Consider the following 72,089-nt stretch of genomic DNA (forward strand, 5'->3'; position numbering starts at 1 on the left):
AAATATAAACGTTGAAAATAATATATTGGTTCATATCATACGTACCAGCTTTTATGTAATTCTTTGCATTGTCAGTGATAACTTGAAGTACATAAGCTTCTCCAATCTCCTCGACCATATCATCCAGCAACTTAAACAATAACGTCGCATCTTTCACCACTTCAAAAACATCTTTCGACTTCATGAAAACAAAACCTTTAGGGGAGTTAACAAGTAAGTTGACTATGTCTTTCTTAGCCATTGAATCACGCCAACCATCGGACATAAGCGAACATCTCTTACTAGCACACTCCTTGTTCTCCTCAATTTGGACAAGAGTGTTCTCCACTTTTTTAGTAAGCAGTGGAATTCTTAATTCATACATGCTTGGTGGTTTTCATCCTAATCCATATTTCCCAATCAAGTGAATCATATCATCAAAACTAGGATAGTTGACAGCATTGAACGCAAGACCAGCAATCCAAAAACCACTTAGTTATAGCTCCAGATACATTTTCCCTTAAATCTTTATCACAAGCTCCAAGAACACTCTTTCTATCTTCCCTTCCTTGCAAAATATCAGCAGGAGGAGTAGTCATAAACATGTCCAATGGACCTCTAACTCTCCTCTTCTTAGCAGGGACATACCATCGCGGGCCTCGTGGCTGACTTTTCTTCTCACACCCTTCATCATACTCGTCAAGACCTTCTTCTACTAGGAGAACCATGTTACGAGTCGTTATCTCGTCATCCTTCATCCTCTTGTGTTTGATTAACTCCTCTATCACGTGGGATGGACATACTTTACAAGCTCTGGCATTCCTATGATCCCCTCTCAACTAATGCTTGAGACGTGAAACTACACCATGAAAGTCGTTCAGACTGAAGATACGCTTCCAAGAGTTGGAACTATTATTCAACATGTTTCCATATTTTCTTCCTGGATCACTTCCAGGACGTGTAGCCTCAGACATTAAACTGTGATCAAAGGAAAAAAATAACAAAGTAAATAACTATTTGAGTATTGACAATAGTATTGACCTTTGGTTATAATATACACGTAAAGAGCATGAGAAAAAAACCAGACTGATCATACATGAGCACACTCAATTAAAAAGCTGGTAAAGAGAAGAAGCACATACGAGATTAGAAAGAGTAAAGAGTACTAACCTTAAGCAAAAAAAAAAACTTGAGATCTATGTTTTTGTTAAGTTATGTAACTTGTCTTTCTATAAAGAAGAAGCTAGGATTTTCGTAGTTATTTAAACGTTTAAGATTCCGACTCTTCGATATTTTAGACGTCTAAGGTTTGGTTATTAATTAAGGTTTGGTTTCATACCTGTTTCACTCCGGTTTACGTATAGTCTCCATGGTGCGCCTTTGCATCGCCTTTCATACCCTCTCTTTCTGCCTAAGGCGCTCCATGGCGCACACCTTACGGAACCTACCCATGCCTTGGAGGTGCATGATGATGGGACTGTCGCCTGAGTGTGATTTGCGCCATGGCGCAAAAGGTGCTCGCCTTTTTAAACACAGCTCTTCTGTCGCACCAATACTTCCGAAAATTTTAGAATTCACCTTGATGACCACCATGAAAGAGTGGATAGTAGTACAGCCTGAGCACAGATGCTTCCAAATATTTGTGGCTGCGCCGTCCCACAAAGACAAATACACCGGGACAACCAAACTGTAATTGGAGAAAATATAAGTTAAAGGCAAAGAAATAATAAATGGTGATAAGCATGGAAACTTTGAAATGTTGAGTATGAACTTACAGCTCAGTGAGAAAACGGATGACAAGACAATTCGTTGCTGCCACGTGTTTGAGGTCAAAGCCTTACATGAAACATATTTGGTCAACAGTATTTGAGAGTGTGAAAAGTATTTTACGATTCAATTGGATTGGTGAATTTAGAAATTCAAAGAGAAATAAGAACTCTACCAGGGAGTTATAATTTTGTATTTGCAAGAGCGTGGAGACGTCAAAGGTGGTGAATCTAATCGTCAAAGCTTGAGATATCAATGAAATGAGTAGAGATGGGGAGCTGAAGATTTCCATGGATATTTGTCGGAGAAGTTTAGAGAGAAACGGGGGAGGGAATGTGGAGGTGAACCTAATCACAGCCAAAAAAATAGCGTTGTCTGGTGAAGGTGATACGACAAAGTGGAGAGAGGTTATGTTTCAAACGAAGACGAAGCATAAACGTTTTACCAGGCCTATTTATGTTTTTATGTGGGAAGCTATAAATGGGCTCATGATTAAAATGAGATGATTAAATGGGCTGACGATTTCATGTATGAGCAACGAAGCACTTAAAACACTGTGGAAAACCGATTTGTTTTAATATGCAGGCCCCACATAATTAAAGCACAGATTGATGATGTGGACATGCTTAGGAGAGAACAAAAACTCTCTCATTATATTATACTAGGTATGTGTCCGCGCTACGCGCGGATTATGTGGTTATATAATTTCTATCAAAATTTAGTATAAGTATACGATATCGTTTGATAATTTAGTTCTAGAAACCTACAAAGTTTGAGTTTGGAAAGTAGCTACAGATTTTTTTAGACCTCTTTATTAATGTTTTGTTGATAATATATATTCTTTTAAAGCTGCGAACATAAGATCGTGTAACTGGGTTATTCTTTGTTGTTATACTCCCTCTTTTAGGAAAACCGAAAGTAAAATCATCTCTTTTCCGAAAGAACATTAAATTGAAAACATTTTTATTCATCAAGTTTTTTTTTTACTTCCTTTCTATCACTTTAAGTGGTTTTTAATGTTTTTGCACTTGGATTAAGGAAATACAAACTTTTATACAATTTATCTTGGTTGTATAGAAACTTATTAAATGAAACTACTTCGACCAGTAAGAAAAAAACTCAGTATTTTTTAATTGGTCAAAAAATTTAAAAGTTATTCATATCTACCTAGAATAGTGAGAACATCAACTATTTTGAAACAAAAAATTTGCCTCTAAACACCTCTTAAAGTGATACGGAGGGAGTATTATTTTCTTTATCTCGATCGGGTGTTTTTTTTTTTGCTAAAATATTTGATGCTATATTAACTTTTTTGCTAAAATATTCGATCGGGTGTTGAAGATTAATTTTCTTACTATTGTGATATGATTTCATAAAAATGTTTAGAATTTTAGTGTTCCAAAACACTTATATATTCATCATATTTAAAAATAAATGAAAAATTGTTATTTTATATTTTTATTTTCTTTATCTTTGTTAGGTGTTAATTATTAATACTTTTACCATTATGATATGAAATTTTAGTGATCCAAAAACACTTTGATATTCATCCTCTAAGTTTTTGATTTGTTTTTCAAAAATGTTCAATGGCTATATTTTTTAACTGTTGTGTTAATTGACTCCAAAATACTATATTTTCCACATAAAAAGTGAAGTGATTGTTTTTTTCTAATAATTATACACAATACGTCATCTTAGATTTTTATGTTTGTAGAACTATCAAAGATACATGAGGCAGATTTTGCGTTAGCATGAATACATTAGCTAAAAACTTTAAAACATTTATAAGAAATTCTGAAACAGAAAAATAGTCAACTAAGAAGGAACATAGTTTACATATGGATAGAACTCTGAAATTATTGGTTTTACTTCAGAAACAAAAACTCCGGAAAAAATAAGAATTACAAATACAGAACAAAATGCAGCACAAATGTTGGCCCATGTTCATAGAACAACCTTCCTATTTCTTGGAAAACTGCATTTGGACTTTGTTCACCAGCTTAAGCTTTCTGCGGCAGAAGGTGTTCAGAAGTGGAGGCCATGTTTTCACCTAGTTGAATATCAAGAAATAAATAACGTGATGACATTATCACAAATCACAGAATATGGATAACTATGGTAATTTACTTTCATTAAATAACACAAATCTTCTCATTTATATTGTGCCTTCAACAGTTTTACTATGTTATTAGCAAAGTTATTTTATGTATTTGAAATAACACAGAGTAAATGGAGTTTAGTCGGAACTGTTTTTTACCAGATCAATGAAGCCCCGTCAAACCATCACAAAGGACACTAAGAACCTTAATCTCTGGGAGATTAGCATCTTTGACCACACATTTCACCGTTTTAGTGAATTCCCTAAATGATTTTGCTTGTGAGAACAGTTTTGAATTCTAGAGCACCACCTCAAACATTTTCTTTGAAAGGCTAAAATACGTTAAAACCAATTTCAGTTCTCAAAGTATTAAGAAAATGCATTCATATAGAAAATCATCATAAACCCTATTGTTTTGGTATCAATGTGCATTATAATCTTAAGAACCTATAAGGCTACAACCATCAAAGAAACTAACAATAATCAAAGTGTATTAACACTCAACCACTCGAATAAACCATATACACAACTCATCATCGTTATCATCATTTCCAAGTAAACAATACCACAGAGACATTAGAGGGTTGCTCTTACCGCATAGGTTTGGTCTAACGATGGTGAACAAGTGCGGGAGGAGGCTCGACGTCTTCCATTTGATGGCTCGATTCCTTGAGATCTTTTTTGTTTGGAAAAGCTTGAGTCTTTTTCGGTGAGATGTATGCAAACCAAGAGCCAATGCTCCACTGAAACATAAGAGTACCCTAAGTATTTCTTATATTGTCTTGCTCTTCGTAACGGTCTGAAACAGAACTTCTAAATGACATCCCATCATCGAACCAACAGCTTCTCCATGCACCTGAAGTCACTAACTACACAACTCATTACCTTTGATAAAAACAACAAATTTCGAACCCCGATAATAGACATTCATAACTACTGGTTGGTGTCAAATGAACTCATCTGTTGCTTTTAGAACCTTAGCATTATCCACAAAAATCTTAGAGAGGATCATGCACGGTCTAAACCATTCTTATGCTTCAAAAGAGATTTCATTAGATGCTCTGCTCTACAACCACAATCTGTTGTGTATTTTCTTTAGCCACATCTCCTGATGAAACTATCTACTGCCACACCAATTGTGTGAATTCTTTCTGTGTAAGAATATACGAACAAAAAAAAAAATTGGTATAATTTTCAGATTGGTAAATCCAATAAATATTAGTGTTTTAAACATTACCCATCCATTAAAGTAAGCTTCACATCAGACAACGAATGGCCGATGTTCAACCCTCCACGTGAACTTCTCGGTCGACTTTTTAATCAGGGATTTGAAGGATCCAATGATGGCTATTGTTTATAAATCACAGAAGATATAATGGTGGAAAATTCAACTGGTAGAGAAACCAAAGAAGTTGAAAACATCTGTTATTAATGGGGAAAAGCCAACCGATAAGGAAATCGAAGAGATGCATCGATTTGTTGGCTTGACACAACCATCATCATATCTTCTTGGAGCTCTTTTCCTGGTACGTACTTTTGACACAAAGTAGTACGATGTGAAGTGAGAAGTTTCTTCCGTCAAACTTCCAGCAATTATAAAACCTTAAACTTTTGCGAATTTTTTTACTTTTCCCTTCAAATATTTCATGGCTCGCTCATACTGATACATCCATCCGTAATGTACATGTCCACGAAGCAATGACTCATATGGGAGGTGGACAGCTAGATGCTCCATGACGTCAAAAAAGATGGGAATGTTCTCGTGAAGTTGTTCCACGACTTCTTCTTTAAGAATGTGTGTGCTTAGATCCCTGAAAAATGATCTAATGCCTTGTATATTCCAAAAACAATTGAACACATTATTAGTCATATATTATAAAATTAATGTGTTATAATATACTACCTGCAAATGATTCATGTACGTTTGTTGGAAGTAGCTCCACAAATGCAAAGGGAAGTAGTCGTTGCATAAAGACATAAAAATCATGACTCTTCATCCCGGAGAACTTTTGACCATTTTCAACACATCTAGAGAGATTTGAAACATACCCATCAGGGAACTTCACTTCTGATGCCACCAAGTTGAACAACACCGACTTTTTTTCTGAAGACAATCTGAATATCGGAACAGGAACTTGTCCATTGCTTTTTATATGTAACTCACTTATTGAGCAAATATTCGGCAAGTCCAACCTCGATTTTATGTTGTCTTTTGTCTTCCTTGGGACATTCAATATTGTATTCATGATGTTATCAACGAAATTCTTCTCTATATGCATCACATCGAGGTTGTGGTGTAGAAGAAGATCCTTCCAATATGGAAACTCCCAAAATATAATCTTCTTGTGCCAGTTGTGCCGAACACCGTAATAATCAGGTATATTACTGGGAAATGCCAATTACCACCACGAGGAACTGTTTCCAAAGCTTCATAGTAATCGATTTGCGATTCAATTTGTTCTCCAGTTATATATGGAGGAGGAATGTCTCTCACAACCGTTTTGTGCCTAATTAATTTCTTGTTTCTTCGGTACGGATGACCAATGGGAAGAAATCGACGTTGACAATCGAACCAACTTGTCTTCCTACCATTCTTCAGTTGAAACGCATATGTCGTTCCATTACAATATGGACAAGCTAATCTCCCATGTGTAGTCCATCCAGTCAACATCCCATAGGCAGGAAAGTCACTTATGGTCCACAAAAGCATCGCTCGCATCGTAAAATTTTTCTTTGTTGAGCAGTCATACGTCCTCTCCCATGTTGATCACAAATCCTTCAACTCTTTTATCAGTGGTTGTAGGAAAACATCCATAGACCTTTTTGGATGGTTCGGACCAGGTATTAATATGGTCAAGAATAGCAACTCCCATTGCATGCACATCTCCGGTGGCAGGTTGTATGGCGTAAGAAATACTGGTCACAATGAATATTGTCTCCCTGGCATTCAGAATGGACTAAATTCATCTGTGCATAATATGAGATACACATTTCGGGTATTGCTAGCGAATTCTGGATGTACTTTTAAAAAATGTTTCAAGGCTCTTGTCATCTCACCATCCGTCTGAGTATGCTTGGCATATCATCTCATCTTTCCAGCAGTCTGCTTAAATTGGTACAATCTTTTCAATATGTCTGTAATTGGTAGGTACCACATCCTTTGGTACGGTACCCTATTATGTCCTTGTCCTTACGGCTTGAATCGTGGCTTCTTGCAGAATCGACATTCTTCTAACTTCTCATCATCTTCCTAGTAGATCATGCAATTGTCGATGCAAACATATATCATCTCCGAAGGCAACCCAAGACTAAAAATCAGTTTCTGAATCTCATAATAAGAATCAGCAGACACATTGTCTTCCGGCAAATTCTCTTTAAACAAGCCTGTCCATTCATTCATGCAACTTTCAAGTAGATTGTGATCAGTTTTAATATTCATCATTCTAGCAGCCAACGACAATTTAGAGAGACCTTCTCTACAACCACTGTAAAGTGGCTGATTTGCAGCATCTAACATTTCATAAAACTTTATTGCATCTATGTTAGGTTCTTCATCTTCATCATGAACTACTAATGCATCAGCTACCATATCATGAAACCTATCATAATCTACCATCTTGATGAAGACATCAAATTAGTAGCTGATCCAGAAGTTCAGGAAGCCCTTCCCGATGAAGAAGAAGTCCTTCCTAAACAGGAAGCCTTTCCAAAAGAAGCAGAAATCCTTCCTAAACAGGAAACCTTTCCAGAAGAAGACGAAGTCCTTCCTAAACATGAAGCCTTTCCAAAAGAAGAAGAAGTATTTCCAAACCTGACCAACCAGGATATGTGTTCAGTCAAGACGATGTATCTCACTAACCCGGAGGAATTTAGACATGAAACCAATTTTCATGCGTTCTACACTCAACAAGGAGACACGCCCAATTGAAATCATCCCAAAAGCTACTCAGACCAAGAAGATATGAGTTTTACAAACCGGAGGTTCCCCAGCCCATCCATCTGCGAGTGTCCGAGTTTAGAAGATGTTTGAAGCCTAATGACGAAGCGTTCTGACCCAAACCAAATCATGAACTTCAAGAAGAATCTCTTAGCTTTCCATCAAGCCAAGAATGAAGAGAAAAGTCCACGGAAATCTGAAGTTATAGTCCAATCTCCAAAACCGGTCAAACCAGTTCTGCACCTGCCTTATTTGGAGTCTCACCGGTTCAATCTTTGTCAAACCAAGACTTGGCGACCAGGAGAATTTCTACATGATCAACGACATCCAGAGTACACATCCAACCGTCCAGAAGAGCATTCCACCCTTACACCATACACCAGCCAGCATGTGATCAAGAGGATCTTCAATTACTCCAAGTTTCCTTGTTCTGTACTACTCCCAGCTTGGAGAATAAATCACCAACGGCTATATTCCGACGACCAGAGCCTTTTGAAGATAATTCCAATGAATCCAGACGTTCCAAGGCATCAGAGTTTTCCCACAAAACTCTCAAGACTCAAGAAGATTTTCACCTTCTTATTTTTGGCCAAGAAAGCCATTTATGGCCTAACGGCTATTTCCTTTTGTTATTTGATTCTCTTTCTGATTTTCTAGCTTAGTTTTATTGTTTCTGAGCAGTATATAAGCTCTTGGTCGTGCATTGTAAAAATCACCTTTCAATCTATAAGTTTATTCAATAAGAAATTCAGTTTCTTCTTCAAAGTGTGTCTTTGAGTTTGTTCTTGTCATTAGTTTCATTTGAGAGAGTCATCTGTTGCTATTGATTCGTAGTTCTTAGGCTGTTGAGAGATTCAGCATCCCCTGGACTTCACTGATTGAGAGAGTCGATCAAATCCAAGGATTGAGAGAGTCAATCAAAACTTCACCACCATCTCTACCAACATCCCACCTTCCGCAAGCTAAGCTTGGAATCTGCTGATCATCAAGTGATCTAAAGTTGGATTGATTCCAGTCTTACATCATCTGGTATCAGAGCTTCAAAAGCTCCTATCTATCAGGTTGCATCTATCATATCTCTTTTATTTGCAATCATTTTAGTTTCATTTGTTTTTGCAATCATAAATCAAAAAAAAAACATAAAAATTGTTTTGCTTTGTTTCTGTTATTGTTATTTTATTTCCAGGAAAAACTAAAACCATAAAAATTGTGTCTCTATTCTTGCTTGTTTATTTGAATTCCATTAAAAGAAAACCCATAAAAAAAAAATTAGTTGTTTGATTTTTGATTTCTGCCATTGTTGCTGATTTGTGTTCTTGCTGTTCTTAGAAATTAAAAAGAAAGAGAAGGAGTTAAGTGGTTTTGATCCACGAAATTCTTTTGAAATCTCATTCTAGTTGTTTGCATTCATTCCCCCAGCTCCCATTGCCATATTTGAATTTTCTTGCATCTAGTTCATTTCCTAGTTTCCTTTTCGGTTTATTTTCTTTAAAAAAAAAGTTTCTTTGTTTCTATTAATCTGAAAACCAAAATAAAGATTTATTTCTTTTGTTTTATGTTATATATTTAGTGCTGCCTTTGATATATTAAAAAAAAAGATTTTTCCATTTTGTTTTCAAACTTTTCAAAAAAAAAAAAATTTAATAAGTTTCCATTTTGCTGCTGATTCTTCTTTCCTTCCTTTGTCTAGCCACGAATTGATTCTTTATTTTCTCTGTTTGTGCAAGGTAAAAATTAAGAAAAGACATAGGAGACGCCATGGAAGATCATTCAGAAGAAGAGAATTCTTATGATTCAAGCCAAGGCTCCTACATGAGTGAAAGTGACCAAGCATGGTCCAGTTAGGAAGATGGCTGTCATGGGTTATGTTCTGATGATGATTACTCTAGTTCAGAGTATGGGGACGACCCTGGTGAAGCCTGTCCTGAACCTAAACCACCAGATCACTCTCAAAACAACACAAGATTGTACAAGGAAGAAGTTGGCCGAGAAAACAAATTATGGAGCAATGATACTGATTCTGAAATCAATATGGGAGAAGAAGGTGAACGTTATACATATCCTAACCAAGATTGCAACCCTCTCAAGAATCCACTAATTCCAGTCAGCTATGGAGTTACTCCATACCGAGTGCTAGTCCACCCTAAACCAACCAGCACTAAGAAAGCTCAAGCAACATCAGCTGCCGCAAAGAAGAAAGGTGGAACAGGAAGTGGAAATACACCTGATTATCTAGTCTTTTCTGGCTCTAGCAAGGATCCTGAGGTGTATTTAAAATGGGAGGCGGACATGAAGCAGTGGCTGCGAGCAAGGGGCATCCCTAAGGAAGATAAGCTATCATATGCTCTTGGTATGCTTATTGGAAAAGCTCACACTTGGCGGATACATGAAGATGCCAAGACCTTCTTCTCTAATCCAGTACTTAATTGGGGAGATCTTTAGGCAAGGATGTATAAGGAGTTTGTAAGGAAGCTCCGGACAACCAACAAAATTTCCACAAGGCCTATGTACCAAGAAAATCGGTGGAGTGTTATATCAACAACAAAACCGAAACCAACTGCTGAACAAAGGCACGCCTACTGTCCTAATCCAAGGAAGTCATTGTCCACTACAAAGAATCCAGAGGAGGTTGAGAAAACTTCTCAAGCAAAGAAGTATCCAGGCTGGACAAGCACCACATCAAAGCGCCATTACCAAGCAACTTCAAAGAAAGAGATGTCTACCTCAAAATCAGTGCTAGATACTATGCAAGTAAAGGCTAAGGTAAGTCCTATACTTGATAAATTTGTTTATAAATCATCTTCCACTGGTATGAGTCACTTGTCTTTGTCCAAGAATGTTAAGACAGGTACTGAGGTCCAGAAAGACACGATCTCAACATCCTTGTTAGACTCAAGAATTTTCCAAAATTTATGTCTAAGGATTAAAGAGATTTCAAACCCAAAGAAAGAAGAGGCACCAGGCCAAGGTAAGTCTTCTAACTCTAAGGATTTAAAAGAGCAGATATGTTATAAATGTCATCAAAGAGGACACTTTGCTGTAGTTTGTCCAAATAAGAAAGCATTGAAAGAAATATCACTAGAAGAGAAAACAGATTTATCTACAAAAAGTGATAGTTTTATTCAATCTGATTTATTGGTTCAAGATTCTTGTTTGATGCACTTGTCTTTGTCAAAAGGTGTTATAACAGGACTTAAGGAGCAAGAATTCAAAGAAGATGAACCACCAGACGTCACTCTTTTGATGGACCAGAAGATAGTTCAAGATACCATACAGTCCATGATGCTTAATGAAGCAAAAACAGTATTAGAAGTATCACACCAAGATAAGTGTCTAACACCACCTTTAGATACTAATACTGACGTGTGTGTTCTTGATATAGGGAGAACAGATGAAAGCTATATGCTTACTGAAGTTCCAAGGCTGGAACCAGACCATGAGTTCAGTCATGAACCAACTCCCAAGTTGAAACCGACAATTGAACAATATGTTGTTCAAATTCCAAGTCTTAAGGTTTGTTTCACATTAAACCATAATTTTCTTATTAATTCCATGACAAGATTAATGCACTTGTCTTGTCCAAGAGAATGTGAAATATTTTTAGGAACCAAGGAGGAGTACACTGCCCAAAAGAAAAAGGCACAATCCATGATGTTACAAGATGCTGAATCCATGCCATTAAAAGTCTGCCAAAGAAAGGGAAGTGTTTCTAATTTTAAATTGCCCTTATTACTTGATAAAGAAGACATCATGCACTTGTCTTTGCCAACATCTTTTGATCCAGGAATAATAAAAATAGATGAGCATCAGAACCGAGATCAAAAGTTGCAAGAAAGGCAGCTAAGCAACACAAGTTGTCCAAAGAAGAAATTCATTCTTCAACTTGTGGAAGCTATCAAAGTAAGTCTGGAACTCTCACATTTTGTTTATAATTTTTCAACCACAGATATAATGCACTTGCTTTTTGTCCAAAATGTTGAGATTATTTCAGGTTGCAAAGAAGAAAGCTACAAAGAAATCCCACCGGATACTCTTTTGTTGCTAGGAGGATCAACTCCAAGAGAGACCAGAAACGTGGCCAAAGAAACCTTGAAGATCCATCCACCTCAGAAGAGATTCAATGGCCATAAACCTAGCAGAGGCGTGATCCTTTCACACTTTTTCAAAGAAGAGCCACCAAATGCACCATGCATCACCAAACAAAAATTGTATCAAGGTAAGGTTCTAAACTACCAAAAGAGAATGAAACCTGACTTGCTCTATTGTGGTGTATCAGGTTATTCAGTTTTGAGGTCAAAACCTTTACAAGGGGGAGGGAATGATGAAGACATCAAATCAGTAGCTGATCCAGAAGTTCAGGAAGCCCTTCCCGATGAAGAAGAAGTCCTTCCTAAACAGGAAGCCTTTCCACAGAAGCAGAAATCCTTCCTAAACAGGAAACCTTTCCAGAAGAAGACGAAGTCCTTCTTAAACAGGAAGCCTTTCCAAAAGAAGAAGAAGAAGTCTTTTCAAACCGGACCAACCAGGATATGTGTTCAGTCAAAACAATGTATCTCACTAACCCGGAGGAATTTAGACATGAAAACAATTTTCATGCGTTCTAAACTAAACAAGGAGACAAGCCCAATTGAAAGCATCCCCAAAGATACTCAGACCAAGAAGATATGAATTTTACAAACCGGAGGTTCCCCAGCCCATCCATCTGCGAGTGTCCGAGTTTAGAAGATGTTTCAAGCCCAACGACGAAGCATTCTGACCCAAACCAAATCATGAACTTCAAGAAGAATCTCTTAGCTTTCCATCAAGCCAAGAATGAAGAGAAAAGTCCACGGAAATCTGAAGTTATAGTCCAATCTCCAAAACCGGTCAAACCAGTTCTGCACCTGCCTTATTTGGAGTCTCACCGGTTCAATCTTTGTCAAACGAAGACTTGGCGACCAGGAGAGTTTCTACATGATCAAAGACATCCAGAGTACACATCCAACCGTCCAGAAGAGCATTCCACCCATACACCATACACCAGCCAGCATGTGATCAAGAGGATCTTCAATTACTCCAAGTTTCCTTGTTCTGTACTACTCCCAGCTTGGAGAATAAATCACCAACGGCTATATTCCGACGACCAGAGCCTTCTGAAGATAATTCCAATGAATCCAGACGTTCCAAGGCATCAGAGTTTTCCCACAAAACTCTCAAGACTCAAGAAGATTTTCACCTTCCTTATTTTTGGCCAAGAAAGCCATTTATGGCCTAACGGCTACTTCCTTTTGTTATTTGATTCTCTTTCTGATTTTCTAGCTTAGTTTTATTGTTTCTGAGCAGTATATAAGCTCTTGGTCGTGCATTGTAAAAATCACCTTTCAATCTATAAGTTTATTCAATAAGAAATTCAGTTTCTTCTTCAAAGTGTGTCTTTGAGTTTGTTCTTGTCATTAGTTTCATTTGAGAGAGTCATCTGTTGCTATTGATTCGTAGTTCTTAGGCTGTTGAGAGATTCAGCATCCCCTGGACTTCACTGATTGAGAGAGTCGATCAAACCCAAGGATTGAGAGAGTCAATCAAAACTTCACCACCATCTCTACCAACATCCCACCTTCCGCAAGCTAAGCTTGGAATCTGCTGATCATCAAGTGATCTAAAGTTGGATTGATTCCAGTCTTACATCATCTGGTATCAGAGCTTCAAAAGCTCCTATCTATCAGGTTGCATCTATCCTATCTCTTTTATTTGCAATCATTTTAGTTTCATTTGTTTTTGCAATCATAAATCAAAAAAAAAACATAAAAATTGTTTTGCTTTGTTTCTGTTATTGTTGTTTTATTTCCAGGAAAAACTAAAACCATAAAAATTGTGTCTCTATTCTTGCTTGTTTATTTGAATTCCATTAAAAGAAAACCCATAAAAAAAATTAGTTGTTTGATTTTTGATTTCTGCCATTGTTGATGATTTGTGTTCTTGCTGTTCTTAGAAATTAAAAAGAAAGAGAAGGAGTTAAGTGGTTTTGATCCACGAAATTCTTTTGAAATCTCATTCTAGTTGTTTGCATTCATTCCCCCATCTCCCATTGCCATATTTGAATTTTCTTGCATCTAGTTCATTTCCTAGTTTCCTTTTCGGTTTATTTTCTTTAAAAAAAGTTTCTTTGTTTCTATTAATCTGAAAACCAAAATAAAGATTTATTTCTTTTGTTTTATGTTATATATTTCGTGCTGCCTTTGATATATTAAAAAAAAAAGATTTTTCCATTTTGTTTTCAAACTTTTCAAAAAAAAAAAAAGAATTAATAAGTTTCCATTTTGCTGCTGATTCTTCTTTCCTTCCTTTGTCTAGCCACGAATTGATTCTTTATTTTCTCTGTTTGTGCAAGGTAAAAATTAAGAAAAGACATAGGAGACGCCATGGAAGATCATTCAGAAGAAGAGAATTCTTATGATTCAAGCCAAGGCTCCTACATGAGTGAAAGTGACCAAGCATGGTCCAGTTTGGAAGATGGCTGTCATGGGTTATGTTCTGATGATGATTACTCTAGTTCAGAGTATGGGGACGACCCTGGTGAAGCCTGTCCTGAACCTAAACCACCAGATCACTCTTAAAACAACACAAGATTGTACAAGGAAGAAGTTGGCCGAGAAAACAAATTATGGAGCAATGATACTGATCCTGAAATCAATATGGGAGAAGAAGGTGAACGTTATACATATCCTAACCAAGATTGAAACCCTCTCAAGAAGCCACTAATTCCAGTCAGCTATGGAGTTACTCCATACCGAGTGCTAGTCCACCCTAAACCAACCAGCACTAAGAAAGCTCAAGCAACATTAGCTGCCGCAAAGAAGAAAGGTGGAACAGGAAGTGGAAATACACCTGATTATCTAGTCTTTTCTGGCTCTAGAAAGGATCCTGAGGGGTATTTAAAATGGGAGGCGGACATGAAGCAGTGGCTGCGAGCAAGGGGCATCCCTAAGGAAGATAAGCTATCATATGCTCTTGGTATGCTTATTGGAAAAGCTCACACTTGGCGGATACATGAAGATGCCAAGACCTTCTTCTCTAATCCAGTACTTAATTGGGGAGATCTTAAGGCAAGGATGTATAAGGAGTTTGTAAGGAAGCTCCGGACCAACAACAAAATTCCCACAAGGCCTATGTACCAAGAAAATCGGTGGAGTGTTATATCAACAACAAAACCGAAACCAACTGCTGAACAAAGGCACGCCTACTGTCCTAATCCAAGGAAGTCATTGTCCACTACAAAGAATCCAGAGGAGGTTGAGAAAACTTCTCAAGCAAAGAAGTATCCAGGCTGGACAAGCACCACATCAAAGCGCCATTACCAGGCAACTTCAAAGAAAGAGATGTCTACCTCAAAATCAGTGCTAGATACTATGCAAGTAAAGGCTAAGGTAAGTCCTATACTTGATAAATTTGTTTATAAATCATCTTCCACTGGTATGAGTCACTTGTCTTTGTCCAAGAATGTTAAGACAGGTACTGAGGTCCAGAAAGACACGATCTCAACATCCTTGTTAGACTCAAGAATTTTCCAAAATTTATGTCTAATGATTAAAGAGATTTCAAACCCAAAGAAAGAAGAGGCACCAGGCCAAGGTAAGTCTTCTAACTCTAAGGATTTAAAAGAGCAGATATGTTATAAATGTCATCAAAGAGGACACTTTGCTGTAGTTTGTCCAAATAAGAAAGCATTGAAAGAAATATCACTAGAAGAGAAAACAGATTTATCTACAAAAAGTGATAGTTTTATTCAATCTGATTTATTGGTTCAAGATTCTTGTTTGATGCACTTGTCTTTGTCAAAAGGTGTTATAACAGGACTTAAGGAGCAAGAATTCAAAGAAGATGAACCACCAGACGTCACTCTTTTGATGGACCAGAAGATAGTTCAAGATACCATACAGTCCATGATGCTTAATGAAGCAAAAACAGTATTAGAAGTATCACACCAAGGTAAGTGTCTAACACCACCTTTAGATACTAATACTGACGTGTGTGTTCTTGATATAGGGAGAACAGATGAAAGCTATATGCTTACTGAAGTTCCAAGGCTGGAACCAGACCATGAGTTCAGTCATGAACCAACTCCCAAGTTGAAACCGACAATTGAACAATATGTTGTTCAAATTCCAAGTCTTAAGGTTTGTTTCACATTAAACCATAATTTTCTTATTAATTCCATGACAAGATTAATGCACTTGTCTTGTCCAAGAGAATATGAAATATTTTTAGGAACCAAGGAGGAGTACACTGCCCAAAAGGAAAAGGCACAATCCATGATGTTACAAGATGCTGAATCCATGCCATTAAAAGTCAGCCAAAGAAAGGGAAGTGTTTCTAATTTTACATTGCCCTTATTACTTGATAAAGAAGACATCATGCACTTGTCTTTGCCAAAATCTTTTGATCCAGGAATAATAAAAATAGATGAGCATCAGAACCGAGATCAAAAGTTGCAAGAAAGGCAGCTAAGCAACACAAGTTGTCCAAAGAAGAAATTCATTCTTCAACTTGTGGAAGCTATCAAAGTAAGTCTGGAACTCTCACATTTTGTTTATAATTTTTCAACCACAGATATAATGCACTTGCTTTTTGTCCAAAATGTTGAGATTATTTCAGGTTGCAAAGAAGAAAGCTACAAAGAAATCCCACCGGATACTCTTTTGTTGCTAGGAGGATCAACTCCAAGAGAGACCAGAAACGTGGCCAAAGAAACCTTGAAGATCCATCCACCTCAGAAGAGATTCAATGGCCATAAACCTAGCAGAGGCGTGATCCTTTCACACTTTTTCAAAGAAGAGCCACCAAATGCACCATGCATCACCAAACAAAAATTGTATCAAGGTAAGGTTCTAAACTCCCAAAAGAGAATGAAACCTGACTTGCTCTATTGTGGTGTATCAGGTTATTCAGTTTTGAGGTCAAAACCTTTACAAGGGGGAGGGAATGATGAAGACATCAAATCAGTAGCTGATCCAGAAGTTCAGGAAGCCCTTCCCGATGAAGAAGAAGTCCTTCCTAAACAGGAAGCCTTTCCACAGAAGCAGAAATCCTTCCTAAATAGGAAACCTTTCCAGAAGAAGACGAAGTCCTTCTTAAACAGGAAGCCTTTCCAAAAGAAGAAGAAGTCTTTTCAAACCGGACCAACCAGGATATGTGTTCAGTCAAAACAATGTATCTCACTAACCCGGAGGAATTTAGACATGAAACCAATTTTCATGCGTTCTAAACTCAACAAGGAGACAAGCCCAATTGAAAGCATCCCCAAAGATACTCAGACCAAGAAGATATGAATTTTACAAACCGGAGGTTCCCCAGCCCATCCATCTGCGAGTGTCCGAGTTTAGAAGATGTTTCAAGCCCAACGACGAAGCGTTCTGACCCAAACCAAATCATGAAATTCAAGAAGAATCTCTTAGCTTTCCATCAAGACAAGAATGAAGAGAAAAGTCCACGGAAATCTGAAGTTATAGTCCAATCTCCAAAACCGGTCAAACCAGTTCTGCACCTGCCTTATTTGGAGTCTCACCGGTTCAATCTTTGTCAAACCAAGACTTGGCGACCAGGAGAGTTTCTACATGATCAAAGACATCCAGAGTACACATCCAACCGTCCAGAAGAGCATTCCACCCTTACACCATACACCAGCCAGCATGTGATCAAGAGGATCTTCAATTACTCCAAGTTTCCTTGTTCTGTACTACTCCCAGCTTGGAGAATAAATCACCAACGGCTATATTCCGACGACCAGAGCCTTCTGAAGATAATTCCAATGAATCCAGACGTTCCAAGGCATCAGAGTTTTCCCACAACTCTCAAGACTCAAGAAGATTTTCACCTTCCTTATTTTTGGCCAAGAAAGCCATTTATGGCCTAACGGCTACTTCCTTTTGTTATTTGATTCTCTTTCTGATTTTCTAGCTTAGTTTTATTGTTTCTGAGCAGTATATAAGCTCTTGGTCGTGCATTGTAAAAATCACCTTTCAATCTATAAGTTTATTCAATAAGAAATTCAGTTTCTTCTTCAAAGTGTGTCTTTGAGTTTGTTCTTGTCATTAGTTTCATTTGAGAGAGTCATCTGTTGCTATTGATTCGTAGTTCTTAGGCTGTTGAGAGATTCAGCATCCCCTGGACTTCACTGATTGAGAGAGTCGATCAAACCCAAGGATTGAGAGAGTCAATCAAAACTTGACCACCATCTCTACCAACATCCCACCTTCCGCAAGCTAAGCTTGGAATCTGCTGATCATCAACTGATCTAAAGTTGGAGTGATTCTAGTCTTACATCACATCTGCTCCTCCTGATGGTAACTATGTTCATTATGCAAATGATGATCAACCGGTTCTTCCTGAAAATTGCTATTACTACTACTAGCTTCATTTTCATAATTATAACCTTCTCCGTGTTGAAACTAGATATAGTAATTTGGGGTGAAACCTCTATTTATTAAATGCTTCCAAACATTTTCACGATTTGCCAATTTCAAATTGTTGCATTTCCGACAAGGACAGAACATCTTACCGCTTTCTTGGGCGAGCGGCGTTGAATCTGCTTGATGCATAAATGTCTCCAGCCCTTCAAGGTATTCTTTTGTCACTCTCCCGTTAGCATCTCTGTTCATATACATCCAACTCCGCAACTCGAAAATATTCCCGGAGCCCGACATTCTTTTTTCTTTCACGTTTTTATTTTTTTCTTGTTGGTGTGTTTAAAATGATTTTCAAACGTCCATATTTATAGGAAATTTTCAAATGTGGTAGTTTAAATTTTACTACGAATTTCGACATAAAATATTTCCTCGTAAAGTAGACGCTAAGGTTACGTCGAGTTTACGAGGAAACAAATTTTTTCTCATAAAAGCCACGTTACGTTACGTCTTTTTACGACGAAATTCCTTTGTCTTTATTTTACGACGAACTAACATTGATTTTAAATTTCCTCGTAAGTTACTCGTAAAGTCGACGTAAATTTACAAGGATTAGTTTTCCTCGTTAATTTTCGTTGCTATAGTTGTGTTTTCTTGTAGTGTATGTTAGGACCGGTTCATCTGACCCAAAAGATATTTGAGCAATAAAAAAACTAGAATTTCATCTAAATTACTACACTATATTGATTTTTTAACACATTAATATGTAAAATTGTGTAAAACACCAAAGCTAATAAATTAAAGAGATGCCTATACGATAGAAAAATATCATAACTTGATTATTTGAATCAAACAAGTATTAAAAGGAGAATATAAACCTCAGATAGACTGACCACGTCGGCATAAAAAATTATCCAATCAGGTTTTAACATTTTTCCACGTAATCAAATGATTGCGGATGGTGGGCTTCAATTCGTTTACGGGCCGAGGTTAATCTGAATGGCCCAGGAAGCCCATTTCATTGAAAGCATCGTGACCTTTTTCACCAACGCGAGATCCTTTTCTTCATTTTGTCCAATGCCTAATTTTGCACTCTATGCTGAACCCTTTGATCTTCTTCTTCTTCGTTTCTGTTTCACGAATCTGAACTACTATCAATCACTTCTTTCTCAAGCAATAAATTCCAACAGAAAATCTCCTATTTTCGATGATCTTACCGCGAAGAAACCAAACGGAAAGTACAGAGCCTCGCCGTCGCTTGCCTTCAGATGACTCCGCCTCCGAAAAAATCTGTGTAACGTCTTTGGTTTTCACTGACATGCTTCTTTACTCCAAGCATTTACGTGATTTACCCCACTTCTAACATTCTCTCGTATTTAATCAATCTCATCATCTTCCAAGGAAACTGACAAAAGCTCTCCTATTAATGTGCATGCTCTCAATGATGAACAACACTACCACTACAGAATTTGAAAGAACAAACTCTTTTAATTACCAGCTCCAACCATGGCTTCATCATCTCGATTCTTTCCGCCATGTCAGGAGTGCTACTGTGCTAGGCTATCTCTCTTTGAAAACCCCTTGCAGCAACGTCTCATCCATAAGGTAAGGTATATGGAAACCCGTTTTCCCTTTTGTTTAAAGCATCGAAATTGAAGCTTAGATTTTGTGGTTATCCTTCTTAACTTTCTTAAGGTTCACACAGCCAATGTAGAGGAGAGCCGGTGCCGCAAGAACTGCAAGACAGACTGTGGGAGAGCTCGAAGAGATGTTTTTGCTGGTGGCGCAGCTTCAGAATCCGAAGCACCGAAGGTATAACCTCTTATATACGAACCATATTTTTAAGTCTTCTTTATGTCATTTTGTATCAAGGCTTTAGTTAGACTTGCTACGTTTGCTTTATTCAGGAATAACTCTCAGCAACGGGTCTTCTCGAAGACAATACCTTGACGGAGCTAATATTATACCCAAATTGAATTGTTCTTCACCACTTACTTTCCTTCGGAGGCCACTAAAGCTATTGTAAGTTAAATTTGTCATTTTTTATTTTCTGTGGCTGAAACATGCCGAGATTGATCTCTCTCTTTATCTCTCTTGCGAAATTGTTGATTTAGTTATTTTGTGGTATTTTACGATTCCGTTGCATTTTATTTTACAATTTATGTGGTTGTTTATAAAAAAAATTGTTACATTTTACGATTCTGTTTTGTACCTTGATTTTTTTTTTCTGTATATATTCTCAGTATGATTTCTTTATTGTTTGATATGCTGATTTGTGTTGTGTTCTTTGTGTTGCAGTTTTAGCAGATTTCTCTGCGTCTCTTCCTATTTGATTTTTAAGTTTCCATTTTAGATGTCTGAATCTCTGTTGATATTTGGTTATATGAAACTGGATTTGAAATACGTTATGTTACCAGATGAAGTGAGAAACTGAGCTGTGTTTCTAAGTTCTGATTCAATCGAGTTTGTTTTTTCTGCAGGAGAAAAAAGTGGAATCTTTGGATGATTGGGGCGAGACCAGTAGCTGATGGTCGTGGAATAGTGAATCGTGTCGAGCCAGTGATCTTGGAAGAACTTGGCCGCAGAGGATTGATGTTGTAATGGCTTTATGTGTTTAATCTTCAGGACATCTTGAGCCATAAATCGTCTGCGTTAGATTGTGATGCTCCTGAAGCAAAAATGAATGAGAAAAAGAGCAAGTCTTTGAGATTGCTCTTAGCACTACAGCAGTCATGTTCCAGAACCAAGCTACTGAATCCAAAGTTGTACGAAGGGCTAATTTCAAGTGGATACGAAAGAGGAGGTCGTGAGATATAGAAGAGGCTCACAAACATTGTTTCAAAGAAACATTGTAGCCAAGAGATGTACACAAAAGTTCTACTCACAAACATTGTAGAAAAGAAACATGGTAGCCAAGAGATGTACACAAAAAGTTCTACTGAGACTAGCCAATCAACTACTTCAGACTTCTTCCCTAACGCGAGATAATTTGAAAGTGTTTGATATGTTGTGATTGTGTAATGATCTACCTTTAATAATAAAAAGTGCTCATTGACTTTGGCTTTACAATAAATAAAAAACGTCTATGCTCATTGCTTTTGGCTTTAAACTATAATATATACCCCGAAATAATATACAACATCTAATATCAAACTTCAAAGCCTAAATCTTAAATACTCCTACTAAAATTTTGAAAGTAATTATTAAAATAATATATATGATATTTTAAATCCTTTTTTTTTGACAAATTAAAAGTAAATTGTCTTAATTCATAGTTTTTTTTACAAAATCGAGACAATCAATTATCTAAATTTACAAAATTGTTAAGCCATGTCGATTTTAAATTTTAATTATGTTGAAGATAAATTTACAGTTTTATATAAATAGATATTCAATTTTTTTTAATTGAATATCAAATTTATTGATCAATATAAGAAATTTACAAGAGGGGATACCATATTATTCGGCCTATAAAGTAACAAAAAATAAAAGAATATTTTGTGGCTTCTATAGTGGTGAGCTGACTTCGAACCAACGCATGAGTAGTCCTTTCAAAGGGTGACTCATGGCGTTCGAAGGGATGAAATACGGTTCCAAATCTGTTTGTCAATAGCTCGTGTGAGCATCTCCACGGTGACCCAAGCACCTCCATGACGACGCGAGTTCCTCTCTCTCCATATAGCATACACAACCATTTGGAACACCATTTTCATGAGGACTGAATCTAAACAATTACGGCCAGGCTGCATCAGAGACGTGATCGTTGTGAGGGATTAAACTCACCACCTAAATTTTAGATCAGGTTTAAGGTTTAGGAAAGGTTAGGGAAAGATAACGCGGGCTGAATCCCGTAATAACTTGTTGAATGAACTTCGATTTTGTATTGATATTGTGGTAAAAGAATGGTTACAAAAGATATTTCTCTTGATGATTACAAAGATAACAAAATGCTTAAAAGATGAAGTGATTAATCGTCAAAATGAATATTAATCTTTTTCTCTTGATTTTCTCTATCTTTAAATAGCCTCAGGTCCCGCTTGATCGTCGCCAACTGGTTCCCGAGATCTTCTCCGTTTATTGAGGGATCCGCAACAGCTTCCCTTTGACCGGGTCCTGCGCTTCTTTTATTACGACGTGAGCTTCCTCTTCGTCGTGATCTCTTTGGTGAAAGTCCTTAGCTTCCAGCCTCTGGCTCCGCATTAGACCTTAGTTTAGGTCTCCGTTACGTGTTGGGCTTTGACTGGGCCGAATACTTGTTTCGGTTTTATTATCAGCTAGCGGGCCATATTCGGGCCCAACAGTTGCCCCCAGCTTTCGAGATTAGACTTCGTTATTCTCGGGAGCTAGACCTAGCCGCCCAACCTAGATCTTATGGTTGAGATAATGATTACTGGCTATCTCAACCATATATATTCTCGCTTGATCGGACGGTTGTAATCTCTCTCTAATTAGATCGACGACTTAAATTAAAGCGAGTTTGAAATTTGATTTCCGATTTTCGAGACGTGATGGGATATAAAGCTGAGAGAATTAACTGCTTGTCTCTCCACTTCCTCCACGCCTCTCGACGGTTTCCAAGGTAATTCACCTCTTTTCCTTTATTTTACTGCGTTTTCTTATTTTTTTTTTTAATCCGCTTCTTGATCGAACTAGTTCTCCATCTTTAACCTCTCTCTGAGATTTCGCCTTAGTCCAATTTCTCTCTTTTGCTTCCTATTTCCCTTTCCTTTTACTACCATGAGTCAAAAAGAAGGTTCCGGCGAGGTTCAAATCTCAGCCTCCGGTGCCCGCATTATGAAGGTCAAGCGGGAAGCCGGTGAAAAGATGACAGAAGCCAAGAAGAAGAAGGTTAAAGACTCGATCGGAGCAAGAGTCAAGAGGATGAAGAAGAAAGGGGGCAAGAGCGCCTCCTCCGGACCTCACTTCCCTTCGCTCTTGAAGAGTCAAGACGTCGTCAATCTTGCTGTTCAAGCTCACGGCCAGAGTGACCTAGCTAGAGCTTGTACCGAAGATGAAACCCCCGAAACCGTTCCGGAGGGTTGGTTTTGTCTTCATGAGAAATATATTTCTAAGTGTCATCTTAGATTCCCTCTTCCCACCCTCTTGCTAGATCTCCTAGATCATTACCAGCTGGCCCTTTCTCAACTCTGCCCATCGGTAATCCGAGTGATAAATGGGTTCATCACTAGGGCCAAGGAGGAAGGAGTTATCGTGGGGTTGACTGAGCTAATGAGTCTCTTTTCTATAAAGGAGAGTACTTCCAAGGATGGCGGAAGCGGTACCTACTACCTCCCCTGTCGTCCAGGGCTAGGCATCTTTAAGTTCACGGCCAGTGATGATGACTGGCGGAAGAAGTACTTCTATGTCAAGATTGACCCCTCGACAGTTCATGTAGGCCGTGACCTCAGGACCTCTTGGTCTGACATTTCTGGTTAGGATTTTAGGGATATGTTTGCATGTTTATTTTTGCTTATCGTGATGTGCTAATTGTCTTTTGACTCTTTTTGGTAGAAGTTAAGGACCATGTCAAGTTGTCTAGTAAACTTACTAGAGCTCTTTACAGGAAGCTGCAGCACAGCCCTAACACTTGGGGAGCTTACACCACTTCGAGAGTTGGGTCAGCTAGGTTTCCTGAACGATACCAGGCGTCCTTCCCTGATTCAATGACGGTTGCCGGTTTAGAAGGTAACCTTCCCTTAATAATTTCTAACTCTCATTATTCGAATATGTTTTGCGAGATTAATGAATCTTTTTTACGATTCAGTCTCTGAAGGTGATTCAGTATTCGAAGTTTCGTCTGGAGCAAGCACTTCCGAGAAGACTCAATCACAGAAGATGCCTATTCAGCCTTCCTTCCATTCCAGGGGTAGATCGACCAAGGCTGCCAGCTCCTCTAGAGGAAGCGACAAGAACCAAGGAGGATCCTTCCTTGACTCTGTGAAGGAAGCTCTTGACGAGGGAGGCTCTGCTCCTGCTAAAGGTGTTGGTTCTTCGGAGCCTAAAGTTCAGGGAGTTGGCCTTCCCTCCGAGGTTCCGATGACTGAAGCTAATCCTCAAATGGCGAGGGATCCTCCAGAATTTGAGCCCCCGAGGAGCAAGAGGTCCCGAACTGACCAGGTTGACAGACCTTCGAGGTCTTCCTCCTCCCCTTCTAGAGGGGGAACCGTTGGCTGGAACTTTGCTCATTCGAAGCCTGGATCGGTTTTGGATGATTCGTGGGGTTTGGCTACTCTGATGAGGCATATGAAGAGTACCGGGTGTTCCCTCCCCTCGATCTCCAATCTCACGAACAAGGACGAGTACGTTGATATTGCCCATCACATGGGTCAGGTATGAAGTCTATCTCAACTTTTTAGCTTTACTTTTGGAAGATTTTCACTAAATCGTTTGTTTTTTGTAGCTGGCTGGCGCTATTAATAGGGCTCAGTTCAAGTTTGAGGACGCCGTACACAATGCCCCCAGTGCTGAGGAATTAGCTCAGGTCACTGATCTGGTCAAGGCCACCAAGACTGAGCTCAATCAGACTCGGGCTCTGATCTCGGATCTCCAAGCCGAGGTAAAGAGACTTGGCTCCAAATGTGATGCTCAGCAAGGGACGATCGAGAGCCAGTTGATTGACCTCCAGGAGAAGAATAGGAAGATTGGGGATTTGGATGCTGCTCGGAAGATAGCCGAGTATCAAGTCAAGGAGCTGATTGCTTCGTCCCAGAGCAGCCAGAAGAACAAGGAAGTTGAGGTCAGGCTAGCCGTCCGGAGAGGAAAGAAGGAGGTAGCTGATGCTTATAACAAAGTTCTGGTTGTTGTCAAGGAGAAGTTCTCCAAGAAGAAGGACGAAGTCGATCTCCTGGTTCATGCTCAAGAGATTCAAGCCAACACCGAGCTCCTGAAAGACATGCTGGATGGCGAGATTAAGAGTACTCAAGACGAGTATGATCGCTCGGTGGCAATGATGCCAGAGGCTGTTGCGGCGTACAAGAAGGCTCAGGTCTCGGATTTCTCGATCGGCAAGCTCCCTCTTCCCCAACTCTCTGAGAGCTCAGGTACTTTTGAGGTTAATATGTTTAATCTCTCCTTTTCTGGAGAGTTCGGTTCTAATGTGGGTTCTTACTCAGCCCCAGTCGAAGCCGCCCCTGGAGGTGGCGACAAGGAGATGGAGGAAGAGGTTCCTGAGGAGGAAGATCCGGTTGGCAAGGAAGCTGAGAAGAGCTCGGATGACAAGGAAGTTTAAGAGCTGAGGCTCTTTCATGTGTTTCTAGGATTTCCGCCCAATGGGCTTTGGTTTCTTTTATTTCTAAGACTTATAGCCTGAGGAGGCTTTTAAACCTTTGTTTCTGTTAAGATCTTTTGAACCTTCGTCGGCCTGAGGAGGCCTTTAAACCTTTTATCTATCAAGACTTGGTTTTCAGTTTTATTTTAAGTTTTTCGATTTGACTTAATCACTTTCTTGGATGAACTCGAACTTGGTTAAGAGTTTCGATAGAAAATGTGCTTTGGTTACTAATTAAGAGGTTTAGTGGATCCTCCGAATTAGATCCCTGATTTTTCGTGATAAGTCTTGGAGACTTGGATCGTTTTTAGCCCCTTAAGAGGGGTTCCTGAGGTATTGAGATCAGCTTCGGGTTTTTAGGAGCCTGAGCTTAACTCGGGTACTTTAGGTAAGGGTTCTTGGGAACCTGAATCCTTTTGTGGGATTTTAAGACCCATTGAGACTTGCTTAGGATTTTAAGACCTTTCGAGGTTTGATAAGGATTTAAAGACCTTTGAGACTTGATAAGGATTTTAAGACTTTTGAGATTTGATAAGGATTTCGAGACCTTTAAGATTTGACAAGGATTTTAAGACCTTTAGTGGTTTCTAAGGATTTTTAAGACCTTAGGTTAGTTTATCAAATTTTGACTTTGTTTGAAGGATTTCAAGACCTTCGAGATTATTAAGGGTTTTAAGACCTTAGGTTCAGGTTCATGGAGACCTGAGCTGATCCGGAGGGTTTTAGGACCCTAGGTCCGTGTTTGTAGGGACCTATGTTGTTAAAGAATTGAGACATCGAGAATAATTGCTTTATTGATAATTGGATACATGGTATCATAGTAATCATACAATTGCTGCTTGGGCTATGTGATTTTAGTCAGACATATGCCCCCTTTGGTTGTGGTGAACGAGGTGTTGAAATGAGGTTGGGGCTGACTCATGACGGAGTTGCCTACATACCTAGTCAAGGGATCAAGCCTAACGTAGTTCGGGAATTTTAGGTACCTAATGATAGTATCTCTTAAGATTCGTGGCGTTCCACGATCTGATTTCAGGTACCCCGGTTCGCACCTTTCGGAGCTTGTAAACGCCAGGTCGTACCACATGGATGATCTGATAGGGACCTTCCCAGTTGGTTCCTAACTTTCCAGCATCTGGTTCTTTGGTTCCTTCGAAAACTTTCCTAAGTACTAGGTCACCTACAGCGAACTGTCGGAGCCTGACTTTGGAGTTGTACTGTCGTGCCATTGCTTGCTGATAGTTTTGAATGCGAATCAGGGCTCGGTCCCGTCTTTCCTCGATTAGGTCGAGGCTGTCCGTTAGGAGCTGATCGTTAGCTGCGGGGTCGGATGTACAGAGCTCCCGGCGAAGGCTACCAGCAATGGTTTCGGCTGGGACGACAACTTCCATCCCGTAGGCTAAGGAGAAAGGGGTTTCTTCTGTAGCCTTTCGTGGGGTGGTTCGACATGCCCAAAGTACTTCAGGTAACTTTTCTGACCAGAGTTCTTTCTGGGTTCCGAGGCGTTTCTTGAGGTTTGCTAATACTAATTTATTAGCAGCCTCCTCCTGGCCGTTTCCTTGAGGTCGTCGAGGTGTTGAGAAGGTCAGGCGAATATTCCATTTGTCACAAAATATTTTGAAGTCGTGGGATATGAACTGTCCTCCATTGTCATGTACGATTTCATATGGGACGCCGTGTCTACACACGATTTCTTTCCACACGAATCGTTCGACCTCGACTTTGGTTACCTGTTGGAAAGCTTCAGCCTCAATCCATTTCGTGAAGTAGTCTGTTAGGACTAAGAGGAAGCGTAGCTTCTTCTTTCCACTTCCTGACGCTACTAGTGGTCCTACGATGTCCATGGACCACCTCATAAATGGGTAAGGGGCGGATATGTTGGACAGATTTTCCGCAGGTTGGTGTATAATCGGTGCATGCCTCTGGCATTTGTCGCATGAAGAGGAGTAGACCTCACAGTCTGCAATAATGGTAGGCCAGAAATAACCCTGTCTTTTGATTCTGATGGCTAGAGCTATTCCTCCAGAATGGTTCCCGCAGGAGCCGTCGTGCATTTCCTTCATGAGTCTCATAGCAACGAGGCCATGGACGCATTTTAGGTAAGGTCCGGAAACGCTTCGTTTGTGGAGGACAGACTCGATTATGCAGTATCTCGCGCTTAATGCTTTGAGCTTCCGAGCCTCCCATTTATTGGGTGGAGTCTTTCCTTCCAGGATGTATTGCGTGATTGGAATTCTCCAATCCTCTCTTCCTACAACTTTGTTATGAAGAGACGAGGGAGGTTCCTGTTCGGGACCTGGTGTCGTGGTGCCCCCGGAGGTATTCGTAGGATTAGGCTCCAGGGAGTCTAAATTCCGAGGAATACCTCCAATTTCTTCATTATTTTCTGGGGTCTGGATGGTGCCCCCAGATGAATTTTTGAGAGCTGAACGGCTTCTGGTTTTAACTCTGCAGACGAGTGGGTCTGAGTTGGTGCCCCCGGGGGTATTCGTGAGATCAGGCTCCAAGGAGTCTGAATTTCGAGGAATACCTTCCGTGTTTTGGATTGTGTTCCCGGAGGTATGCTTTTTAGAGCTACGTATTCTGGTTTTTGGGAACCAAAATGTTGTGAGAATTTGGGTAGCTACCGTTTCAGGGCAGGTTCCTTCGGGTTGCTCTGTTAGCTTGCTGTTTATCTCAGCTTTAGTAGCTATGTCGATGCTTGGTTTTTCGATTCCTTCTACGGGTATGATCCGTTTTACGAGGGGGTCTGGCGTGGAGGCTAAAGCAGCCAACGCATCTGCTGAGGAGTTCTCTCCTCGTGGGATCCTTGTTAGCTCGAATTTGTCGAACTACCTAGTGAGGTTCTGGACGACTTCGAGATATGCCCCCATTCTTTCGTCCCTCGTTTCATATTCTCCGTGAAACTGGCTAGCTACTAGCTGTGAATCACTATAAGCGTTTAGCTCTCGAATTCCGAGACTTAGGGCGAGTTTCAACCCTGCGATTAGTGCTTCATATTCAGCTTCGTTGTTTGAGACGCTGAATCCGAGCCTATATGACTGCTCAATGGTTTCTCCCGCTGAAGAAGTTAGCCTTAGACCGACACCGGAGCCCTGTTTTGATGAGGCTCCGTCGACATACAGGCTCCACTTCGGAGATTCCATTTCGGAGTCTAATTGCTCGAATGCTAGTTCAATGATAAAGTCGGCAAAGACCTGAGCATTCGCTGCTGCTCGAGGTCTATACTCAATATCATATTCACTGAGCTCTATGGCCCATTTAGCCAATCGCCCTAACTGGCTAGGGCTGTGCAATATCATTCGTAATGGTTGTGAGGTCATTACGACGATCGAGTGAGATTGGAAGTAAGGTCGCAATTTTCTGGCAGCTGTTACGACTGCTAGAGCTAATTTTTCCATTGCAGGGTACCTTGTTTCGGCGTCTATCAAACTCTTACTGGTGTAATAGACAGGTCTTTGTTCGTTTTGTTCCTCTCGTACCAGCACGCCGCTAACTGCAGCAGTCGATACAACGAGGTACAGGTACAATGGCTCTCCTACTACAGGTTTAGATAGGATCGGAGGTTCAGAGAGGTAAGCTTTCAATTGCTTGAAGGCTTCCTCGCATTTCTCGTCCCATAAGAACTTCTTATTATTTCTTAGAAGCTTGTAGAATGGGAGGCACTTATCGGTGGACTTGGATATGAATCGATTTAATGCCGCGATTCGTCCAGTCAATCTCTGTACCTCTCTGGTTGTCTTAGGTGACGGCATTTCTAGGAAGGTTGCTATCTGATGCGGGTTGGCTTCAATGCCTCTTTCGGTTACGAGATAGCCTAGGAACTCGCCTGAGGGTACCCCGAAAGTACATTTAGTGGGATTGAGCTTCATATCGTACTTGTTAAGGATATCGAAGCATTCCCTTAAGTGGGAGATATGGTCTTCTCCAGCTGAGGATTTGACTAGCATATCGTCAATATAGACCTCCATGGTTTTTCCAAGTTGCCCAGCAAACATCTTATTTACTAGCCTCTAATAGGTAGCTCATGCGTTCTTTAATCCGAATGGCATAACCTTGTAACAATAGGTTCCTCGTTCAGTTATGAATGCAGTTTTCTCCTGGTCGTCAGGATCAATCATGATTTGGTTGTACCCTGAGAAGGCATCCATAAAGGATAGGAGTCGATGGCCAGCTGTTGCTTCAACCAGGCGGTCGATGTGAGCTAACGGGAAGCTGTCTTTAGGACAAGCTTTGTTCAGGTCTGTGAAGTCTACACAGATTCTCCATTTCCCGTTTTTCTTCTTTACCACTACTGGGTTAGCTAACCAGTCGGGGTAGTGTACCTCTCGAATGGACCCAGCTTTCGTAAGTCGGTCAACTTCGTCGTTAACAGCTTGAGCCTTTTCGAGGCCTAGCTTGCGACGCTTTTGTTTGATCGGTTTGAAAGTAGGGTCTACTTTTAGCTTATGGGTGGTGACGTTCGGATCTATGCCTTTCATGTTGCTGGTGGACCATGCAAAGGTTTTGACATTGCTTTTCAGGAAATCAATGAGCTCCTTTTTTGTCTCAGGAGGTAGCTCGGATCCGATGCTCACCAGTCTTTCAGAATCTGAGTCGTCGATGCAAACTTTTTCGGTGAGGTTCTTGGGGGGACCTCGAATATTTTGTTGCATTTCGCGACCCTCCTGGATCTGTAATTGCTATTGGGGGGATTTTTTGAGGATTTCGAATCCTCCCAAATAGCAGATCCTGGATATCTTATGGCTACCGTGTACGGTAGCTATCCCTTCGGGTGTTGGGAATTTTACACATTGATGATACGTCGAGGCTACTGCCTTCATTTTGTGAATCCAGGGTCTTCCCAGGATCGCATGGAACGGGGAAGGTCTGTCGATGACTACTAAGTTGGTCATTTTCATTATTCCGCCAGCTATGACTGGGAGCTTATAGTGCCCAATGAGGTAGCTGTTTCTCCGGAGAAGCCTACGAGATTAGCTTTCTGGCCAATAATTTCGTAGTCGTCTATTTCCATCCCTTTTAGGGTGTTGTAGAAAATAAGGTCGACAGAGCTTCCTGTGTCTATCATGAGTTTAGGGACCTCGTATCCTGCGATGTTCAGGGTGACAATCAACGCATCATCGTGAGGTCTGTCAAGGTTTGAGGTCTCGCTTTCCCAGAAAGAGATCTTAGTATTGGACTCGGGGTTGGGAGGCTTAGGTCCAGTGTTAGACACAGCCTTCCGTACGTGATCCTTAATGGAGTTGACGGAGTCTTGACATATGTCTGATCCTCCAAGGATACAGTCCACCCTCGAGTCGGGGCTCGATTGAGGGGACGGTTTGCTCAAGAGAGCTTCGACTTGTAAACTTTTTCCTTGGGGGAATTTTCCAAGAATCAACTCGACTCTTTTCTTGGGAGCTGGAGGTGGCGAATCGGTCTCCTTCTCAGGTGGTGGCTTTTTAAGGTCCACTCCCTTTATTTCTCCGGCTGCGAATTTAGCTGCCAGTTGTCGTTTGAGGTCCCAACATTCCTCAGTTGAGTGCCCTTCTCGATCATGATAAGAGCAATGTTTGTTTTTATCAAAGCCTTTTGACCAGGGAGTTTTGTTTGCTGCGGCGACAGGTTTCTCTTCCTTGTCTTCCTCGATTGCGTAGGAATGTTCTCCCTGAGTTTGGTTGTTTCGGGGGTTCCCCCTTTTATGAGGTCCCTTTGCCTTAGAGGATTCACCCTTTGAGTGATTCTGAGGCTTCTTGTGGAGTTTATCCAATGCGGCTGTCTCCTCCTCCAAAGTAATGTATCTGGTGGCTTTATGAAGAGCATCATCGATAGTTGGAGGAGTATTGAGTGTTAGCTCTGACCAAAATTTCAATTTATAGAGCAGACCTCTCCTAAGAGCCTCGATGGCGACTAGGTCGTTAGGATTCGAGAGCTTAGTTCTTATTGCCCTGAATTTCTCGATGTAGACTCGTAGTGAGTCCCCCATTCCTTGTCTGACCTTCCAAAGGTCGGCCTCAGAGGCTTGCTTCAGGATATGGGTCGAGTACTGCTTCATGAAGGCGTTAGTTAACTGATCGAAACTATCTATCGAGGCTGGTTCGAGACCAGAGAACCACTCAAGGGCTGTTCCGACCAAGTTTTCGGCGAATGTCCTGCAGTAACCTGCTTCACATTCTTCCTGTGTTAACGATTGCCAATCGGAAAGCTCTCAAATAGGCCTTTGGGTCGGAGGTCCCATCATACTCAGGAATTCTGATTTTTCGGGTATCTCTTATGTAGGAGCTGGCAATTCTGTCAGTGAATGGAGTTCCACGGGTTTCTTCGATCAAGCTATCGATTTCGGGAGCTGAGCTCGTAGCTTTATGGACTTGATCTCCCAATTTTTGGAGAGCTGCATGAGTTCGTTCCATATATCTACGGATAGCTTCAGGTCCTTCCATGGGAAGGACATTTGGGTCGTTATTAGGTACCCGACGGGCAGGTTCCTGACGGAATCGTGTGGGCTCATCCTCCCATGCAGCTGGTGGGCTAAATCGCTCACCAGCTCTTGGGTTATCGGAATCTATCCGTTGATACCCGTCCCCATTCGGGGGTTGAGCCTCTGGTTTGATAAACCGGAGCTGCTGTTCTGCTTCCAGATGGGAAGGATACTCCTGCCCCGGACCTAAAATCAGGTGGCGGAGGAGGTAGGCGAGAGCTCCGATCAGCGACCTGACTAGGTGTTGAACTGGTTGTTGCCACGTTGCTTCCCATAACACTGGTGATAGGCGGATTGAACACGGGAGCTGTCCTAGTATGAGGTGTCTGGAAAGCAGATCCGCGTCCTTCCGGAACAGTGCTATCAGGGGAAAAGTCTAAACGTCCTCGGGGGAACGAGGGATCGGTCAATCGATCTCGGAAAGTGACCCCCAGAGCTTGACGTTGCGGTGGTTGGGTTGTTGCGTTTAGAGATCTAGTTATCTCTTCGAATCGTTGCTGACGAGCAGCTAGCTGATGCATTGTACGCTCACTTTCCTGAGCTTTGTCTACTAATTGCATCATCATCTGGCGAATCTCAGAGAGCTGAGCCTCCGTTTGATTTGGGGTGGCTTGCTGCTGAGGATTCTCGGTGGTCGGGAGCCCGGAGGCGGTTCCACTTGATGATCTCGGGTTAGTAGCCCCGGTTGTAATCTGGCTCGTTCGAGTGCCAGCCGGAAGCTGTTGCCCAGATCGGTGGTCGCCACGTCGAGGCTCCGTGGTTACGAGACTAGAGCCTCCGTCGTTCGGTGAGCCATCGCTCTGAATCGGGAGGTTAAGGTCAGACGGATTTGTGGTCTGATCGGTAGGATTCATCCTCAAGTTAGAGTAAGGGATTCGATTGTTTCTTCCCCACAGACGGCGCCAATTGTGAGGGATTAAACTCACCACCTAGATTTTAGATCAGGTTTAAGGTTTAGGAAAGGTTAGGGAAAGATAACGCGGGCTGAATCCCGTAATAACTTGTTGAATGAACTTCGATTTTGTATTGATATTGTGGTAAAAGAATGGTTACAAAAAATGTTTCTCTTGATGATTACAAAGATAACAAAATGCTTAAAAGATGAAGTGATTAATCGTCAAAATGAATAATAATCTTTTTCTCTTGATTTGCTCTATCTTTAAATAGCCTCAGGTCCCGCTTGATCGTCGCCAACTGGTTCCCGAGATCTTCTCCGTTTATTGAGGGATCCGCAACAGCTTCCCTTTGACCGGGTCCTGCGCTTCTTTTGTTACGACGTGAGCTTCCTCTTCGTTGTGATCTCTTTGGTGAAAGTCCTTAGCTTCCAGCCTCTGGCTCCGCATTAGACCTTAGTTTAGGTCTCCGTTACGTGTTGGGTTTTGACTGGGCCCAATATTTGTTTCGGTTTTATTATCAGCTAGCGGGCCATATTCGGGCCCAACAATCGTGTCGTCCCAGTCAGGCATAATAACATGGCGTTCCAGAATAGATATTCGAAATTAAAAATGAATACTTTTAAAATCTGTTTGTTTTGATATATAAATATTATTATCTTATTTGAATTGAGAAAATCTAGGATAATGAATAGCAACCTAAACAGTTAAATATATTAGTATAAACTTAATCCTTTTTATAGGCTATTATTCACATATTTATTTGAACTTATATTATTAGTGTTATTAATTTTTATGGAGTATCATAACTTTAAATAATTTTAAAGTAATATTGATGATACATGCCTTCTGTGCAACATGATTCGCTCACAATTACACTTCTACATAATGGCTTTTTTTAACTTACACCCAAAGCAAGAAGATATCATAAAAATCCCGTCTTCCCACAGTGTCATGCAAAGGCCCAAACAATAATTCATGCCAATAAAAAAGAACTCTCACTTAATTCTATAATGGTACAACAAATCACAACTCGACACTCAAAATTCAAAGGCGAAAGAAATTCTGTAACATAGGTTATAGGAAAAAAAGGTTTGTAACTCAGTCAAATTATTAACTTCGTTTCAAAAATATAAGGCCGTAAAGCACAATCACAAAATAAACTCCCACCATAACATAAATATAAAAAAATATTCGATATACATCTCAGTAACTCCGGCATGATTCGCTCTCACATAATATAACATGCCACCTATAAATTGACCAATAAATCCGACCTTAATAACAAATGCAGAAAAAAAAACACAATGTCCCATCTTCTCTGGCTCTTTCTATACTTGAAATATTGGATATACTTGAATGGAAATCAGATAAAACTCGCATCGACAAATGCTGGAAACGAACCAAAATGTCTATTCACGGAGTGCGAGTCACCTGACTAGAATGTTATCTGGCCAATTATAGATGCACATGAGCAACAATAATATGTCACCAATCTAACATAGTTAAATTACCCCTGTGACACATGCTATTATTATAAGTAAATGGCAATTTTTCATTTATTTAGGTGAAATATAATAAATTATGTTCTAAAATACATTTTCCCTTCTGCTGACAGAAAAATCGACTTAACACTAAAAAAAACTATGCGAAGATAAAACATGCTAGATTATGCAAAGACAATACGATTTTAGTATTTGGTTACAAAACTTTTTGAATTAAAACATTGTTAGAGACACACTCATAATCACAGATAGAATACATTTAGATTTATCAAAATCAAACATAAAACATAAAACCTTTACACATAATTAAAAATAAACTGAAAAACTACACATATAATCTCATGCACACATATAATCTCATGCAAGTGCAAAAAGATATTGTATTTCCATTATAAAAATATATAACTGAAATGAATACTGAAAATGAAATAGTACAATATCATAAAATATAGTTGATAACAAGTAAAAATCCAAACACGTAAGAATTATAAACAAATATCAAATGTTAACAAAATAAATATATATGATCTAATTAGAGAATAAATTATATTTATTATATCCAATTTAAAATAAAATTTAAAATATTTTATAAAATTAAAATATATTTTGATATAAAATTTTAGAAAACAACCCGCCCCGTAGGGCGGACTAATCTCTAGTGTTCATAAAAAGGAAATGGCCGAATAACCACATATCTTGTAATATTTAAAGGAAAAAGTAATTATATTGAAAAAGTGTCATCTAATCTCATAATCAACGTGGAAGTCCCATTGGTCTAGTGGTTTGACCAAAAGTTCATTAATGCTTTATATTAGAAGGTCTAAGTTTTGATTCCCAGAAAAGGCGGAATTATGCAAACTAATGGGGAAAATGTTTACAAGAGATCTGCAGCATGGCGCAAGGAGTAACGTCAAACGTGGATCTCATAGGGTGGCTCATGTGATGCAGTCAGGCGTGAATCTTCATACGGCAGGTAGAATTGTCGACTGTAGAATCGTCTGTAATATTTCTCATAGTTGTAATAGCATAGTTGTAATAGCATAATTATCCAGCGTTAAATAAACAAAATTTTCATAATCAATTTTGATTATCTTTTCTCGATTTTCGTCTCTATTTTGAATCAAATATTAGAAAGAACATGTAAAATTATAAAATGAGGAAACTGGGATTATAAAAAAATATTAGAAAACAATGAACAATCTATACTATTAAAAGGGAAGTATTCTTGAAAAATCTAATTAAAAAGTTGTTTGGACTATCTATTACTGTTTATTAATTAACTGTTTGGCCATATAATAATTAACTAACTATAACTATGCAATATCAATCAATGCTTCGTGTCCTATATTTTCTCCTACAATTAATGGGAAGATTTGTTTTTTCATCAATTAAAGGAAGTTATAACTAAACAAAATTGCCATTTAATATGCTTACTTTCTTCCATATTAATATACTTCCCATTTACAAATTTGTTCTACGATATGTTATATCAATACTATTAAAGCAGATGAATGCTTATGAATTTGCCCCTGAATTTTTAAGTTAATTACAAAAAAATTCTGTATTTTTTTGTCAGCATTATTTGCAACCAATCAAAAGCCGTTATTTTGCAGTTACATTAAATAATATTTAATATAATTCAATTCTTAGCCTTTTTGAAAATTTTGTTTCCTAAATGTTTGCATCATATCTTTCCAAAAAATCTTTCACATTATTGATTATTTGAAAGCATTTATTAAATGAAACTTCAAAACAAAATCAAGTTAAAATAACAAATGATTAAATCAACAAAATCATAATACGGGTTTGGATTATCTCAACTCCTTAGAAAATAGTTTCATTTAAAATATAAACTAAATCACATAAACTAAATTTAATAAAATTATAGATTTTTTTTTAAAATGCACAGACGAATTTTTCAATACAGAGAGTGTTGAATATATAAAATATGAGTTCAGTTAAAATAAATAAAATCATATTTACGGGTTAGAATTATGTAGAGTCTTAATAACCACATTATGAAAAAATAACCACATTATGAAAATAACCTAGAAAATATAATTTTTATTTAAATTTTATAGATCAAAGATAAAAGAAACTCATAATTTATACATCAAAAGTATATTATACATAAACAATCCGTAAGCATCCAAACAGATATCATATATCCTATAAAATCCCCTATATATTAATAGAGATACATTTAAAGTTGTAACATTAAGTTGATATTAATTAAAAAAGAATTTTTCTTAGATTTCACTTAATTAGGATGTCAATTTTGCTTATGTGGCACCATAAGAAACAATTGAAAAATTAGTAAGTCGAAAACCCAATTTCTAGGAAAAATTATATTAATCCAAACATAAATGTATATGATATGATAAACTTAATACTCGACGATTTCATTAAATTAATAAACTAATTTTAACTACATTAATCATTTTTGATGTATTTATCTATAAATTAAAACACCAACTAGTATGTTTCTGTATATTAATAAATTTATCTTTCCAAATTAAAATATTTTATGTCAAATAAATTCCTTATGTTTTAATAAAATAGATAGATATGTCGCTAGGTTTTTAATAAGCCAAATAAATTTTATTCTATGTTTATTTTGAGGAAATTACTAAACCAAAATTTAATTATTGTATTCTTATAATTCAAATATATACGTGTGAATAATGTTAATCATAAAATTATTAACATATATTTGAAAAATAAATTTATATGTTTTAATCAAATTTATAGTTTATATTTTATATTTTATGTGAAATGAAATAATAATACACATGATTGTATAATACTTAAAGTTTGAATGTCACATTTAAATAAATCTGTTTAATTTTATCATAAAATTGATTAGAGAATATTTTTTTTTTTTGTCAATTGATTAGAGAATATTTATGTTAGAAAATAATGTTAAGTTTGGTTTGAAAATAATGGTAAGTTTGATTAGAGATTAATATAACAAAATAAATGATTTATAGTTAATTTTTTTTTTGTCATCAACGAAAACAAAGAGACTCATGTTGATTCTGTGAACCATGGTGGGAGATCTACATCTATGTGAACGACGAAAGACGGTTTTTTCCTGACATTTCGTGCTAGGCTGTCCGCCTTCTGATTCTGCGTTCGAGGTACATGAATAATCTGAGATGAGAAAATTTTCCTGAAGGATCTTGATATCTTCCAATAACTTGCAAAATAGGCTATATTTTTCGGTTCTGAAATCATCTTCACCACTTAAGAAGAATCTGTTGCAAATGTGACCTGAAACTAACGTAAATTCTTCATATATTCTATTACCCAAAATAAAGCTTCCATCTCCCAGTGGAAAAGAGAAAGACTAACTCTTACGTTCCTTGCTCCCATTAAATCGATGAAGCCTTGCAGAATACTATACCAACTTTATCTGAAAAGATCTTGTTCTTTTTCTAAGAAGTATCTGAAAAGCACCAGCGCCCTAGAATTGATTGTATATTCAAGGTCTCAAATTTATAGTTAATTAGTTAATAATTTTTATTATAGTTAATATAACAAAAAAAAAAGATTTTTCGTTTCTCTATTTTGATTCAAATATTAGAAAGAACATATAAAATTATAAAATGAGGAAAAGTGGGAGTATAAAAAATATAGTTAGAAAACAATGAACAAGGTATATTAAAGGAAAACCTTCGAGAAAAACTTAGGTTATGGTTTGCTATTTAGATTGCTTCTTTTCACCTTTTTCAAAAAGAAAAAAAAACTTAGGCTTTGGTTTTATTGATTTAGATGACTGGTAACTGAAAATAACAATAAATCGTATGTTTATATCATACAGAAAAAAAACATGTACATATATCAGTTATTCAAGGAAGGAAATCTTTTTAATATATTCAAGGTCCATGTAAAAAATGTTAAACAGAAAAAAAGAATGTGTTATAATTTAAAAAGATTAAAATATTGAGCCCTATTTTCCTGACAAGTAAATAATCCAGAGTTACCAAAATTTCAGAATTACCATTTCGGTAACTTTGAACAGCAAATTTCATATCGATTAATCAGGGTTAAAAAGTAAACATAATTAATTCCAGTAAATAAAAAAATAAAGTAATTAACACGACGGGCGCCTTCTTCTTTCGGGAAAATAAAACACGACGGAGAGATAGAGAGAGAGATACAGAAGAGAAGCGAAGGTCGCAGAGAGAGAGAGAGAGAACAAACACACGCGGCGGCGTAGATTTCACGGCGAAAACGGGAACAAACAGATTGAGATTGAGCAAGAGCGTTGTAGGGTTACATTATCGATTCGCCTTCTTTGACCTCTCGATCTATTCTCTTAATCTTCATTCATCTTCATTCATCATCTCTCCCACCTCCATTCTAGGGTTTCTTGATCCGTCTCGCGACGTTTCCTTACCCTCCCGGTAAGCTTCAAATTGGTTGTCTCGTCTCCTCTAATTTCATCAATCGGCCCTGTAGGGTTTTGAGATTCTCGCTCTCCTCTTCCCCCTTTGCAGGTTGTTGAGTGGGCGGTGGATTCTGAAGCATGAGTGTTAAAGAAGGGGAGGAGGCTTAAGGAAGGTTTGGGTAGAGGAAGAATTTGTGGAGTTTTCCATGAGCGATGGGGGTGTAGCATGCATGCCTCTACTCAATATCATGGAGACGACGCTTTGTGGAGGCAACAGTGATACCAAGATTGCTGAGAATGGTCACACATCAATCTCAGCTAATAATGATAAGCTTCCGCCAGCTAAAAAGAAGAAGAAAATTGTTAAGAAAGTAATTCGTAAAGTTATCAAGAGAAAGCCTAAGCAGCCTCAGAAACAAACAGAGGAGCAGCCGAAACTCCCACAGGAGAAGAATAGTGAACCACCTCTGCATAATGGTCAACTCCAAAACGGTGGAGATTCTGGGTTTAAAGATGAAGTCGAAGAAGGTGAGTTAGGTACAATGACTTCTCATGGGGTTTTGGAGAATGGTGAAATTTCGCCCGTCAAGTCATTGCAGAGGAGTGAGTTTGTAAAGGGCGAGATTTCTGGGGAGAGTTGGAAGAAAGAGGCTGAGTTGCATTATGATAAAGGGTACGCAGAGACAAGGGATTTATCCTCAGATAAGTACAGCAAAGAAGAAGAGAGAGACTTCAGGTCATGGAGAGATCCCAGTGATGAAATTGAGAAAGGGGAGTTCATCCCAGACAGATGGCATAAGATGGATGCAGTAAAGGATGATCATTGTTACAACCGGTCGTCTCGTAGGAATGAATCAGACAGAGAGAAAACGTGGAGATACGAGTATGATTATGAACATGAACGTACCCCGTCTGGTGGAAGGTTTTTGAATGAGGATTTCTATCGCCGGAGAGAATTCAGAAACGGGAATGACAGGGCTACGAGGATCAGTTCCAAAATTGTAATAGAGGATAATTTACATAAGAACGAATACAACGATCCCAGTAGTCTTGGGAAAGAGTATTCTTCTACTGTGAACAAGTTGAAGCGACATGGAGCTGAACCGGATAGCTTTGAGCGCAAACACTCTTATGATGATTTTGGGGATTATGGGAGCTCCAAATATAGAAAAATTTCTGATGACTATTCCCGATCTCTTCACTCAGACCACTATTCACGTCACTCTGTTGAGAGACTCTACAAAGATTCATATTCATCAAAAACTTCATCTCTGGAAAAGTATTCTAGAAAGCACCAAGACTCATCTTTCCCTGCAAGGGCTTTTTCAGACAGACATGGGCACAGTCCTGCACGATCTGAACTTTTTCCACATGACCGGTCTAGGTACCATGAACACAGGGATAGAAGTCCACTCCATCGGGAGAGGTCGCCATATACCCGGGAGAGGTCGCCATACATCTTTGAGAAGTCTTCACATGCTGGTAAAAGGTCTCCCCATGATCGCAGCCAGCACCATGATTATAGAAGAAGTCCAAGTTACTCTGAGTGGTCCAGTGATCGTAGGGATGGTACTTCTAACTATAGGGAAGATCCCCAGAGCGATCGTAACAGACGTAATGGCCATAGGGAAATAAGCAGGAAAAGTGGAGTTAGGGAGAGGAGGGATTCTCAGGCTGCCACGGAGCTTGAGCATAAGTACAGACACAGGGATTCTAATGGGAAAGAGTCGGCTTCATCAAGCAAAGAATTGCAAGGTCAAAACATTTTATACAACAATGATTCGGTGGTTGAAAAAAGTTCTATTTGTGATTCATCCAAGATTCCAAGTCCGTGTGCAAAGGGAAACGAGCCTGTACAAGTTTCTGAAGCTCCTACTGAAGAGTTGCCATCAATGGAGGTAGATATGGACATTTGTGATACACCACCTCACGAGCCTGCAAAGGGAAAAGAGTCTGTGGCGGCTGATTCTTCTATGGGGAAGTGGTTTTATCTTGATTACTATGGCATGGAAAATGGGCCTTCAAAGCTGTCCGAGCTTAAAGATCTTGTGGAGCAAGGCATTCTTTTCTCTGACCATATGATTAAACATGCAGACAACAACAGGTGGGTCACTATTGAAAATGCAACATCTCCTATGGTCAACATAAATTTTCCATCGGTCGTGTCAGATGCAGTGACAAGGTTCGTCAATCCTCCTGAAGCGCCTGGTAATTTATTAGAAGACATTGTAGATTCTGCCGAAGCAGTTCCTATGGACCAAGAAGCTGGATATTCATTGCCTGAATCAGTGTCTATACCAGATACTAAGGAACTTTTAGTAGAACATCATGAAGATTTTCAGTTTGATAAAAGGATCGCTAGTCTCATGGAGGGTTGTACTATCACCCCCGGAAGGGAACTTGAAACACTTGGAGGTACTGTAATTAATGTACTATTTTATTTTTCTGGCCACAGATTTTATGCTTTTTCAGCCCAAAAAGCTAGCAAATATCTGGAGCATTTTCTTTGTAAATTATTTACTGTATCCTGGAGCTTCTACACCATACCTAAGATAGGCTTATTTTTATCACTTTGCAGAAGCCATGCAGATTAAAGTTGAGCTTGAAGAGACTAGAAGATTTGTGAGTCCTGAAGGTATGTTTCGTTGGCACCACTTACACGTTTACTATAGCATGATATGCTTTTTTCTATTTCTGGCAGTTTATATTCCTAACCTTGCCTACTTCACCTACTGTCTCTGAGAAAACAGAACGATACGAGTGTTTATATCTACTTATGATAGATATGTTATATGGCCAGTTATATCTATATTAGTTCGTTTGTACTATTTGGAAGTGTTGTATGTTTGTTAAAGATGTAATAGCCGCCTACTGCCATATGATGGTTTGTGCATGAAAATGGAGATTCATTTAGACGTCAAGTTTTAATAATCATAGCTTTTTGTTTAGCTGCATGTTTAACATGACGCTATTTAATAGTTCTGCTCTGGTATTTGCAGATATCACCTGGTGCTACTATCTAGTGGTAGATCAGTTGTTAGGGGATGAGTCGCTGGGGCGTTCAGAGCCCAACACAGGGGATATCGAAGAGTTGAAGTCAGAAATTGTTGATGGTTCTGAGAGCAACGAGATAAGCAGCTGGTTTTCAGGTCGTTGGTCTTGCAAGGGAGGGGACTGGATAAGACGCGATGAAGCTTCCCAAGATATATATTACAAAAAGAAATTGGTTCTGAATGATGGTTTCCCACTATGCCTGATGCAGAAGTCTGGTTATGAGGATCCTCGAAGGCATCACAAAAATGATTTGTATTATCCTCGAAGCAGCTCTAAGCTGGAACTTCCCCTGTGGGCTTTTTCTGGTGTAGATGAGAGAAACCAGGCGAGGGGAGTCAAGGCTAGTGTGCTTTCTGTAGTTAGGCTTAACTCATTGGTCGTAAATGATCAAGTTCCATCGGTTCCTGATCCCCAAGTAAAAGTTCGTGGTAGGGAAAAGTGCTCCTCAAGGCATTCTCGTTCATCCCCTGCATCTAGTGATTCTAAGTGGGAATCAGTCGAAACTATTTCTCAATCAACATCTTGCGGTAGTCAAGATTTGCAGGGGGGTTGGAGAACCGGCGCATCTGTTAATACCCCTACAGATCGTCTGTATACAGTCGATGATTTGCAATTGCATTTGGGTGATTGGTTCTATATAGATGGTGCTGGTCAAGAACAAGGACCTCTGCCATTTTCAGGGCTCCAGATATTGGTTGATAAAGGTATAATAAAGAACCATAGTAGTGTCTTCAGGGAATCTGATAAAATTTGGGTACCTGTTACTTCTATCACAAAAACTCTTGAAACCAGTGCCAAGCTCCAGGGAAAAAAAACAGCTCTGCCTTCAAATTGTCAAAGCCTTGTTGTCTCAGAGTCGCAGGATTTCAAGCATTCTGAAATGGACACAAGTCTAAGCTCATTCCATAGTATTCACCCTCAGTTCCTTGGTTATTTCCGTGGGAAACTCCATCAATTGGTTATGAAAACATTCAAGAGTCGGGAATTTTCTGCTGCCATAAACGATGTTGTAGACTCTTGGATCAATGGAAGACATCCAAAGAAAGAGACTGACAAGTACATGTACCACTCTTCAGGTATGCATTACTGCCAGTATTTTAATGCCATTCCATTCCTCCTATTAGGTCATGCCTTTCTTTAAGTTATTATTGGTTTCTGAACTTGGGTGGATATTTCCTTTTCTTTATCCCTTCTGTTATAACAGTGTTTAACTCCAGCTTTCATATGTTTTGAACATTAATTCTCTTCTCTCTTTTGTTTTTTGGTTCATAAACCTCAGAGTTTGATTCCTCCTATTCAAAAAGAGCTCGATTGATGGCTGGTGAAAGTGGGGACCATTCTGAAGTGGATGATGTGTCTCATAAGGATGAGGTTGCATTTGAGGATTTATGTGGGGACGCTACCTTCCATGTAGAAGGAAGTGGATCTTCTCGCACCGTGGGGATTTACTGGGATCTGTTAGATGGTCATGCGTTAGCACGGGTGTTTCATTTGTTGAGATATGATGTAAAATCACTTGCATTTGCATCCATGACTTGTAGACATTGGAAAGCCACAGTTGATTCATACAAGGATATTTCAAGACAAGTTGACTTATCTTCTTTGGGTCCCAACTGCACAGATTCTAGGCTCTGGAGTATCATGGTGAGCACTCTATGCTTTCCGTTTACAGTATTTGAGCAATTTCGTACTTTCACTGATCTAACATGACATTCTCTTGCAGAATACTTACAACACGCAGAAGATAGACACTGTCATTCTGGTTGGTTGCACAAACGTGACTTCCAGCATGCTTGAGGAAGTTCTTCGTTTATTTCCCCATATATCTTCTGTAAACATCACAGGCTGCTCCCAGTTTGGAGATTTGACATCGAACTATAAAAAAGTAAGCTGGCTCAAATTCCAGCATCCTCGATCAGGTGAGTTGAGTTCCAGGTTAAGGAGTTTGAAACAGACTACAGATGTTTCCAAGTCTAAGGGCATAGGAGGTGATACAGATGATTTTGGTAACCTTAAAGATTACTTCGATCGAGTGGAAAAGCGAGACTCAGCCAATCAGTTATTCCGTAAAAGCTTATATAAACGCTCAAAATTGTATGATGCAAGGAAATCATCGGCAATTCTATCCAGGGATGCTCGTATCAGGCGATGGGCGGTTAAAAAGTCAGAACATGGGTATAAGCGAGTGGAGGAATTCCTTGCTTCAAGCCTTAGGGGCATCATGAAGCAGAATACTTTTGACTTCTTTACTTCAAAGGTGCTTTCTGGTTTTCGTGTATGCTCAATATTATGTCTTCTCTCATTTCTTTACCATCAGTTTAAAATTAATCTTAGTGTAATTTTGGTTACCAGGTTGCTCAAATAGAGGAAAAAATGAAAAACGGTTACTACGTTAGTCATGGTTTGAAATCTGTCAAGGAGGATATCAGTCGGATGTGCAGGGAAGCAATTAAGTAAGGCTTCCTTCTTCTTTGTCTGGGTTGACTTCTTTAGTTCGTTGATTATGCCAATGATACTTCAAATCTTTTCTTGCAAATTATAGATACGCAACATCTTTGCTACTGATCTTCTGCTTGCCAAACAATATGTAGAATTGCTGATGTCCTTTCTTGATTATGTATTATAATTTCTCAAGTTAATAACCGTTTTCTTCCCACGTGCTGGGTCTTCAGACTTTCATTACTAGGCTCGTAGTTCTCAAGTAGGGTGTAGTCTGTTGTAATAAAGGTAGGGTTTTTTTCTATTTACTTCTTTACTCGTGGCTTTGTAACTTTCTTCTGATTTTATCTTATGTATCCAGAGGGAGGAATCGGGGAGGCTCCAAAGACATGAACCGAATCATCGTACCATTTATTCAACTTGCCACACGTTTAGAAGAGGTCTCTATGGTTACCTCTTCATACAGAAGAGATGAACTAATGAAGTCATGGCAAGATGGCTCAGGGTTCTCATCTGCCTCGAAGTACAACAAGAAGTTGAGTAAATCAGTAACTGAAAAGAAGTACATGAGCAGGACTAGTGACACGTTTGGTGTAAATGGTGCGTCGGACTACGGAGAATATGCATCTGACCGAGAAATCAAAAGGCGTTTGTCTAAACTGAATCGTAAATCATTTGGTTCCGGAAGTGAAACATCTTCTGAGCTCTCTGAGAATGACAGTTATAGCCCAGCTTCAGCTTCAGAAAGTGAAACCGACATCCGTTCAGAAGTTCGATCACAGGACTCACGTGTCGAAAAATACTTCACAGCAGATGAGTCCTTTGATTCTGTGATCGAAGAACGAGAATGGGGTGCACGTATGACCAAAGCTGGTCTTGTGCCACCAGTCACTAGGAAATATGAAGTGATTGAAGAGTACACAATTGTAGCCGACGAGGAGGAGGTACAACGAAAGATGCGGGTTTCTCTGCCAGAAGACTATGCTGAGAAGCTTAATGCACAAAAAAATGGCACTGAAGAGTTAGATATGGAACTTCCCGAAGTCAAGAAGTATAAACCAAGAAAGCTTCTTGGCAACGAGGTTTTAGAGCAAGAGGTTTATGGAATCGATCCTTACACTCATAACCTCTTACTTGATTCAATGCCAAAATTGGACTGGTCACTGCAGGATAAACATTCGTTTATAGAAGATGTAGTCTTACGTACCCTGAACAGGCAAGCTAGGTTATTCACTGGATCTGGTAACACCCCCATGGTATTCCCTTTAAGGCCTGTGATTGAAGAGCTCAAAGAGAATGCTCGTGAAGAGTGTGATATACAAACAATGAGGATGTGTCAAGGCATCTTAAAGGCTATAGAAAGTCGTTCTGATGATAATTATGTGTCTTATCGGAAGGTATAGCTCTGTCATTCTTTCATAGGGTAATCATCAATTTATTTAGGACTTTTTTGTTGATCTGCTACTTTTTTGTCCAAGCAGGGCCTCGGTGTGGTGTGCAACAAACAAAGTGGTTTTGTAGTAGAAGATTTTGTTGTTGAATTTCTTGGAGAGGTGGGTCTGCAGCTTTGCAGTTTTTATGTTTTATCAGTTACTCAGCTGCACCATTTCTGAAATTCTCTGGGTGCTGTGGAACATTCTCTGAAAGGGAACTCTGAACGTATGTTTTGGATATTGTAGGTTTATCCTGTTTGGAAGTGGTTTGAGAAGCAAGATGGGATTCGTTCCTTACAGGAAAACAAAACTGATCCTGCACCAGAGTTTTACAATATATATCTTGAGAGACCAAAGGTATGAAGAAAAGATGATGTTTGGGCTTGTATTTATTTTTTTAGACCATTTTCTTACTTTTTATGTTGCACGGCAGGGTGATGCTGATGGATATGATTTAGTTGTTGTTGATGCCATGCACAAGGCTAATTATGCTAGTCGAATTTGTCACTCTTGCCGACCGAACTGTGAAGCTAAGTAAGTTCAATTCTCTCATTCTGCAATCATCCATTACTTCCAGAATTTTTGATTCTGAGAGCAGACCGTCATAATAATTAGTGTCATACATGATGCATGCATAAACTAGCCTGCTTAAGTATACTCAGATCAATGCACACATATCAATTATTTGTTCACAAAGTTTGTCTGGATACACTTACCAACATTTGCTTATGGTTGTATCTGCTCTGCTGATACGCATTTGGTGAGTCTCGTTCGTTTACCAATGTATACATGCATTTCGGAAATTGGGAGTGGAACTCCTGTTGCTTGAGTCGTTTGACTGTCTTCCTATCTAATAATAGGTTATAAACGGTTCACTCACCCCACCCTCCTTTGTCATCTGGTGCTTCTAGGGTTACTGCGGTGGATGGACACTACCAGATTGGCATCTATTCAGTACGTCCTATTGAGTATGGCGAAGAGATAACTTTTGATTATAACTCAGTAACTGAGGTCTGTTCTTCCCTCTCTTATCAAGTTCCTACTATAAGAAAGTATTAATTCGTTGGGTTAATCTTTATGTTCCCTAAAGAACGATACTTATACCTGCAACAGAGTAAGGAAGAATATGAAGCGTCTGTTTGCTTATGTGGTAGCCAAGTATGCCGAGGCAGCTACTTGAATCTCACTGGTGAAGGTGCATTTCAGAAGGTAATTGTGCTATTAACATATACATATATGATTATGTTACTGGTATCAAAGATACATGAGGGTAATGATATCGACTCTGTTAATGGAGTTTAAAAGGGCTAGATCTTTGCTGTGTGCTTGGCTTAGTGGTTTGATGTTGTGCTTGTTCACTAACGACTAATTAGTTTCTTTGTACCGAAGTTTATCTTCTTTTGTCCCTGAATTGTTGATTTAGTTTTTTATGAACCATATTTGTAACAGGTATTAAAGGAATGGCATGGTCTGCTGGATCGACACAAACTGATGCTAGAAGCTTGTATGCTAAATTCAGTTTCAGAAGAAGATTATCTTGAGTTGGGAAGAGCTGGACTGGGAAGTTGTTTGCTTGGTGGTCTGCCAGATTGGGTGATTGCGTATACTGCTCGTCTGGTTAGTCTTGAATCAGTTTATGTTAGTTTATCGCAGAACTATTGATGGGATTACAACTTCTGACAGAAAGTTTCTTGTGCATAAAGGTGCGATTCATCAATTTCGAGAGAACTAAGCTTCCAGAGGAAATTCTTAAGCATAATATGGAAGAAAAGAGAAAATATTTCTCAGACGTGCACCTTGATGTTGAGAAAAGTGATGCTGAGGTTCAGGTCAGATTATCATTCTTTTAATCTTTTTTTGCAGGTTCTTTCAATAGGTCATGTCTTTTGTGATATGAAACTCTGCTGGCTTTGGGATGTAGTAAAAGGGGTTTGATTTTTTTTCTCCAACTTCAATAGCTGATTATATCTGTAACTTTGATGATACAGGCTGAGGGTGTCTACAATCAGAGGCTACAGAATTTGGCTGTCACACTTGACAAGGTTACTGCAATCTCTCTTTAGTGTTTTCGTCTTTACTTTTCACATTTTTTGTGCAAGTGTTTGTAAAAATGTTATCCCCAAACGAAGCTAGTCTCTGAAAAGTGTTATGCACAGGTAAGATATGTTATGAGACGTGTGTTTGGGGATGATCCAAAGAAGGCTCCTCCTCCGCTGCAGAGGCTTACTCCTGAAGAAACAGTCTCTCTTTTATGGAACGGGGATGGCTCCTTAGTTGAGGAGATGCTTCAGTGCCTATCACCTCACGTGGAGGAAGGCATTGTTGATGAACTTAGATACAAAATTCGTGCCCATGATCCATCCGGATCTGCAGATGTCCTTGAGGAGCTTCAGAGATCATTACTTTGGTTAGTGCATCAATCATATTACTTATGCTTGAAACACTATACTTTAGGAAACAGTATATCCTTATATCAAAAAAAAAAAAAATCTCCATGAAGGTTGAGAGATGAGATCCGAGATCTACCTTGTACGTACAAGTGTCGGAATGATGCTGCAGCTGATTTAATACACATATATGCCTATACGAAGTGCTTTTTCAAAGTTTGGGTAAGTTGTTCCGTATAATCTTAAGTGACAAAAGAAGGCAAAATCTTGTTGAACTTTTTTCTGACAGATGGGTCTTGGATATGTGGCAGGAATATAAGTCCTTTGTCTCTTCTCCTGTACACATTAGCCCTTTAGATTTGGGGACCAAGTATGCGGAGAAATTAGGTGACAGCATAAAGGAGTACAGGAAAACTTATGGGGAGAACTATTGTCTTGGGCAGCTAATTTACTGGTATGAACAGACAAATACTGATCCAGATGTTACATTGGTGAAAGCGACCAGAGGGTGCTTGTCTTTACCCGACGTTGCTTCCTTCTACGCAAAGGCCCAGAAACCATCAAAGCATCGTGTTTATGGCCCAAAAACGGTGAAAACCATGGTTTCACAGATGGTAAAGTCCTTACTTTGACCCACTTCCGAAGTGCATTTTCATGTGTCTTCACTTTGTCCTTGACATGTTTATTTTTTCCTATGTACACAGTTAAAGCAACCTCAAAAACCGTGGGCCAAGGATAAAATATGGATGTTCAAAAGCAACCCGGGAGTATTTGGAAGCCCGATGTTCGATGCTGTCCTCAACGACTCGTCACTAGATAGAGAACTGTTGCAGTGGCTAAGAAGCAGACGGCATGTCTTTCAAGCGACATGGGATAGTTAGGTAGGACACCTTTTTATTATTCCCTTTTTTGGGAAAGCAAGCAGACGAGGGATGCAACACACAGTTACTAGAAATAGTCTCTTATCGATTATGACCAAAGCAAAAGCAGTGCCATTCGCAGCAAAGAGCCTCACTCGAGCAGCGCTTTCCCCCTCAAATTCTTATTGTATAGCTTTTGCCACATTTCAAATATGATTTTGGAAATTGATAAATAACTTTTGTGTTAGGAACCATTGTTAGATTTCAGGCTCACATAATTTTCAGAGGAGAAAATAATCTGACTAGCTTTGCATCTTTTTGATATCTTATTAAGTAAAAATAGCTCTTATGTTCTTTTTGTCCCTGAATCTATATATTATAAAGGTTGTCACCCAGATTATATTAAAAGAAGGAATATACAAATATACAATAGATGCATAAAAGTATATTATAATAATAATATTGTTACAGTTTGGTCTGAATATTTTGCTAACAAACTTGGACAGCAAGTTTAGCCGGAAGATAAAGAGAAAACAACTAAGAAGATGAAGAACTACTCATCGTCTGAATCATCGGAACTGTCATCTCTCCGTTCAGCTATCGCCGGAAACAAACGCTGTTGAATGTTATCCGTCGACGGTTGCAACACTTCAGTTTCTTTCTTGCCCGAATGATTCCTTGTCTTGGTAGTTGTGGTAGTTTCCTTAACTTGACTACAAACTTTCTCCAACATGACCAAGAAGTCACGCACTATAGCAAACAAACGCAACCCTTCGTTCTTAGCTGACTTGCCATGGAAATAATCGGCAGAGCTTTTAACCAACGCCATGATCCTCTTTTCTTCTTCCTTCAACCATTTAATATCACCATCCGCACGCTCTATAAACCCAGCTAAAGCTTTCTCGAAGTCGCTCTCTTCCTCCATCGACTTCAGAAACTCCCTAGCACTAGTCAGCGAGCCGCTTAGATTCGTCAGCGTCGCAGCTAATTCGTCAGCATCTATGATTGCTGCTCTCTTGACATCTTCGAGCTCGGTGGTTAGTCCCGAAACCACTTGGAGTCCCGTGCTTCGGTAACGCTCCACCGATTGTGGACTTGAGTCTGTGCTGTTGTTGTCCTCTGTCTTTACGCTCGAGAAGCTTTTGCTTTGGAGGCGGAGAGCCCGAACTCCTTCGGAACGAATGATCTCAAGGACAACAAAGTTTAAAAGTGTGGTTTTGCCATCTGTTCCTTTGACGTCTGAGAGTTTCAAGAGCGTGTCTAGTTTAAAAGCTTGTGCGTCACCGCGGAATGTTCCCACATTCATTCGATTTCCTGTCTTGAGAACTGCTTCTAGTAGTTTCAGGAACAGTCTGCTGTTCCTCAGTTTCTTGCAAGCCACCTGAGACAAAGACAAGACACAACACAGGGATATTAGTTATGTGTAGTCTTGTTTGAAGGGCAAGCCGGGTCTGAAGTTTTGGGGTTTCAAACAGAAGTGGTCCTGACTAGTCATGTGTTGACCACTAGTCATGTGTTGACACATGTTGGTCCTCTATCTCTGGCGATACCGAAAAGTTAATTCACCAGTGGCCAGAATTCGAACTCATGTGGCGGAACTCACAGCTGTGAACGCAGAAGCCCCAGTTTCAAACATCTTTTAAGAACTTCAGTAATTTTTTTTCTTTTTTGTTTTCAAAATTTGAGAATTTGTGCATATGTAAAACTTCTGAATATTTTTTAAGGTGGAGACCAATGTTCACTTGGCTTGCCTGTGACCAGATCCGACCCTGATAAAGGTTATTAATTTGTGTCAGTTTAGGCTTACCTCTAGAGTTGAGAGCGATTCTTTGATGCCAGAGACTTCTTCTTGAAGTGAGATCATGAATAGAAGCGACTCTATACGTTTGAATGCAAAAGGTATATCAACAAGAATCTTCAAGAATCGCTCTGCAGGGCCAAGTAGGTTAACATCTCCTGAGTATAGTCTAAGTTTGAGTTCTTCTTCAGTAGTTGGAGCCATCTTCAGCAATGTTTGGAGGAGCTCCACCGGGAGCTCATTACCTTCTTTGATGGCATCGACGACTTCCTCTGTTGTTACATTCAAAGCTCGGAGAAGAATAGATAAGTTTTGAGCTTTTCTTGGATCAATTATCTGTATATACTGGACAGCAGAGTCTTTAGATGATTCTCCTCTTTGACCATTCTTGTTTTTGTTCCCATCATTGTAACCAAACAGTGACTCCATCGCCTCTTCGTTGAACCTACAAAAGCAGAAGGTAAGTTAGGTAAGCCCAGTAGAAAAAAAAACTTACAGAAGTGTACAAAGAAAGATGTTTAACTGGAATGAGCCGGCGCTGATCTCATGCCAGACCATTTTCTGATCAGGGTTAGCCATTTTATCCCAGAAAAACGGTTTAAGTTTTGTCTTTGGAGCACCAGTCTCAGAATCAACATCAGAAGCATCTCCAGATAAACTGTGACCTTGGCGCTTTGGAGCAGTCCCTTTAGGTGGTGCAGGTGGAGGACGAACACGTTTAGGTGGTGGAGGAGGAGGCTTTGATTTAGGAGGAGGAGGTGGCGGCGGCTGTGGAGGTGGTGGAGCTGGATCTGCAGGAGGAGGAGGAGCTGCTGATCTTCCCGGGGGAAGCTTTAATGGAGGATGATTTCCAGAGGATGTTGACGCTGGAGCTGTTGGAAACTGATCATGGCCACTTCTCTTTAGAGACATTCTTGAAAGAAACGATTTCTTTTTGGAAACAGCACTGAAAAATCTCCTGCTCGGGTTTGCAACGGCCGGAGATGTCTCATTTGATCCTGAAAGAGCAAATATAAGAGTTATAGTTGGGGGCTTTGTGTCTATGTAATCTTCAAAAAGAAATTTGATCATGAACCGTTCTCTCTCTGATTAAAAAAAGCATCATTCCTTACCAGGTGATAAAGCAGCTAAATGTAGAAACTGTCCTTCATCTCTTGGTCCATCTCTAGGACCGCGGTTGCGTCTAAAGCAACACAAGAACAGCAGTGCAACTAGAACGAAGGTTAATACAGCGGTTGAAGCAACAGCGATGATAAGCTCTATCAAAATATCATATTTCTTCGCCTGTGGAGGAGGACTTTGACTAGGAGCAACAACGCTCGGTTTTCTCTTAACCGGAGCAGAGTTTGATTCATCGGGTGACTCAACCGGCGAATGAGAAGAAGAGGTTGATGGTGTACGGTCGTAACTTGGAGAGGTTGGAGCAGGACCTGGTGCAGGACCAAGCACGAAGTTTGGAGCAGATACTGTGAACTTCTTTTTCTTACTGATCAGCTTCCTTCTTGGATAGCTTGTAGTAGAATCAAGAAGAGGTCCAAACCAATGCCGATAACCGGTCTTTCCTCTCGAACCAATGTTTCTTCCGGTTAAGACGGATAGTTTTACGTACCCATTTGCTGCGGCTGCTGCTGCTTCACGAGAGATGTAGACAATACACTCTTTGTTCTTATCTTTAACTCCTTTTCGACAATGTATCCATGTTTGCTCTGCCTATCAGAAATGAGATGTTCGTCAAGAAAACAAAACCTAAACCTAAATCAAGATTTGACCAATGAAACAAGGAGAATGAATTTACCACATCGCCACCGTGAGCCTCCTCGGAAATAGAGGATCGTAAGCCATTGGCACCGTCACGAGCGATAATCTCAACGGAGACACAAACAAGAAGAAGGAGAGAGATGGTCAGAAAAGCTTTTGTCAATCTCCCCATTTAACATCCAGGATGAGGGAAGAAGAGCAACGACGGTAGATATCTTTGCCGTACTCCCTCGGAAGCAAACCGCCATGCAGAGAAGCTCCGACCACGTCCGAACGCTTTTTTACCGCGCCGAACAATCGCAACCACACGCGGAAATGTTGTCTAAAACAGGAAGACAACTAAAAATGTGGTTTCTTTCAAAAAACGAAAAGAGAGCTCTGTTTTAGGATATATTTTCTTTTTTGAAGGAAGTTTTTTTTAGATGTTGTGTCCTTCTGTCAGAGTGACAGAAACGAAGATAGTTTTCTTTGTAAATCCGGTCTTCAGCTTTTTCAATTAACATTTTTGGTTTTTTTTCTATATATTGTATCATGGGTTTATTGGCCAAATAGCCATATTTGAGAACAAAATTAAAGATATAGCACTGATTTTGACGTTATTAGATCTGCTAGCATTTGTGCCATTTTTTCTCGGTTTTGTCCCTCTTTTCAACCGGTTGCCAGTAATTGAAAAAAAATTGTGATCAATAACTTTATGGTGATGTTGATTATTGTAAGATTAATGAAAATTACAATGGAAAGAAAATGGTTAAAAAAGATGTTGATGATTACGGTGGCAGTGATTATCGAACTGGCGGTGACAGTAACTATGAAGATGGTGATTACGATAGAGTGATTACAGATGAAACAGAGATCGTCAATCCAAAAAGAAGCAGTCATCTTTCATACGATGTTGGCCATGCTATGACTGCAATGATCGGAGAAATAGATAATATTGTGGAAGAAGATGAACAGAGTAAATAGAATAGAACATTATAAATGGAATAGTTCATATTAATGAAATTAAAAAGTAGTTTACTAATAGTGGAGGTAGTGTTTACTCTAAAGTCAATCCAAACATTTTATAAACTAAACTCAAAATACTAGTCACTAAACCCCTAAAAGAAAATATAAACCCTAACCCAAATATCAAATATGCACATAGTACATAATATGAACCATTATCAAAATAGAATAGTAACAAACGAAATAACATAGTACATATTAATGTTCAAATATTGAAATGTCTTTAATTGTAGGGAATGAGGTAATGTTCACTCTAAAGTCAATGCAAACCTTCCATAAACTAAACCCAAAACACTAATCACTAAACCCTAAAATGAAATATAAACCATAATCCAAATATCAAAATATGCACATAGTATATAATATGAAGAATTATCAAAATAGAATAGTAACAAGCGAAATAACATAGTATATATTACTTTTTAAATTTTGAAATGTCCATGATTGCAAAGAATGAGGTTATGCTTATCCTAAAATTAACTCAAATCTTCCGTTAAACTATATCCAAAACACTAACCACTAAACCATAAAAGAAAATATAAAGCCTAACCTAAATATCAAAATATGCACATAGTGCATAATATAAAATATTATCAAAATAGAATAGTAATAAACGAAATAGCATAGTACATGTTATTCAAATAACATAGTACAACCGAAAACTTACATGACAAATGAGGGCGACTTAACCGCGTAATGCCATCACGATCTGTAGATTTCAGAAGCAGAGACGACATATATAGTAGAGATTATGGATCTGGGTTGGTAGTGATGGCTATGTCTATGGTAGCTCAATGATGAATGTGAATATGAATGAGATGATAATAATTATGAAAAAATGAGATATTGATTATAGAAAAAAGTATTGACTAAAGACAAAATAAATACAAAACACAGATTAGAATTTGTGATGAGAGTGACAGAAGATAAGGCGGTGGAGATAGAAGAAGAATGGTGGTAGATGATAATCGAAGAAAAAGAAGAAAAATATGTTTTCTCTTTCTTTAACCGGTAAACAAAAGGGTAATATAGTATATATTTCATAAATAATTGAGGTACTTTATTTTTTGGTTATACAGTTAATTATGAATTGTTTTGTGGCTATACATCTCAATTTCCCTTGTATATCATAAATTAAAATTGTAGCAAAATCATCTATTTAAGAATTTAACCAAATTTTCAAGATAAAAGGATATTTACCAAATAGAAAATAAAAAATTTAGAACTTTTACCATATATTGTTTAACAATAAATATTCTTACAATATTCTATTTTCTTAAATATAAAGAATTTCCTTTTCTTGTACAAACTTAAATCTTTCGAAAAGAAAAGCGTCATTCGCCATGTTCTCATGGTTTGCTTACCGCGCGAGGAATAGAAATGTGACATCGTCATGCAGTACACAGTCTCCAGAGTGCTACACCATCATAGTGTCTTCATGATCTTGTTCCATTCGCGGGATCAAGTCACAATATATGCGGAGACTTTAGGAATAGCGAATAATAATAAAACTTCACATGATTTTACTTCCATAATTATTACAAAATTAGTCACTAATTTATCCATAATTAATCATAATCAGTTCTTAATTAATTCTAGATTAATCCTTAATTAATCTCATATTAATCTTTAATTAATCCAAGATTAGTACTCAATTAATCATGATTACTCCTTAATTAATTCAAGATAAGTTCTCAACTAAACCAAGATTAAATCAAGATTAATTCTTAATTAAACCAAGATTAATCCTTAGATAAGATTAGTATTTGAGAACAAGTACTAATATTAGGATTAACCTAACTTTAATATTTTGATTATAACTTCAAGTATAAGTGTTTACAATAGTAAACACAACACCATTCTTATAAATTTCAGAAACTTTATTGGAGCCTATAATACATTTAAATGAGTTATATTTATATATAATCCATTTCATATTCCATAAACGTTTTTGATAATAATAATAAATTAAAATCTGCAATAATTTTAAAAAGAAATATTAGTTATTAAAATTTTCTAACTAATTATTTTACGACTTTATCACAAAACTAAAAAAAAATTGGGCCACTTTATATGTTTTGAAATATTTTATGGAAAATATAACTGTTAAATATAAAATATTTCTCAAGTAAAAGTTTCAGGTACAACCATTGTTTAACTTTTTTTAAAACAAAAATGATTGTGTTAGACATTGTATGTAAAAATTTATTCATACTGTACACACTATAAAATTTATTATTCTATATAATTTAATCATATGACTTATGTTTAACTTATAGAAATAATCTACAATTCATATACTCGCACTTTTATATAATTAAGTAACAAATAAAAGACCCGCATAATTGAAACTTGATCATGTGACATTTTATATAGTTAAAACAAAAGAATTATCGATCCATTAGTAAATAAAACAATAAAAATAATATCCGCGCTTATTAAACGCAGGTCAAAAATCTAGTAAAACCTTTTAATACACATGTAACCATTAAATTAAAAAGAGATATCAAACATATGATTCATGTGATTAAACTTTTATCTGCGAGAGCCAGAAGCAAAGTTGATTTTCCAGAATCCGGTCGTCCTAATAGCAAAGTCATTATGTTAAGTGCTTTAATAATCTCACTGATATCTTCAAAATCATTCTCTTGTGTCTTCTTCTGGAAACCTGTGAGAATATAGTCAGAAAAAGAGACACTAACAACCGGACAAAAAGGAAGTGGAGACCTTGTTGTTGGAGCCTATAATACATTTAAATAGATTATATTTATATATAATCCATTTCATATTCCATAAACTTTTTTGATAATAACAATAAATTAAAATCTGCAATAATTTTAAAAAGAAATATTAGATATTGAAATGGAGACCTTGTTGTTGGAACTCGTCATTGGGCCAATAAGCTAGGTTTGTTTTTCTGAAGTTTATCATCTCTTTGAAAGCTTTCCTGGTAATGGCGGCCGGTTGCGTATGAAGATGGTGAGGTCGATTAAATGCTATAGAGTGGGAGGAGTGGGATGAAGCATGTAAATGAACGGATTTAAGGTGCAAATCAATGGGGAAAGAAAGTGTTACAGGAAATTCATCTTAGGAGGCTTCGGGGAAGGGAAGGGTCGGCTATGTTAGCTATGTTGATATTCGTAATGCACATTTGGTCTGAACAAAAAAAGAGAATATAAGCTCAACTAGATTTTGACCCGCCCTTTAGAGGGCGGGACAATTTTTGTTTTAAATTTATGCTCTTGTTCGATTTTTTATAAGTGTGTTTAGGCATGAGTATCCGGGTTGAGATCGATTGTCGTTAATAAATTTGGTTTGGTCCAACATATATATATATATATATATATATATATATATATATATATACATGATAACGTACAATCTTACCGACAGATAGCGTAGCAAGCAATCTTTGAAAGGACGGTTATGTTTCTTTTAGAAGTACGGGATTTGTTTCCTGTAAATTTTAAATATCAAACATTGTATAGTTTGGTTTTGAAGTATAATCTATACTATTATAACGATACGTAATACTAATTCGAGTTACATGTTTTAGATTGTAACTCATGTTTTGATAATATACCGAGTTAAATAGTTGAGATTTTAATTTATGTTTTGAGAAAATGACAATGGCGGGTATGTTTATTTGGCAAATTTATGTTTGTATATATTATGTGTTTCAACATAAAATGTATATCAAGTGTCTTAATGATTTTTGTTAAAAGTTGTTTTTTTAAATTTATGTTCGCTTTCATATATACAAAATGTTAGTATTGTGAATGGTTGAAAAAAAAATTATTTGATTAGAGAACAATAAAACATATGATCTAAATATATATCCTTAGATTTTGATCCGTGCTTTTAAAGCACGGGATTGTATCTTTGTAAAATATGATCTATAAATTTCATATCATACTATTATTTATGAATAATTATTGTATTTAATGTTTGTATGTAAAAAATATATGATGTATTTTGCATAGATTTTTTAGTAGTGTTTTCTATGTTTTGGATGAGCATTATTTGTATAAGCTTATAACAAATGAAATGTGTTTTTACTACCACACAATTTCTGTTGTGTGGTATTATCCTCCAAATCTAGAATTGACGATATTTTTAGGAAGCAAATCTTCCAAGATAGAGATCATTCAAACATTCACCCACCTCATGATCGGTAAGTTTTTGTTTAGTTTACAGATTTCTAGTTTCTTAAATTTTTGATTCAATCTATTAACTGGTGTATGTATTGACATGCAAAATAAACCAGATCGTTTTAATAAAATAGTATTATCGGTCGGTCCGGATCCGTTAGGCAGCTTGTGTTAACTTTTTTGGTCTAAAGCTTGTGTTAACTTCAGATAACGAAGGTATTTTTTTAGAACGGATAACATAAAAGTAAGGTTTAGATATAGAGATGGTTTCAAATAAATTACAATTTTGTTTTCTTCTTTTAATAGTTTCGTAATTTTGAGATGCAGGACAAAAATTGTGAAGTGAAGACCTTATTATGTAAAAAAGGACTATAAGAAATAAGAAAAAGTAAACTTGTTATTATGTTTGTTCTGGAAAGAGTAAGAGCTATTGTTGTTCAAGAAAAGAGCTATTGTTTGATTTATTTTTTGGTAGAACAACAAAAGCAATGATGTGTTATGTAATTTTTTTTCGGGTTGATTTTACTCTGAAAAAGAAAATTATATTGTATAATCTAATCAATATGTTTAGATTGAGAATATATGATGGCGATGCTTTTAATGATATAGTGTATATTTTCTAATGAAATTGCTGTTATATAGGATCTTATTTCAGAAGAATATAGTTATTTGGAAAAAAATACTTTCATATATAGCAAGCATGAAATCTAGCACAATACATGATAGTATTTTTCCATAACATATTGTCCTTCATTATCATTTTGAGCTTTTAGTATTTTCTTCTTCCGTGACTCTCTTGTATATGTTAATTTCTAATGGAACTTTTGTTAATTTTTCTATAGGATTTTTGTATGAACTTTGGTTCAAGACAACTAAGTCAGAGAAAGAATCAAGTATCAAAAACTAAAGATAAGTATTCTTTTTGGTCAGATGCATCACTTACAGAAAATTTTGCAATAGTCTTCGATCTTCCACTCACCAACACAACATTTACTCCCCAAACTTTTTTTTTGATCAAAAAAAAGGTTTGTTTACATGTTATGTGGATTTTTTCACCCTGCAATACAAAGACGACACGTGAAAGCCTTTAAAATCGAGAGGTTAACGAAACAATATGATTAATTAGTCTATGTATTTGTTCAGTTTACCTTCTTGTCAGCGAAAATAATTTCAGTTCACCAAATTCCGGGTTGAATTGCTTCCAGGTGTAGATTGCTTTCACTTGGATGCATCAGTTGGTTCTATAAGGTTTCATCCTTTAAAGGTACGGAATTTTCTGCATTCCTTTCATTCTCGTACACCAAAAGAATTTTTGTTTGTGTGGATGATTGTTTGACCTTCGTAGTATATATAGCTACGAATAGATAGGTTATCTTAGAATATTCTGATGATTTTTTATTATGTTTTTCAATCACATAATAACAATTTAAATCGCTTTGGAATATTTTAGTTAGGATAGAGGATATATCGGTAGGTAGATAATAAGATATATTTTACTACTAAATTAAGTGAATAGTGTTATTTGGCATAAACCCCGTTAGGAGGGAGAATATTTAGGCAGCATGTTTAAGGTTTGGTTACTAATTGGTAATTGGTGAATAGAGAATATTACTTAACCTATACTTCGTTATTGATTAACTTAATAATTTGAAACCTTTATTGATATTTGAGTTTTAAAAAATTTCGAAATTCGTTGTTTTATATTTTGAGTTTGAAATTGGAATAACGCGGTTTGATTTTTTACTTGGCATATACTTCGCTATTGATCAAAAAAATATTTTTAAAACAGAATATATTGTTATTATATTTTGGATTTGGTGATTTTATTCTTTGAGTTTGAAATATCTTGATTGTGGACTGATTTTTTGTTTGAAAGTATGTGAAATCACATATAAGTAGTGATTAAACAGTTTTAAGAGTTTGGATCTAATAATAGGGATACAAATCCAGTTTTAAAAATCAATGATTTTAAACTATTGAAGTTAAATAGACAATAAAATAATTAGTTTAAATTTATTAAATTTAAATCATATTTTATAAAAAAATATTTATATTGGTGTACGCATATTGGATTTAGCAAAAAAGTTTTACTCGGGACTTAAGATGTTATGGTTGGTATTTATGATTTAGTATATTCTATATGGTTATGTTAGTTCCGGAAATTTAGTTTTTTTGCCAAATTTTTAGCTTTTTGTTTAGTGTTTTATTTTTATTTTGGTTATTGATTTAAAAAAGCGTTGCAAATTCAGTAATTTGGTAGACTATGTTGCAGAGTTAAAAATTTCATAGTCAATAATTTAGTAATCACGTGAGAATTCTAATTATTTGTATTTATTATGTAAAAATTATTGCATCATAGTCGATACACTGATATTAACAGAATGTATTGTTTTTATTTGGAAGTTTGCAGAATCCAACGTTGAAGCTTTGGTGTCAATGGAACATTATTATCAATATACAACAATTTGGTACATATACTGTCTAAGAAATGAAAATCAGTTTCTTATAGCAATTGAAGATTCTTTTAACCGTAGTTGTTGACATGTAATGATACATTAGGTTTCGATAGGAAGGCTTATCCATATTAAACGTAAGTGTTGTTTTTTAATAAAAGGATTTTCTGCTTTTTAAATAAAAGGAAAATGGGAAATACAAAATTAAATAAAAAGCATATAATTAAAATAAGACAGTGGTATAGATTGGTAAATACTATTGAAAACCAAGGGCACCTCAAAAAAAGAACGGATATCTCTACGTTATTGTATAAGATAAGTATACATATAAAATACTCCTTAGTTTTTTTAACACTAGATATATTATGCTATTACAAACTCGGAGAAATATTACAGACGATTCTACAGCCGTTAATTCTACATGCCCTATGCAGATTTACGTCTGACTGCATTACCTGAGTCGCCCTATAGAATCCACCCTTGACGGTACTCCTTGCACCATTCTGCAAATCTCTTGTAAGCCGTTCTCCATTAATTAGCATAATTTTGCCTTCTCCGGAATTGAAACCCAGACCTCTTGGTGTAGAAGCATTAATGAACACTTGGTCAAACCACTGGAAAATAAAGTAGAGATGTCCGTTCTTTATGCGTCCACGTCACTCTGGAGATTTCAGCAACTTAGGAGTATTTTATATGTATACTTATTTTACTTCAATAATATTTTAAACGTTGACTAGATTTTGACCCGCGCTTGAAGCGCGGGTTTCTTAATTATAAATAAATTTAAATATTACGTTATATTGTATAAGGAATTTGCTTAGATTTTCTTATAAATTTTGAATTAGTTTATTTGAAATCTGTACGTACACTCTTATGTAAAGATCTTGTAGGCACATACATTTTATCAGGACTCAAAAAACCGAGCAGCTCAATTAAGGTCTGGATCTAAAAAAAATTACCTATTGGATATTTTTTGGACCAGCGGATCTCTGTTTGAGTCAGAGTCTACCTGAAACCGGATCGGGTTTCCAAAATACTTGAATTGTATATTTAGTTATTTTGGATAATATTTTGGTATTACAGATTGTCTTTTTTTTAAGTTGCGTGTTTGAGTTTTTTTTTTTATTATTTTGGGTTTCAGGTAAAATATCAAAATTTTAAAAATATATTTCAGGTATGTGATTTGTAGACAAATCAAGATATAAGTAGTATTTTTATATCTGATCCGGACCCTCAGTCAAACCCGTATATAATCGAGACTGACTTATGTACTTCATGTAGAATTCTATCATAGGCTCAACCAACTGATATATTTCCACAAAATTTGGATTTAATGTAAACCTATTAAGTTAAAATTGGATAAAACCCTAAAAGCTTATTATTAACCCGTGAACCGACACCGGTGACCCAGAAAATACCCTGAAAAACTTTATATATATTTTTCTAAATGATTACAATTCTCATACACTTTATAATAGTCAATAAAATTACATAAAATATTTTAGTTGTCATATAATGTAAATACATTGTATTTATGCATTTTAATTTATAGGTTTTGAAATGATCAATACTACTACAGTTTTAATATAGATAATTTATTTCTTTTGTTTAGAAATATACAATGGGTTTAAACATATTAATAAAATAAAATTTATACTTGGTGGATTGAGCTTTCTTAATACGTCACAGATACATGAAGTTTCTTTTAAATAGTATATATACTTTCTCTAAACGCTGTACGGTTCGTTCAAGATGGTATATTTGGTTGATAATATATCATAGAAAATTGAAATGATTTATTCAGAGTGGTGAATGTTTCAAAAAAAATAGATTGGTGAATATTGACTGTATTCGTGGTTTGTATGTTAACTATTTACTACAAATATGGAATATAGTTAGTTAAATGGATCTTTTTATTATTTGAAAATTTCAGAGATAAATTGCTCAGAGTAACCCAAATTGAATCTAAATTTTGATGATTTTCATTATTTTAACATTTTGTATAGAATCTAATGCATTTATATTTCATTGGTTTGATTTATATGTGAATATTTATAATATATAAACATTAGTGTATGCTTGTGTTATATAAAAATATAAATTATAGTGTGGATTTAGATGATAGTATTACGTCAACTAAATGAAGTATTATGTTTATTAGGTATAATATTATCGTGTAATATAAGATCTACTAAAAAGCATAGATTAAGTGTTATGTGTATTTGGTATAATATGATCGTGTAATATAAATTCTACTAAAAAAGCATAGAAGTGGGATGAGGTATAATATCATTGGTTACCAAAAAATATGGGTATAATAAATAAATGTATTAAAATATTGTTAGAGTAATTTATGGAAACAAATAGGCTAGCTGAAATAATATGTAGACCAATGTATCAATTAGTTTAATAAAAGGGTCCAAAACAATGTTCATAGGTAGATTTATCCGCTGACTCTTAGCCTTTTCTTCATTGGATAATGCTGCACCCTTTCCTTTTCTAGCAAACTTCCTCTGATTTTGCAAAAAAACTTTCAAATTGTTCCCTCTTTCATTTTTACCCGTTGGTTTTCCCGCTACTCTCTAGCATTGCACGCTGGTCTCGTCCCGGCGAAACTCGCCGGAGGGCAATTCTAAACCGGCCTTCCTCACCGGAGAAGCAGCACCTTCAAGTAGGAGATAGACGCCCTCCCTTGCTAGCACACAGAGCCCTCAGGATGTTAAGACGCTGAGCTTGGATGAACTAGGGTCGACACTAACTCCTCCAGTTTCCAAAATGCTTCAGTGTTATAGCTCTTCACGTTTGTACTCAAACTGTTAGAAGACTTTCAGACTATTACAAACAGACCAACCAAAAACGATGACTAGGGAACACTACCGTTTTACTGCAGCAGAGAAGGGGAAAAGTGTGGCTTTGGGCTCTGTGGACAACACCAAGAAGCGCATAGCAGCCCCGGAGTTTGACTTCTCAGATCTGGTTAGGGAAAACTCCAAAACCCTAATAGGAAGGGTAACAAACCCTAAAGAGCAACAAGTGGAGTTTCTAGTCACTCAGCTACCAAAGAAATGGGCTCTAAGAGGCAAGGTGGTGGGAGCAAGCCTAGGAAGCGACTGTTTCCAATTCCGCTTTGACAGAGATGAAGATCTTCAGTGTGTTCTGCTCAACAGACCCTACCAACACAATAACTGGATGGTGATCTTGGAACGTTGGGAACCTATCATCTCCAACACTTTCCCTTCGAAGATCCGCTTCTGGGTTACTGTCAGAGGTTTGCCTCTCCACTTCTGGCACAGAGACATGGCTGACAGAATAGCTCACGCTTTGGGAGAGATGGAAGATTATGAAATTACAAAGATCTCAGCCAGAATAAGAACCCTCCTTAATGCTCTGGAGCCTCTTACCATAAAGTCGGTAGTCGATTTCAAAACCGGGGAAGAAGTTGCAATCACCTTTGAGTACAAAACACTAGCTAACCACTGCTCCAGATGCAACATGCTAACACACTCAACCCGCCACTGCACTGCAAAGGTACCCCTGAGGACCAATGATACCCAGACGTATCCCTACTCAACGGGAGACCACCGTGAAAGGTCTGTGGGTCGACTTAACTCCTCACAGACGGGCAAACAAACAACATACTCCTCCTTGGAACGCCCAGAAGCGAGACCCTACAAACAAGATGGAGAGAGCTTCTATCAGCGAGTGGATCGTCATGGTAGGCCTTTTGGCAGCAGAGTAACTTCTGAAGCTTCGCGTGTCCAGCCTCTCAGGAACAAAATAACTCCAAATGTTGGAGGAAGGAAGCCACCTAAACCTCCCCAGTTGCAGTGGAGAGTTCGTGAGAGAGCAGAATCCCCTTTGGAGCAGTTTGCAAACCTCCACTCTAACTCTCCTGCTACTCCAAAGACCTCCCTGGAGAGAAACTTACACGAGAGTGAATTTTCTAAACAACCTATCATTCCCTCCACTGAAGAAGTTCTAGAAGATCTGCGAGAAGTTACCTTACAGTATGTCAACTGTGTTGACCCAAATGAGAGCGCAGCCCGCAGGCGAAGAGTGATACAAGGAGAAACTAATAATTTGATGGCTGAGACGGCTTCAAAAATTGTTGCTGCAGCCACAGCCTCTGCAAGCCAATTCACTAGCAATCTCCCCGGTCCCCCTCAAGTCATCTTACTACCAAACGCGGAGTCTCCAAAGACCAAGCTGGCATCCAACGCTTCAAATGGACTACCACGTGGCCCCGCTGCAGGCTCTAAACGTCGAGGTCGACCTCCGGGGACGAAGAAAGCATCAGCTACCACCAAAGCAATGGGTGGGAGCGCGAAAAAAAGAATCTTCTCAATGGCTCAGGCGTCTCCAGCAAGGCATAATGGAACGCCATCTAGAGCTAGATTGCTCCCTCCTGCTTCTCCACAGCCACAACAGTCCAACAACCCGACTCAGGGACCGACTGCTAATACAAACAACCAGGGTTTTCACAACCCAGGAAGTCCTCTTCCTTAGCCATAATAAGCTGGAACTGTTGCGGGATTGGGAATCCCAAAACAGTCCAGCGGCTACAGGAACTCTCCAAAAGATGCGCTCCTGACATTTGCTTCCTCATGGAGACCAAAAACTAGGACAGTTTTGTTCTTAATGAGCTCAAGGACCTTCCGTTTGATTCCCACTATCTTGTGTCACCCCACAGGCATGGAGGAGGTGGTTTAGCTCTAATCTGGAAAAATCATTTAGATGTCCAAATTATCTCAGCAAACCACAATTACATCGACTGCAATGTCATCTATAAGGATACACTATTCTTCTGTACCTTTGTATATGGAGCTCCAGAAGTGCCAAACCGCCAAGCAGTCTGGGATGAGCTGTCCCTCCTATCTTCCTCTCGATCTGGTGCCTGGTATCTAACCAGAGATTTCAATGAAATTCTAAACAACGCAGAGAAATCGGGAGGAAAGGAGAGAGCAGAGAGTACCTTCTGCGATTTCAGAACCTTTGTATCCCACTGTGACCTCTTTGACCTTCCACACACTGGCAACTTTCTCTCGTGGAGAGGAACTAGAGGATCCCAAGCTACAGGCACCTATGTAGTCCACTGCCGTTTTGACAGAACACTAGTCAATAGTGACTGGTCTGATATCTTCCCAACAGCCAGGTGCCATTACTTGCTCTTCGAGGGATCAGATCACCGACCTTTACTAAGCGTGTTTGACCCTACAAAGCTCAAACCCCACAAACTCTTCAGATATGACAGACGGCTGCGCGACAACGCTGAAGTAAAAGCTCTGGTTGATAAGAACTGGAATGATGATAACGAGCTTGATGTTATGCAAAGAATATCAAAATGTCGAAGAGCTATTGTTAAGTGGAGCAAGGACCAATACCTTAACAGCAAAAAAGCGATTGACAGTCTAAAGCTCAATCTCGATGCAGAACTCTCCAAGCCAATAGCTGATGAGCCCATCATCTCCTCACTTAACACTGCCCTTCTCCTGGCCTACAGAGCTGAAGAAGAATACTGGAAGCAGAGAAGTAGGCAGCTCTGGCTGTCTTTGGGGGACAGGAATACTGGCTACTTCCATGCCTCTGCTCGCGGACGTCGAGCTAGAAATAGGCTGTCAGTTCTGGAAGCCTGCGATGGAACCCTTGTCTACGAAGAAGATCAGATAGCAAATGTCATATCTCGCTATTTCTCAGACATCTTTTCTTCAACAACACATAACTGCATCTCCACTGTCCAGAAAGCTTTGAAGCCTAAGTTTACACCTGCGCAGCATGATATGCTCACGGAGAGTCCTTCGGCAGGGGAGATTAGGGATGCTCTATTCTCTATACACCCTGACAAAGCCCCAGGCCCCGACGGTTTCTCTGCCAGTTTTTTCCAATCCAACTGGGACTCTACTGGACCTGCAATCATAAGAGAAATTCAGCATTTCTTCTTACATGGATCACTGCCTCTGCACCTCAACTCTACGCATATCAGGCTTATTCCAAAGGTGCCAAGTCCTAAACTAGTCCCTGAGTACAGACCGATAGCCCTATGCAATGTGTACTACAAGGTTATTTCCAAGATCCTATCTCTACGACTACAGCCTATACTACAGTGCACTATCTCCGAAAACCAGTCAGCTTTCGTACCTGAGCGGGCTATCTCTGATAACGTCCTTATCACGCATGAGATCCTCCACCACCTCAAGTCTACAAAAGCAAAGAAGCGAGGTTATATGGCAATAAAGTCTGATATGAGTAAAGCATACGATCGTTTGGAGTGGGACTTCATTGAGTTTGTTTTGACAACTCTGGGCTTTCATCACTTGTTTATTACCTGGATTATGGAGTGTATAACCACGGTATCCTACTCCTTCTTGATCAATGAATCCGTCTTAGGAAGCGTCACTGTAAGACCCGAACCCGGCCGGCTAGGCCGCGGTCGATGCCTCACGTTGCTCGGTCCATACCCTGACCGAACCACTCAAATTTTCGATCTTTATCTATACTTTCGCCTAAGGGCGAAGTCTATCTTAGACCTCAGCTTAAGACTACCTTAGTCATTCCCTAGCTTAGATCCTTTCAACTTATGCACAGCGGAATATTCTCTACTTAACCATTGGTCTAAAACCAATCTAACACTGGTCAGATCGAATCACCTTAGCCATGGTCAGTATACACAACTACTACCAGCTCCAAGGTTGATCCTGAACCTAATCCAGGTCATACAATAACCGAGGTTCCATTCCCCTAACCATTCTATCTAGATCTATGCAACATTGCTAGATCATACCTTTGCCACATCCACGGAGCTTGATAGCTCATTGTATCAGCTGACTTAGCTGTTTAGATAGCTCATCCAGCTCGCTGAGCTAAACCACTACACTTGAGGTTCTTTACTCTCTTCCAGCTGATCGAGCTGCGAGGTAGCTTTGCCTAGTTCCCCATCCACTCGTCCAACTCCCCATTATACCTGTATAAACTCTCCCCTTAGGTACTTAGTCATTCAACCAACCATCCCCACAGACCAAGTACCTTTGGGAAGTCTTCAGCTGCAAAACCAACCACAAGCAAACATGCTCCAAAAACTAATTAAAATTCATGATAATTCATAACTAAGAGAATGGTCAAGTCAGATTTCTCAGAACTGGCCTCGATCATACTGATCTCGCCCATGAACAGCCCCTATGGCCATAACTGACCACCTCTAAATCAATGAGATAAAACTAATATTTCACCATGATAATTCATGGTAAATACCCATTAAGAGATATTTGAAGTCGGATCCTAACAATTCCTTCAGGAACTATCAGATCTCCACTTACCTGCCCAACCAAGGCCATGAAGAGATTTCTCTGAACCGGCCACTCCCTGGTTCAGTACCTCCATGTCTGAACAACATAGAATAAGATTAACAATTCCCACCAGTTCCTGAGTCAATCAACCAACCACCCCACATGACTCAGAACTGATGAGTCTTCACACATACCTAACCGGCCATAGAACCATGTCCCAATGAACCTGGTCAGTCTTGCTCTTCTTCATGGCTCTCAGCCAATCCTGTACCAACCCAAGGTTGATACCTATCATACCATATGATTCCATTACCTCATTGCCACGGCCTGAAGCCATTGGTAATGCAAAACCATAGATCAGGTTCACTCATGAACCACCGTGAATCACTAGTTGCTGTATAGCATCTAATTACCATATCATATGGATGAATTAGTTCAACTATGATCCGCCCCTTTATCCAGGGTCCTGTATCCCTACAATACATCACAATATATGGTCTCCAAGGGCGTGCCATACTTGGCCTCATATGCACCTCAAGAGACACCAACATAAACCACAAAGTAATCATATGTACATGTTACCTTATACTTGATCTTACTAGATCTTGTGCTTCCTGTATCATGTCCGGCCATGCTCCTCCATTGCACGCCTCTATAATGCCTTATCATATACTTCCAGTATTGATAAGATCCAACCATGGGTCGCACCCATCATCCCTTTCATGGAACTTCCATTAAACCAGTTTCTGCACTGCATCCACCTTCAAGGCTGTCTTGGCCTTTGAGAGTGGAGTCCGGCCTTCTCCATTCTCTTCTGACCATTTGCGTGTGTCCCTAAGACACAGAGGAAGCCTAGGGTGTGTTCATCCATGATCAAACACCACCCAAGGGTCGTCCATCACTTCTCACTTCAATGCCCATGAAACTGCCTTTCTACACACCACTGCCCTTAAGGCTGCTCTTGGACTTTGAGAGTGAATCCGGTCATCTCTCTTCTTCCCTGGTTATTTGGATGTGTAGTAAGGATGTAGAGGAATCCTGGGACGTGTTCATCAATGGTGAAAACCCATCACAGGGTCGTTCATAACTTCCCACTTGATTGGCCACAAAACTGCCTCTTTGCTGCCTTCATCCCACTCTTGGGGTTGGATGTTGCCATCCGACTTTCTCTCTTTTCTCTGGTTTTTATTTGTGTTTCAGGAAGAAGAATGAAGTCCTGGCGTGCCTGCAAAAGCACGGACTTTCCTGATATATATAGAAGAATGGACAGTTACCTTTCTAAAGGTTGCATCCTTTCGGTTTCATTTCTGGCCATTGATTTAATCAATGGTCCAGATCACACCTGTTCGCCCATGGCAGTTACCTGACGTCCATGACATGCCTAACTGCTCCTAGACATGTCACACACAAGCCTAGGCTGATTGCCCAAGCCCCTGGTTCAACCACAAGTGCCCACCGGCTCACCGGCACACCCGGGTGGTCCACATGGTCTGACCACTGTCCGGACCTGGCCCAACTGCCCAAGACTTGATCACTCAGTCTAGCTGAGTTGAGCTGATCCCCAGCTGACCCAGCTGAGTGAGCTAGTTCATCCAGCTCAGGGAGCTGACACACTCTTCAGTGAGCTACACTGAGCTGTCCTACACTTCTTCTAGCTGGTCGAGCTTGCTCACTGCATCGCCCAGCTGCCATACACTTTGTACAGCTCCTTTATACTTGTCTCCTTCTTGGTTTAGCTATATCTTAGCTTCCTGATGCGCTTAACCTTACTTCCAGGCCTTAATGCCCTTGTGTTTAGGTCACATGACCTGACTGGTGCGTCTCCTTGCACCATGGTCGATCCTAATGATCATATCCAGGATCGGGGACATGACAGTCACTCCTCAACGTGGTATCCGTCAGGGTGATCCGCTATCACCCTACATCTTTATCCTGTGTAGTGAAGTATTGTCAGGATTATGTTCAAACGCACAAGCAGAAAGGAGACTTCCTGGTGTAAAAATCGCAAAAAACAGTCCAAGCATTAGTCACTTATTGTTTGCGGATGACACCATGTTCTTCATCCCCACAGACCAACGCAGCTGCACTACCCTCAAGCATATCCTCTCCCTCTATAAAGAAGCCTCTGGACAGCGGATCAACACAGACAAATCGTCTATATCCTTTGATGCGAAGACGCCCTCATGCGTGAGATTAAATGCAAAACAGATATTGGGTATTACAAAGGAGGGAGGAGTGGGGAAATACCTAGGCTTGCCCGAGCACTTCGGACGCAAGAAAAAAGACCTCTTCTCTTCTATTGTGGATAAAATCAAGATCAAATCTGCCTCCTGGTCTACTAGATGCCTCTCCTCTGCAGGAAAGATGACCATGCTCAAAGTGGTGCTCTCAGCTATTCCTTCTTACGCCTTGACATGTTTCCAACTTCCTGTGGGGCTGTGTAAGATGATCCAATCAGCTCTTACACGCTTCTGGTGGGACACAAACACAGGAAAGAAAAAGATGTGCTGGTTATCTTGGGACAAATTAGCTAAACCGAAAGGAATGGGAGGTCTAGGGTTCAAGGAGATTCAAACCTTTAACACGGCTCTACTTGCTAAGATCCCTTGGAGAATGCTCACCAATCCTAACTGCTTGCTCTCGCGTGTTCTGTTGGGGAAGTATTGCCACAAGGCTCCTCTCCTTAAAGTTCAACCAACGAAGAAAGCATCACATGGTTGGATTGGGATTCTTGCAGGCCGAGACTTGCTGCTTCCCAACACTGGAAGAGCGGTGGGTGAGGGGACTGAGATTAAAGTGTGGACCGAACCATGGATCTCTACTTCATCTCGGATCATCCTGTTTGGCCCCCTGAAGGAGGGAGACAATGATCTCCATGTTTCAGATCTTCTCAACCGAGGTACCTGTGAATGGAACATGGATTTGATCAACAAGATACTCCCTAACCTATCTCAAGAAATAATGGAATTAAAGCCAAGCAATATGGGAGTTAGAGACTCTTACATCTGGTATCCTGCGGCAAACGGAATCTACTCGACGCGATCTGGATATGCCTCTGCAGTCGCTTCTAACTTGCCAAATCAAGGTACTCAATCGATCCCAGATTCTTTCAACTGGTACAAAGCTGTATGGGGGACCTCTACATCACCAAAACTACAAGTCTTCATCTGGAAAGCTATCAATGGAGCTTTACCCACTGGTGACAATCTGAGGAGGAGAGGAATGCTACAGAATAATTCATGTATCCACTGTGGCCAACTAGAGACTACAGAGCACCTCCTTCTACACTGCTCCTTTGCGAGAAAAGTGTGGAGCCTCACCCCTCTTGCATCGGATTTTGACCCAGCTCAATTCTCCTCGATCACAGCAGCAATTGAAGGAGCACTCATGTGGACCTGCCTCCCTCCGTGTGGGATTAGCGGTGATATCTTCTCATGGGTAGCTTGGAACGTCTGGTCTACTAGAAACCTCCTAATATTTGAAGCGCGACCAGCCTCTGCGATGGTAACTGCATCGAAGTCCCTAATCAATGCCAGAGAATGGGCACAAGCGCAAGTTCCCACCTTGAAGATGCCGGAGAAAACTCAGATCGCAGGAAGACCCCCATCTCCTCCTCTTGATACAGTGCTCTGCAATACCGAAGCAGCCTGGAAGAAGGAAACCTTAGATGCGGGTCTTGCTTGGATCTTCGACACCTCCTCCTCATCCACCACGATGATCGCTCCTAATGGTTGCAGATTCCAAAGTCGTGTCTCCTCGGCTCTCATGGCGGAAGGTCTCGCGATTCGGGAAGCGCTATCGCATGCACGACAACTCGGCATCACCAAAATCTGGCTACGCTCAGACTCTCTTTCGCTTGTCAAAACGATCAACTCGATTACCAAGCCGATGAAGCCCTATGGAGTTCTATCGGACATCGATGTTCTATCTTCCTCTTTCCTGTTTTGTTGCATTTCATCTATATTATTAAAAGAGAAGTACACATATAAAATGCCCCTTAGTTTTCAGTGTTATTTACACTTCCATGCCACTGATATTAAATAATACTTCCTATTTTAATGCTGTCTTTTCACTTTAATTAATGTGTTTTCTTAAATTAAATTTGAATTAAATACACAATTAAATAATATTTCCTATTTTAATGCTTTATCTTTTCCACTTACATTAATGTGTTCTAAAATTAAATTTGAATTAAATACACTTCATTAACTTCTCAATTAAAATAATGTCGAATTCAAAAAATACATTTTTATTGGACAAACAATTCATGAAAATTATAATATCAACTCTTCATTGAACAAATATGAACGAAAAATATTACCAAATTTGAACCGAAACTAGATAATATCCAAACGGATTTACCATTTTGGTATCCAGAGAACCATAACTAAACCTTATCCGAACGAAATATTTCGGATATCCGAATGTATTTAAATCATATTTATATACTTCAATATGTTAGCTATTTTTCGAGTTAATATCTAACTATTTTAAGTTGATTTAAAATATAAAAAATAATCAAAAGTAAACATCTAAAGTAGATAAACAATAATCAAAACACCAAAAATACTTAAAATATATATATATATATATATATATATATTTATTCTTCATCTAAATATTCAAGTTAAATTTGTTTTAATTTTTAATTTAGGTACTTTAGCTTACATTACTCAAATTTACATGTTATATTTTTTTAGATTTAAGGATATTTAAAGATATATAAATTTTTAAAATTTAAAAATAATTTAAACGGGTTATCAAACCCGCAAAGATCTAAATCAAACCGGAACCAA

The 72,089-nt window shown here is 38.5% G+C and overlaps 3 protein-coding genes across 8 annotated transcripts; 2 read left to right on the plus strand and 1 right to left on the minus strand.

Annotated features, from left to right (window-relative positions):
• Window positions 1-19,240: 19,240 nt before the first annotated feature.
• On the plus strand, window positions 19,241-21,216 carry LOC108851730 (uncharacterized). 6 transcript variants are annotated; one of them, XM_018625192.2, is made up of 5 exons: window positions 19,241-19,454; window positions 19,627-19,770; window positions 19,866-19,972; window positions 20,068-20,182; window positions 20,641-21,216. In XM_018625192.2, exons 2-5 carry the CDS (start codon window positions 19,667-19,669, stop codon window positions 20,759-20,761), a joined length of 447 nt encoding a protein of 148 aa, XP_018480694.1. In that variant the 5' UTR covers window positions 19,241-19,454; window positions 19,627-19,666; the 3' UTR covers window positions 20,762-21,216. The 6 variants fall into 6 exon arrangements, 3 of the variants coding, with proteins under 3 accessions (XP_018480694.1, XP_018480693.1, XP_018480692.1); XR_001949382.2 differs by having other exon boundaries at window positions 19,241-19,770; window positions 19,856-19,972; XR_008936627.1 differs by having other exon boundaries at window positions 19,241-19,765; window positions 19,856-19,972; window positions 20,068-20,186; window positions 20,644-21,216.
• Window positions 21,217-38,400: 17,184 nt separating this feature from the next.
• On the plus strand, window positions 38,401-49,203 carry LOC108854182 (histone-lysine N-methyltransferase ATXR3). Its single transcript, XM_018627691.2, has 20 exons — window positions 38,401-38,691; window positions 38,785-41,090; window positions 41,254-41,310; window positions 41,675-42,805; window positions 43,009-43,373; window positions 43,453-43,986; window positions 44,082-44,182; window positions 44,530-45,565; window positions 45,650-45,721; window positions 45,848-45,958; window positions 46,035-46,135; window positions 46,513-46,612; window positions 46,715-46,810; window positions 47,051-47,218; window positions 47,305-47,430; window positions 47,590-47,643; window positions 47,758-48,008; window positions 48,102-48,210; window positions 48,300-48,602; window positions 48,693-49,203. Exons 2-20 carry the CDS (start codon window positions 38,882-38,884, stop codon window positions 48,867-48,869), a joined length of 7,101 nt encoding a protein of 2,366 aa, XP_018483193.1. The 5' UTR covers window positions 38,401-38,691; window positions 38,785-38,881; the 3' UTR covers window positions 48,870-49,203.
• A 66-nt stretch (window positions 49,204-49,269) lies between these two features.
• Window positions 49,270-52,882, minus strand: LOC108852945 (formin-like protein 3). The gene is made up of 5 exons (XM_018626415.2): window positions 52,442-52,882; window positions 51,759-52,356; window positions 51,170-51,644; window positions 50,656-51,091; window positions 49,270-50,229 (listed from the first exon to the last, which is right to left on the minus strand). The coding sequence occupies exons 1-5, from the start codon at window positions 52,574-52,576 to the stop codon at window positions 49,402-49,404; spliced, it is 2,472 nt and encodes an 823-aa protein (XP_018481917.1). The 5' UTR covers window positions 52,577-52,882; the 3' UTR covers window positions 49,270-49,401.
• Window positions 52,883-72,089: the final 19,207 nt, after the last annotated feature.

Source organism: Raphanus sativus, chromosome 7 (assembly GCF_000801105.2).
Source record: "Raphanus sativus cultivar WK10039 chromosome 7, ASM80110v3, whole genome shotgun sequence".
Taxonomy (NCBI): domain Eukaryota; kingdom Viridiplantae; phylum Streptophyta; class Magnoliopsida; order Brassicales; family Brassicaceae; genus Raphanus; species Raphanus sativus.

Coding starts and splice junctions, on each gene's coding strand:
- LOC108852945 (XM_018626415.2), bottom strand. CDS start 52,576: ATGGGGAGATTGACAAAAGCTTTTCTGACCATCTCTCTCCTTCTTCTT. Junction 51,645..51,758: donor TTTAGCTGCTTTATCACCTG/GTAAGGAATGAT, acceptor TTGCTCTTTCAG/GATCAAATGAGACATCTCCG. Junction 50,230..50,655: donor AATCGCTCTCAACTCTAGAG/GTAAGCCTAAAC, acceptor TCTTTGTCTCAG/GTGGCTTGCAAGAAACTGAG.
- LOC108851730 (XM_018625190.2), top strand. CDS start 19,587: ATGTGCATGCTCTCAATGATGAACAACACTACCACTACAGAATTTGAA. Junction 19,766..19,865: donor AGCAACGTCTCATCCATAAG/GTAAGGTATATG, acceptor AGGTTCACACAG/CCAATGTAGAGGAGAGCCGG. Junction 20,183..20,640: donor CGGAGGCCACTAAAGCTATT/GTAAGTTAAATT, acceptor TTTTTTCTGCAG/GAGAAAAAAGTGGAATCTTT.
- LOC108854182 (XM_018627691.2), top strand. CDS start 38,882: ATGAGCGATGGGGGTGTAGCATGCATGCCTCTACTCAATATCATGGAG. Junction 43,374..43,452: donor CTAGGCTCTGGAGTATCATG/GTGAGCACTCTA, acceptor ATTCTCTTGCAG/AATACTTACAACACGCAGAA. Junction 48,211..48,299: donor AGTGCTTTTTCAAAGTTTGG/GTAAGTTGTTCC, acceptor GATATGTGGCAG/GAATATAAGTCCTTTGTCTC.